The 71608-nt window shown below is 43.8% G+C and overlaps 1 protein-coding gene and 1 non-coding gene across 2 annotated transcripts; one reads left to right on the forward strand and one right to left on the reverse strand.

Moving 5' to 3' along the window:
- The first annotated feature begins 12256 nt into the window (after positions 1-12256).
- Ipo5 (importin 5) lies at positions 12257-51675 on the forward strand. Its single transcript, XM_036199456.1, has 26 exons — positions 12257-12440; positions 18057-18137; positions 19759-19951; positions 20962-21064; positions 22828-22924; positions 23305-23409; positions 28264-28386; positions 28469-28589; positions 30563-30650; positions 33208-33314; positions 35900-36024; positions 36111-36200; positions 36375-36548; positions 38201-38419; positions 40020-40103; positions 42243-42375; positions 42449-42570; positions 42936-43032; positions 44521-44693; positions 45312-45423; positions 45510-45565; positions 46453-46575; positions 47745-47964; positions 48458-48686; positions 50255-50396; positions 50951-51675. The coding sequence occupies exons 1-26, from the start codon at positions 12351-12353 to the stop codon at positions 51035-51037; spliced, it is 3294 nt and encodes a 1097-aa protein (XP_036055349.1). The 5' UTR covers positions 12257-12350; the 3' UTR covers positions 51038-51675.
- A 4979-nt stretch (positions 51676-56654) lies between these two features.
- On the reverse strand, positions 56655-56805 carry LOC118591700. The gene has a single exon (XR_004945991.1). It is a non-coding gene; the product is annotated as a U12 minor spliceosomal RNA (small nuclear RNA).
- Between the last annotated feature and the right edge of the window lie 14803 nt (positions 56806-71608).

Raw genomic sequence — 71608 nt, forward strand, 5'->3', positions numbered from 1 at the left:
ACAGTTCCAGCAACTGGGGACCAAGCATTCAAATATAGGAGCCTATGGGAGACATTCTTCTGTGTTGTTTTGTTTGTTTTGTTTTGTTTGTTTGTTTGTTTGTTTGTTTGTTTTTCAAGACAGAGTTTCTCTGTGTAGCCCTGGCTGTCCTGGAACATACTTTATAGACCAGGCTGGTCTTGAACTCAGGATCAGCTTGCCTCTGCCTCCTGAGTGCTGGGGATAAAAGTGTACAGACACCACTGCCTACCTCTTATGGGAGCCATTATTATTCAAACCACCAAAGCCATGAAATTGGTACCTTGAATCCCATATGACCTCACTGAGTAAGAATTAAGAACAGGTGTCATCCTGTTCATTAACAAGAACCCATGTGTATCACTCACCACTGCCATACAAACTGCCACCCCGAACAGGTGCATTAAAATAAATTCTGTGAAGTCAGTATGAATAGCTGGATGGATCCAAACCTAATGTTACGTCAAAAAGGACAGCCTAAAAAGTGATTAGCGGGGGTAAGACGATGGCTCAGCCAGCAAAGCGCCTACCATGGAAGCATTAAGTCCTAGTTTGAATCCCAAGTACCCACGGAAAAAGGCAGGAATGGCTATATACATTTGTAACCCTAGCACTGGGGTAGGAGCAGAGACAAGCACATCCATGGAGCTCCATGACCAAGGCAGCTTATAGAAGGAAGGGTTTACCTGGGCTCACAGTTCCAGAGGGTTAGCATCCATGATGCTGGAGCCGAGGTGGCCAGTGAGAATGCAAGCTGAGAGCACACATCTTGAAGCACAAGCAGAGAGAGTGAGCTGGGAAAGGTACATGGCTTTTGAAATCTCAAAGGCCACCCCCCTCCCCACAACATACTTCCTCTAGCAAGGCCACACCTCCCAAACCTATGCAAACACCCCCAACAACTGAAAACCGTTGGGACCAAATATTCATATGCCTGAGATTAGGGACATATCTTTTTATTTGTTTGTTTTTTGAGACAGGGTTTCTCTGTGTAGCTTTGGAGCCTGTCCTGGAACTCACTCTGTAGACCAGGCTGGCCTCAAACTCACAGAGATCTACCTGTCCCTGTCTCCCTGAGTGCTGGCATCAAAGGCGTGCGCCCACCGCCACCCAGCCAGATTAGGGGCACATCTTATTCAAACCACCACAATGTCTTAGTGTCAAAAGGTCAGATGGAGAGTGATAGGGAACATAGCTGACATCGTCTTCTGGCCTTCCTGTGCACGTGCACACACACATATCTATGTCCGCACATATGCATGGTATAATCACAGCTCTTGATTCAAGCAGGATGAGAGACAGGTACAAGGGGCCATAACACAAAGTGCCCACCACAGTCCTCTCTATCCCTGGATTTCTAGGCTACCTCTATCAGTGGCATACCCTAGTCACAGTTCTCGCCCTCTTGTGCCTGCTGAGGAGGCAGTGCTGATAAACGCTCCTCTCAAGTTGGTCTGTGGTGTAGATTGGGGAAAATCAGGGCTCAGCCAAGCAACTGGTCACAGAGGCAGGGGAATTTCTGAGAATCTTGCTCCTCAACATGTTCTTCATACATTTCGAAGAATCTAGTTTTGAGCTGGGTGAGGTGACGCATGCCTGTAATTCCAGCACTTTTGAGGTAGAGGCTGGAAGGTTGGAAGTCCAAGCTCATCTCTATTACATGGAGTTCAAGGCCAGCCTAGCTACATGAGACTGCCTATTGAAAAACAGAAAACCTGCTTTTAAGTTCCTTGTAGAATCCTTGAGGAAAATGCCCTGCCTAGGAACCGACTATGGCCAGCGCCACACAGTGAAAATGGAAGGTGGGGGACAAAGGACGGGTGCTGAGGAGCTTTCTGGAGACCCTCGGAGGGCATGTGCTTTCTTCTCTCCTTACCAAGAAAAAACAGAACTCACAGAACGGATTCGGCACAAGTCTCCTTAAACGGTTTTAAAACCGACGATGTATCGTTTACTTCTGAGATAATAAGGAGAGTAAAAGGCAATAACTGTAGCCAAATGGGCATTCAGGAGAATAGAAGACCCAACTGAAGTGCATACATATGTCATGTAAGAATTTTACTGCAAACCCGAATGTCAGAGCCTGATTTAATATGGAATTTCCTATTGCTTCCACATAAATGTATACATGCTTATTTGTGAGACTGATTTTGTTTAGTTCGGAAGAACAGAGAGCACTGAAACCCACGGGGTAAAGGGACTGACGGCTCGTACAGCTCAAAGATGAAGTTGGTGGTGTCCTTGTGTCCCATCCCAAGACCCCTCGACTCCATGAGATTGTTCTCCAGGGCCAGTAGCTTCCTTCCCCTTCTATGGGCTCAGGTCTAGTTGCCCTGTTATATCCAAATTTACAGTTTAGGCCCCGAGGGTGGGCAAACTCAAATGGCCACCAGTGGCACACTGCTGACACGCAGGAGGTCACAATTGCAATCTGATGTCTCCATGGTGACCTCTCTGAGCTGTGAGGTCAGAACTGTGGGGTTAGTGCCATCCTATGACCGAAGCAAGCATAGTGCCGAGAACAGCCTTGACTACTGTAAGTGACCCTCAGGTTCCCTCTGGACAGAGAAGACCCAAGGGCTTCAGAGAGGGGAGGTGTTTCTGGCAGGAGTCTGGGGGGGCTCCTTTGGCTCTCCTGTTCCCCAGGGTTGGAAGTGCAGCATCTTGGGGGAGGGGATGTCAGAGGAAGCAAATCTTAAAGATGAAAGAATAAAGAAAGGCTCCCTCGGCCGCTGCACTGTGTCTATCAACTTGATTGACCGATCAGGGCTGCTTAAAGCAGTGTTGGCCTCACGCCCCACAGTGTGTCAGAGACTGGCTTTTATCTCACGCAGGTGCTTCTGGGGAGAAACCTTACCAGGGCCCATGTATGAGCACAGCTACTTTTCCTGACCAGGATCTTTGCAACACCCAAGTAAGTCACTGTTGGATCCATCTGGCTTCTCTCTTCAATTCCTACGTGACAGAAAGACATATTTTACTTTATAATTCTGATGTTCATTTCTTGATTTCCTTACCTATTCACCAAGTAATTTAAATGAAATCCACCAGACTGCTCTCCCCCCATGCCGGTAGAACAGAGGTACTTGAAGGCAGATTGGCCATCAGTGAATGACTTCTCAAGCACCTCGCCATGTTCTGGTTAAAGTCTCTGGAGTCCCTCTTCGGGCCTTCCGGGTCGCTATGGCTGTGTCCTTTCAGCAGTGAGCGTATTTCATCTCAGCTTTCAGAGACTACTAGTCAAGAAAATGAGGGGGGAAATAGTTCATCTTCAGTGTGGGGAAGCCCAATCAATCATTCAGTAACCAAAACAGGGCTTCCTTAATGAACCACCTACTCAGCCGCTTCTTAGAGAAGTGAGTGTCCTCGCCAGGGTAAAGCCAGTGTTACCTTGCAAAGAAAATGATCGGATAATGGGCCAATGCGCCTACTCCATGGAGCTTCCTAAACAGCTCTGTATGAATGGTAGGTGGCACCAGCAGGAGAGACAGCTTGGGATTGGGACATTGTATCAGCTCTAGAGAGAGGAGAAAGCTGGCACACAGTTATGAAATGGAAAGTCAGCGGAACTGGCAGTGTGGCTCAGTTGGTAGTACTAGTCTAGCATGCATGAAGCTCTGAGCTCAATCCAGCATCAAATAAAGCCCATAAAGCCAGATGTGGCAGCTCATGCCTGTGACCACAGCATTAGGGAAGCAAAGGTAGGCTCTGCTCGGGGTTCGAAGCCAACCTGGTCTATGTAGTAAATCCCAACCAATCAGGGATATAGAGCAAGACCTTGTCTCAAAAAGGCCCTCCTCCCTCCAACAAACATGGTTATCCTCAGCTACATAGCAAGCCAAGGCCAGCCCAGGCTACGTGTGGTAAATAAATAAAGTATCTAAGTGGCCAAATAGTTGTTATTATGTGTGCTTCTCTTCAGGAGATGTGTTCTGCTCCTCCAAGAAGTACACGTAGCTTCTGCTACCCTTGGCTTCCTGGCTTTTAGAGCACACAGAAAACCAGAGAGCCAGTAGCTGACAGACTAAGACAGCTGCCATTTTCTGTTAGCAGTTTCCACAAATGACAGCAGATGATGGAGGAAAACTGCTCTAAAAACTAGGGAAGATGTGGGGACACAAATCTGAAGGTCCAGGGCAAACAACCCCAAGTAGCTGGCTGCTCTGGGGGCTGCTCTATTACAGCACAATGGATGGCAGGAAGACACCCCAGGGAACTGGTCCAGCCCTCTCAATACACAGATAAGGCAGCCAGGAGACCCAAGATCACAGGTGTTAGTGGACAGGGGTCCGGGGGCCAGGGACTCCTGACCCTGAGGTCCAATTCTTGTATTTTCCCCACCACAGAGAAAAGTAATTCGTTGCTGTCAGGGTGTTCAAAAGCTACAAAGGGCTGGGGGGTGGTTCCGTGAGAAAAGTAATGCCATGCTCTGCTCTGTGTCTGGATCTCACATGGAGGTGGGAGGACAGAACCCACTCACAGAGCTGTCCTCTGACCTCCGTGTGTGTGTGTGTGTGTGTGTGTGTGTGTGTGTGTGTGTGTGTGTGTGTAAAATTTAGTTTTTCAAAAGTTCTCCTGAGCACCCACCCAAATTTTCACTTTCTACCTGTTTTTCCAGTGTGTTCTCTAACACGTCACTGTTGTTATCCCATAGTTCCACTTCAATGTGACTTTACAAGGCATACAGACCTGAAAACACCTTCTTTACTTTCCTTACACCCTGTACACATTCTTCAAAAGGGTAGGGGCCATTATCTCTCTGAATGCTCAAACAAAAAATGTAAACATGAACAAAACAAAGTCTGTAAATGCTTAGGGAGGTGTCAGCGTGAACAAAAAGTGTCTAAATGCTTAGATTAAACTGGAGGTGTCCCATGTTGGTCTCACTTCTCAGGTGAGGCTTTAACTCCATATTGCTAAGGAAGAGGTGAAGTGGATTGGATGTCAGGACAGCTCACAGTTAAAGAAAACTGAGGCCAGTGAGATGGCTTGAAGGTGGGGACTTGCTGCCCAAGTTTGATGACCTTGGACCCCATAGTAAAGGCGGAAGGAGAGAACCCATTCCATAGAGATGTGCTCCGACCTCATGATTGCCATGACACATGTACCCACATACATACATCATGCAAATGTTCACACAATAATATATTTTAAAACCATCTTAAGAGAAAATTGAGTTATTTCCTTTCTATGGAGTAATCTTACCTCTCCTGATGTGTAGGAAAAAGATAAAAAGAAATTATAAAAAAAAAAACCTTTACCAAAGATAATATGAAATGACACCCTTTCCCTTTGTATCTGTTTGTCCTAACAAAGGTTTCTCACTCATTAGTGAATTCCTAAGTACTAAAGAAATGCTTGCAATTACAAAGGGAGAGAAATCCAGGCGTGGTGGAGCACACCTATAATCCCAGCACTTGAGAGGTGGATGCAGAAGGATCAGAGTTCAAGATCATCCTCAGTACATAGAGAATTTGAGGTCAGGGTACTCACAAAATAAAAGCCCCTGTTCTTAAAGTGTGAGGACCCGAGTTCAAATCACTAGCACCCATATAAAAAGGCGGACATGACTGTGTGAATGTAATTTAAATGTTGGGGGGCAGAGATGGGCAGCTCCTGAGAGCTTCCCGACCAGGTGAGCCAGCAAGTTTCTGTTCTGGTTCAAGAGAGATCTTATCTGAGGGCAAAGATAGACCACGACCGGAATGTAACATCCATCCCACTGCGATCATTCCCGATCCCACTATTCTTTCTTGCACTTATCATTGTGGCAAATAATCTTCTCAGTTCTCTTGTTCATTATCTCAAAAGACCGTCAGCATGAGGGTGTGGCAGAACTCGCCTGTGATCCTACCACTGGGAGGTGGAGGCGGGAAGACTGTGATTTTGTGGCCAACCTGATCTACATAGTAAGATCTCCCCAGAAAAACAGAAAAAAGAAACAGAGAGAGGCAACTCTGTCTTCAAGCTTACCAGTTAACCTCCACAGCCTTGCAGCTCCCACCACAGTGAAGGGGCCCACCCAATATCCATGAGACATACAAATGGCCAAGATGTTCATTAAATATTAATGTAGTGAAACGTGGTACAAAGTGCAGAGAGTGGACAGAAGTGAGGAAGATGGGCAGAAAGTCCTTCAGGGTGCTAACAGTCCACCTCTCCAGGAGCTGTGAGTTGGTGATAAGATGTCACACAGGTACTGCTCCCTGGATGTGCCATGCGGTGCTTGAGGCAAAGCATATCCGAGCATCCAGTGGTAAGGTATTCTCTGTGAATAGCAAAGAAGGGAAGGCAAACACAGGCTGAGTCCTGCTGCAGCTGCCCTGTTCTGTTTCTCCCCAAATACCAGCCTAGGAATGTTCAGAGGTTTGAGAGTTTTGAGTGAACACAAGTAAAAAAGAAACTGTTAAAATAATTGAAAAAGATTCAGTAACTGAGGTCAAGATCAACTGCCTTCAGATTTTTACAGTATTTTAAAATAATAACTCTACTGTATGATATAGTAATACCTGTATTATAAAGATGAACCTTTTTCATTTAGTTTTTGGCTTGGTTTTTTTTGGGGGGCGGGGGAGTTGTTTTGTTTTTTGCTTTTTTGAAACAGGGTCTCACTGTGTGCCTTGGTTAGCCTGGAGCTTGCTATGTAGACCTAACTGGTCACAAACTCATAGAGATCAGCCTGCCTCTACCTCCTGAGGGCTGGGACTGATGGTGTGTTCAGTATTTTTTAAAAGTTAATTTAGTTATTTATTGCATGTGTTCATGTGACTCAGTACCTGTGGAGGTCAGGGGACAATTTCCAGGAGTCAGTTTTCTCCTTCTACCACATAGGTCACAGATTGAACTCAGGTGCTTAGGCTTAGACTGGCAGGTGCCTTGACAGTCTAGAGCATCTCCCCAGCCTATGTTCAACCTTTTAAAGTATACAATTGTTAGTTTAGAATGTCCAGAACTGTATATCTGTTACCACTGCTGTATGAACTCTTCGTCAACCTGGTCCTAGATTGCTTTCTGCTACTCAGAATAAACACCATGACCAAAAGCAACTTTGAAAGAACTTATACTGTACCTCATAAATTATAGTCTATCATAGAGGGGGATCAAGGTAGGAGCAAGTCATGGCCTTGATGCAGAAACCCACGAAGAATGGTTGTAAAGGTGTGCGCTGCTGAATTTCAACCTTCCCAACATGACTGGGCCCTCCCATGCCAATCAACAACCAAGAAAATGCCCCCACAGACTTGCTTACAGGCTAATCTGACTTAGGCAGCTCCTCAGTTGAAGCTCGCTCTTCCCTGGTAACTGTGGGTTGTGCCAAGAAGACAGTTGAAGTAACTATGCCCGCCCCCCAAAGAAGCTACATAACTATCAGGAGTATTCTACTCGCTCACCTCTTCTCTCCTCTGTCCCATCCCCCAGGCACATGGCAACTATTCATTCTGGACATTTTATAGAATATTTGAGTATTTGTGTCTGATGTCACTTTGTATAATGATCCTAATAGTTCATTCAATCCCGGGATGTGAGTTCATTTGAGTGGTTCTTATTAGGGCCTCAGGTGATTGCAGAAAATGAACACACCTCATGGAGAGTAATCTGTTTTACTGAGTTGATTAATTACAAATGTGGAATCATACTCCTCACATCCCTTCACAGCAGTAGTCTTGCATTTTATCAGACAACTGGGTATCACAAAGTAGCCAACTGGAAAAACAATATATTAACCGTCTCAGGACCTTTGTCAAAACTCGGAGCTAGGCATGATGGCACAGTCCTGTTATCCCAGCACTGGGGAGACGGCAGCAAGATAATCAGGAGCCCAGCCTCCTAAGTGCTGGGATTACTGGAAGAAACCATTGCTCTTAGCATCTTGTGTCTTTTCTTACGTAGGTGTCTACAGCTCTGCTTTCCCTGTGAGCCTGCTGTCATGGCGCTCTGCAAGAGCTGCTGGCAGACAGTTGTATCATTCTTCTCTGGTATTTTCTAATTTCTCTTGTGAGTTCTTTAATACAGCTGCCATTGAAGGTTGTACTGGTTAATATCCACATATATGTCAAGTCCTTTGACTTCTGATAGTCTTGATACCTAATCTATTGTGGTCAAAGAGCAAGTGTTTTATGCTTCCAACCTTTTAAAAATCGGTCCATTCTGGACTATGCTGTGTATGGACTGGGGGAAAGTGTACACTCAGAGCTGTCATTGGGCAGAGTGTCCTGTGCAGATCTAGTAGAGGCGCTGGGTTTGCAGCCTGTCTTGTCTATTCTGTCTTCTATCTATATGCCCGTTAACCTGTCAGTTACTGCTGAAAGTTGGGACTAAAGACCCAGACTGTCCTCACTGAATTGTCTTATTTCTTAAGTGGGGCAGATTTTACTTTGTGTATTTGGGCCTTACTGTTAGTTATGTGTGTTTAAAACTTCTATGTCTGGGCTGGCAAGATAGATCAGCCAGTAAAGGCACTTGCCCCCAAATCAGATAATCTGAGTTCAATCCCTGAGGCCCACACGGTAGAAGGAGAGAGCCAACTCCCTGTCCTCTGACTTCTACACATACTCTTTTACCCACTCCAGAGAGATGTGTATGGATTATGTTTATTTATTTTAACCGGTATAGTTCTGATTGGTTGACCCTTTTGTAATAGAAATATCCCATCACAAATGACATTTTGTTTTTAAAAATGTGTGTGTGTGATGTATGTATGCAGGTGTAAGTGTGCCACCCATCAAGTTCAGAAGACAAATTTGTGGGAAGTTGGTTCTTTTCTGCCTTTATGTGGGTTCCAAGGATAGAATTCATTTGGCTTGAGGCAAAGCCCCAGTTGACCTGAAACTCAAGGTCCTTGAAGGTCCTCAGGCTTGTGCTGCCCACTCTACCCAGCTCTCAAGACACCTTTTGTCCTGGATCTCCTTTGTGTGATAGTAGTGCTGTCCTCGCAGCCTTCTTTTGGAAACTGTTTATATGATGTGTCTTTTTCCATTCTTTTACATTCAACATATTTGTGTTCTAAGTAAAAACATTAATCTTAAAAATGAGATCCTTCTGCTAAGTCTATTTTTATATCATGTTTAAAATGCAGCAAAGGACATTATTTAAATCCATTTGCCACATTTAAATGAAGTCATCTTCCAGAAAATTCTATTTTCCTTTAGCTCTTGACCAGTACTTGATTTAACTTTTTTATACCATTTATTTGTGGGTGCTTGTGTGTCTATTTGTCTGTGTGTATGTGTGTGTTTGTGTGTGTGTGTGTGTGTGTGTGTGTGTGTAGACATCAACAGACAACTTGAGGGAGTCAGTTCTCTCTTTTTCTCGTGTGGGTCCTGGGGATCAAACCTGGGTTATCCTTTAGGGCTGGGACTAAGGTGTGTGCCACCAACTACCATGTTCAGTCATGAGTTTTTATTCTACAAGATCTGATTTGACCGGAGCCAATTGTCTTCTAAAGGTCCCCAATTCTATTTCCGCCAAACCAGCAGGGAAAGGAAATTCCTAAGCAAGGAACACCGCTCAGAAAGTGCTGTGCCATGTCTCCAAATCCCTGAGAATCAAGTCAAAAAACTGGGAGCAACAGAAAACACTGTAGGTAACTGATTTATTCGAGTCCTTTAGTTAATCTAAATGACAAACTATATAAGCAACTGTTTAGTTATTTTATTCTCTAGCAAAGCACTATCCAGTATCCAAAACTCAAACCACGTGTTACTTCTGAGACAGTATGATCTCTGTGAATTCCAGCCCAGCCAGAGCTACACAATTCGACCCTGCCTCAACAAACAAAACAAAACCAAAACTGATAATACAACTACCACTCCTAGCATAGATCTCTTGACATACAAATTTACATTGGGGTATCTATTGTTAATAATCACTGAATATTTGTTTGTTTGGTTTTCAGGCTCTTTGTTTTTGTTGTTTTGGGTTTTTTTGTTGTTGTTTGGGTTTTTGTTTTTTGTTTTTGGGTTTTTTGTTTGTTTGTTTGTTTGTTTGTTTGTTTTGGTCAAAGCCTTATGTAGCCCAGGCTGTCCTTATCTCTCTATGTAGCCACATCCTGAGTATTGGGATTATAGGCATAAATCTTCAGGCTTCCTTTAAAGCAGTGCTGTCAAATCCAGGGCCTCACACATGCTAGGCAAGCACTCTACTAACTGACCTATATCCCCAATCCCTGCATATAGATTATGCACTGTACAGACTGCCATTTAAAATACATACACACACATATATATATACAAATATATATAAAATATAAAAATAAAATATAACTGGTACTGAGCAAAAACTAGAAATCAGGTATACCCTGAGCAAGCCTCTAGATAATTTGTCTTATTTCATTGTTACCCTAGTTAATTAAAAATCAGTTAGTATGTAATTCCCTCAAATTTAAGAACTTCGGACGAAGAAGCACACTCAGAATCGTTCACTATTCACACACATAAATGTATATGTCAAAATAAATCAACTCCAAATTAATGTATGAAGTGGTCTGACCTTGAAAAAAGTAATATGGCCAAAGAATGACTTCCAGGTGGGACACCAATCCTACAGACAGTTGTGGTGGCCTCCGGTAGAGAAAGAACTCTGTCAGTGTGGCAGCTAAAACTAGAAAGGGAAATTTCTCCACAAACCAACTAAATTCTACTGTGAAAACTGTGGCTGGCTCTCACACCTCCAAGTGGATTCCAGGGTATCTGGCCAGAATCTGCATGACCTGACTCCAGGTGATGTAAGACCAATGTTTAAAATCACCTAAGAGAAATATTTAAGACTTTCAAAAAGCAGAATCACCAACAAGAAATAAAAACCTTCAAGTCAAATCCTGTGAGTTGCTGAGCTGTAGATCTTACCTGCTTGCCACATGCTGTTGACACCTATTACTCAGGGGAGGTAGTGTCCTTTTGACACAAGATGAACTTTTTCACCCACTGTCATCCTGGGCCTTGGCAATACTTTGGACACAATAAGTTCTCAACAGTCTGGGCAAAAGCACTGGGGTAAACATGTGGCTGTGAGAGCCAGCCAAGGTTTTTACAAGAGAATCTGATTTGTAGAGAAAGGTCAGCAACTCTGATTGGGTTCTTTCTCCACAGGAAGCCAGCACATCTATTTTGTAGAACTAGTTTTCAACTTGGGATAATCTTTCATTCTTGGGCCACATTCCTTTAATGTCAGGCTATTACATACATTAATTTGGGAGTTGATTCTATTTTATTTTGATATGAGCATTTGTGAATGTGAATGGTGGTGATGATTCTTAGCAGGCTTCTTCCTCCAAGTTCTTTGATTTGAGCCCTGCTCTCTCCGGCTTGGACAGTCCCAGCTGGAAAGGTAGACCGGCGCTAATGTCTAAGCATTGGAGTGGAGAGAGGAGAGAGAGGGGGGGACAGAAGAGATGAGGGTGACAGAGATGAGGTGAGACCTAGAGACCGAGAGCGTCTGTCTCTGGGCCCCCCCCGTGCTGGCCCGCATCAACTAAGATCAGTTAGTTAGGGAGTGTCTCACGACTCCTCCCAACCTTAGCGAGCAAAGACGCCCCAAACACCGGGACTGGCCGCGGCGCCCGGGTGGGAGCGTGTGTGCTCCGATCGCGGGCGGAGGGGTGTGGCGGGAGAGTCCCAGGCTGAGCAACCCCTCTCGGGGCAGCCCAGGGACGTGAGTCACGGGCCGCGGCGGGAAGGGGTGGACTGAGTCACGGCCCGGGGGTAGACGGCAGGGCCAGACAGACGGAGGGGTCTGCAGAGGCTGGGGGCCGCTGCCGGGGCGATCGGGATAGCGGTCCCGGCGCTCCAAACCCCGAGGGCGCGGCCACGCGTCGGGCCGCCGGGAAGGGACTCGGGGCGGCCCGCGGCGCCGAAATCTCCCGCGCTCAGGAGCTTGGCCCCTCCTCCCAGGCCGGGCCTCACGCCCCTCGAGGCGGCCTGGCCAGGTCGGCTCCTCCCCACCCGCCTCCCCCGGCTCACCCAACCCCAAGCTCGTCGCGCAGCCGCCCGCCGGCCGCCACACACACCCGCCAGCCCCGCCTCCCGGCGCGCGCTGGAGTGACGACACCGCAGGGTGCGTGGCCAATCGGCGCGGCCCTCGAGGGGGGCGGCCTCGGACACGCCCCCCGAGGCATGAGCCAATGAGACGCCGGCGCCGGCGGCCGCGGCGGGGTGAGAGGGCGCGAGGCCCCGCCCCGTCCCCCCCTGGCCCCCTCGGCCCCGCCCTTCCCGCCCGGCCCCTTAGCCCCGCGCCGCCGCTGGTGCCGGTCGCCGCGCTGGGCCCGCCCCCAACCCTCCCGCCGGCCCGCCAGCGCGCCTCACGGCTCCCTCCTTCTCTCTCTCACGCCTAGCGCAATGGCGGCGGCCGCGGCGGAGCAGCAACAGTTCTACCTGCTCCTGGGAAACCTGCTCAGCCCCGACAATGTGGTCCGGAAACAGGCGGAGGTAAGCGAATCGGCGGCCCCGCGGCCCCGGCCGCCCGGCGCGGCCGTCCTCCCCCTCGGCCCTCGGAGCTGGTCGGCCGAGCGGCGCAGGTCGGGCCCGGCTGGCCGACAGCGGCCCCGCAGCCCACGTGCGCGGCTCCCGCCCGGCCCCGGCCCTTCCGGGCCCGTGCAGCGGTGGCGCCGGTTGCCTGCCCGCCGACCCGCGCACACGTGCCGCCCCGCCTGACGCGCTGCCCCGCCCGCGAGCCCCGCACCCCGTTCCCGCGAGCCCCGCCTGGCCCACCAGCCTTCCCGAGCGGCTCCCTTCCCCATCCCAGCCCCGGGAAACATGTGTCCTGCCTGTCGCTGCCTTGCGGCGGCTTCCCCGAGCCCCTTTCTGGTTTCGAGAACAAACTGCACAAGCCGGTCCCTTCCAGCTCGGGAGAAGTTGCCTTTAAGGGATTCTTGCTGACCACCTCACTCCGCTCCTCTTCCAGTTTCGTTTGATCGCTAGAGATTAGGGCGTATAAATGGGATGTACGGGGGACTGTGGTGGTCTGACTGGACCGGTACCGTTTCTTTTCATATAACCCGAGCCGTTCTGTCTTAGTTCCAGAGAGTTTCATTTCAGATGCAATTGTAAGCCGTTTTGCAAGCTAACAGTAAGACTGTTGGTTGGATAGAAGACGGGTGATACATTGTTAATGTTGAAACCGGGATTTTTGTGTGGTAACTTCTAGGAAAGTTGATACGTGTTCTTTGCGACCATGTGTCAGAAGTTTTTGGGAGACTCGCTGAAGAGTGTTTGGATACCTTTACAGACCGAAGATGAACTTTACACATAGCTAGTGAAGTTGGCACGTCTTTTGTATTTATCGGTCTGAAGTTGAGAACTGTCTTTTAAAACACAGTTGATTCTGCTTTGAGTAGAAAGGATTTTCCGGTCACACTTAGTTTTAGTAAGTAAATGTGTTGGAAACTTCTGTATGAAACGGAGCTTTAAACTGTGTCTTTATTTGAAAAAAATTAATTCTGGGGGGAGGGGAGATGACAAGGTCTGTAGTTTACACAGGCCCTCAAACTTGTGGCATACCCCTGCTTATGCCTCCTAAGTGTTGGGATTGTGAACATGAGTTTCCATGCCCTCCTTATTCATGAAATATACAATGTATGGGGTGAAATTAAAACAATACAGTTTTTAACTCATTCTCCACGTTAGTATTAAATGAATCTTCCTTGGAAATGTATCATAACAAGCATCACTGATGTGTACATCACTGTTCTTTTGAATGGGTTTACAGTACACATTCTGCAATTTGGATTTTCCACTCAGTTCATTTCACATTGTCACCTAGAAGATCATACATTATATAGATAAAGTGCATTATTTACATCCTCCTCTTCTTATGAATGGGTAGCTGATGCTTCTAGTATTTTCAGAGAGCACTGCTCATACAAATACATGTATTCTCGTCCGTGCTTTGAAGGGTTTACTTTTAAGGTAGTATATGTATTTAGAAGTAGTATGCATGTAGTAATTGCAGCGATTTGCACTTGGGATATGATGATGCTAAACATTTGATACTTTCTGCAAACTCGAGGAAATTTTTTTAAACCAAAGCAAGTTCTTAATCCCACCCTATAATAGAAATTTCCATGTGTTGCAGAGCAGAACTGCATTGTAATTAGTAAGCTAGTTTAATTCTCCCCCTTCCCTCTAGTTGCTTAAGTCTCTATTGTCAAGCCTGGTGGGGAATCTCTCTTCTATTGAACTAAATACCAGTGTCTGGTTCAGCTTGAATTCCAATTTGGTGCCTGTTGTAAATCTTTTATCTCTTACATCACTTTAGGGATAGTTAGTAGCATTCAGCACATTTTCTCATAAAGAACAATCGGAAATAATAAGTACTGTTAGGACTCTGTCTATTCCTAGCAAAAACATTCAGATACTACATTTTTGCTTAATACATCTTGAGAACATACTTATAGAAAGTAAGTATTGTGATACAGTATTTTTCTTAGTTTAACAAAAGAGTAAATTCGGGGAGGGGCTCCTTGATACCATACAGTCTACTAAGTTGTAAGTTTCCTAGAAAGCAAATATTTAGGGAAAATGGCCGCTCAAAAGTTCTCAACACCCTCTTTTGCCTGGGGAAATGAGCCTTTTTATAAGTAACCTAAACAAAATTAAATCCTAAGTCTGATAAAACAAATATGGGAATGTTTTACTGGAGCTGAAAAGTTGGCATGGATTCTGTGAGTATATTTGTAATTTACTCAACCAAAATAAAATGCTTAGTTGACATATAAATACCAAATTCTTGACTGAGGTCACTCATGAAGTCAAATACAGTGAAAGTCATATTGTGCTTTGTTGAAGTGGTTGAAAAACTTTAAATCTTCTAGGATGTTTCTCCACTTGTACAGCCCTTTCATAAACCTTTTTTCCTCAAATCTGCAAGGACTTTTCCAACTTTACAGAAAATGTTTCTCGTATTTAAGGAAATGATTTTTGAGCTGGGCGTGGTAGCACATGTCTTTAATTCCAGTACTGGGGAAGGCAGAGGCAGGAGGATCTCTTTGATTTCAAGGCCAGCCTGATCTATTGAGTTCCAGTCCTGCCAACCAGGGCTACATAGAGACCTGTTTCAAAGCTAAAAGAGAGAAAGAGAATTTTGAATGTACATGTGTCTCAGAATATTATAATTAATATGAATAAGCAATTAAATAAATAATTGACAAGAAATTCAAAGGCATTCATGGTATTCATAACTGGGCATTTTTATTTGATGTAGTATATTAATTGTATATGAATTTAATTCCTAATATTTCTCCTCATTAATATTTGTGTTGAGGAAGGGCAACATTGGAAAATATACTTGATTAAGGAGCTAAGAGGTGTTTTACAAAGTAGAAGTTCCTTGTTCCCTCTTTTGCATTTTCTCGTGCAAGGAGCTGTCATAAATATTTATGGAATGAGTGAGATGAGTACTTAACATTTCTCCTTTGTGGGCAGGGAAAGGGGAGCCAGAGATCTTGACATGTTGTGATTATGTATAGTGGGATCAGTTAGGGTCAAAATTGTGTTTGTCCCAAGCTAGTAATGGACACTGGACATGCCAGAGTAATGCTAGCAATAGTCCTTGTATTTCAGTGTCCCAGGTGTTTGGTGTAGAAAAATGAACAAATTCAATGTCTGCCTTTGTGTAACTTTGTCCAGGCTAAGAAGATAGGCTGGACTCCAGCTTGTTCCTTCTGCTAAGTCTACTTTGCTGCTCTTCTGAAGTGAATGCAACATACAAATGGACAGACCTCTTTATGAGTTCAATGACATCCATACTGAATTTTCCCATCGCAAACCATTCATCCTGGAACCATGTTGAATATTTGCTGTAACATTGTGTAAGAACTGGCATAGTAACACCAGTAGTCCCACTGGGTAAAGATGGCAATCCTTAGGAATTGTGCTGGGTTTTTATAGGATGATTGCCCAGGGGAGAAATTGTTTTCAGTAACTTGTCAGAGCAACGAGATTTACTTGTTAATGGCTGGTAGCCTCTCCAGTGGGTCTGAGTGCTGGGTACAAGGAATGAAGAGATATTTATTACATTATTCCTGGTCTGTAGGACTTCCCTATGTTTGGGGCTTTTTATTTGGGGTAGGGTAATTTGTTGTTTGCTTATTACTTGTATTTTTGTTTTTTAGACAAGAGTGTCTCACCCTATGACCCAGGCTGGCCTCGAACTCCAGGCAGTGTTACCCTCGATTTGATCTCCAAGTGCTGTAATTACAGGCATGAGCCACTACAACCAGCCCTGAGACTTTTTTTTTAGTGACAGCTTTGCTGGATTTTTAGTTACTTTGGTTAAAAATTAAGTGAAAAATTTCAAGATACATATCCATTTTTGTAATCAGCCTTGTGAATATCTTTTACATAAATTAATCTTATTTTTGTATAAATAAATTCAGCCCAGCTTCTCAGCTGTGCATACCTTTCGGCACGGTTGTCAGCATTGTTAGATCCTGTGTTTATTACAGTGGGCCCAGGGGTCTTTGTCCTCCGCCTAAGATGTTTAAGGAGTTTGGAAATAGTGTGGCCCTGTATAAACAAAAGTCTGAGTAGGCTAGCCCTCAGGAATGAAACCCAGAGAGATGGAAGGATGGTTGCTGTGGAAGATGAGGTTTCTGCCCTTGTTCTCATCATCTTTAAGTCATTCAAGGGATGAAACTTGACCACCGTGTCTGTCGGTATCCAGAGACACTAGGAAGGGCATAAGGAACACGTGGGACATGGGTCCCTTACTTGTCCTCCCTTGTCAGTCTTGAAAACACAGGGATGGCAGCAAGCTCTTCAGACTTGGAAGGCTGCTAAGAAATTCATATCCACTCTAGGCAGGTGGAAGGAGATGGGTTACTAAAGGCTTCTCCAGGTAAAGTACATTCCATGCACTTAAATGATTCAGTGTTCCAGTAAAATTCTGCACATGAATTCTTGTCAATAAGTTGAAGCTTGTTTGGGGTCTAGTCTAACGATTTGTTTTTATTTTGAAATTTTAATGTAATTATGTTTCTCCCTTCCCTTTGTTCCTCCCAAACCCTCCCATGTACCGTTCCCTGCTCTCCTTCAAATTTGGGGCTGAAAAAAAAGAAAAGAAAAACCTGATTACTGCTGCATGCGTATGTGCATGTGCATATGTACCCCTAACTCTGGCCTGCTCAGTCTCTGTTACTTGTGTGTAGGTTTTCCGGGCTGCCTGGCAGTGAATAGCCGATTCATGCTGTTAGCTTCTGACTGCTGTCATCTACCTTTCATGGCTAACAAGTTTGTTCTGGTACTAGTGAGAGGGAAAAGGAAAGCCCTCTCTGGCTCACAAAACCTTTTTGAACAGATCCAGATACACCACTGGTTGGTTGGTTTGTTGGTTTTGGGAGGGGCAAATTTCTCTGGACTACAATCATTTGATTTTTTTAAATTATATAATGTATTAGAATAATCCTTCCCTGAAAATACAGTATAAAGAATTTGGATACTTTGCCTTTTTTTTTTTCTGTTACTTTATCTATTTTGATGTTGTATGTAATTGTGATTTGAACCAACTCTCCATAATCAATAAAAGTGTTGACAAGATAAAGTAGTTCCCTAGAATATCAGGTGATATCAAAGTGAGCGTTTATTTTGTGGTATTATATTATAGTTGGTTTTTTTTTTTTTTTTTTTAATGTATCTATATGGATGCCTGGTGCCCATGTAGAATAGAAGAGGGTGTCAGATCTCTTGGAGCTGGATTAAGCTTTGAGACCCACAATGTCCATGCTGATCACCAAACCAGGTCCTCTGCAAGAGCAGCATGTGTTCTTAACTACTGAGCCATCTTTCTAGATCCACATTTGTCAATTTTTTTTTATGACTGTGGAGCGTGATTTTTTGTTGACCCAGAGGACATAAGTTTTAAAAATATACAAAAATGAAGAGATGAGTAGAGAGCTCTTTGTTCACCTGTCTAGAATATACTTCATATCACAAAAGAAACTGTCACCATCAGTCCTGACCGCCTGCATCCCATTCTTGATTTCCTCACTGGTCTGCTCACAGGATTGTCTAACATTGCATTCCAACCTTTCGTTATCTCTCGTGCAGGAAACCTATGAGAATATCCCAGGCCAGTCCAAGATCACATTCCTCTTACAAGCCATCAGAAATACAACAGCTGCTGAGGAGGTAATACCTTCATATTTGAAAATAATTCTCATGAAATAAACTGCAGCGTTAGGTGATGCTCAGAGTGCTGATCAGAATTTTAATGGTTAGTTACTAAGTATTACAATTTTCTTTTTACAACTTAGAAATTTTTAAGGTAGATAAAAGTTAGTGGCTTTATGTATAATTACTTTTTTAAAAATTGGTTTATTTAGTTTTGAGATGGGGATCAGTGTACCCTAGGCTGACCTGGAAATTCACAGTCCTACCACCTCTACCTAGGTCTTGGCATCACACACAGCAAATCATTTCTGTAGCTATAAAAGTTGGTTTCTTTTATTAAACTGTCTCATTCTAAAGAAAGAAAGTTCTATTCACAAAGCATTTGGGGGAAAAATTTTAGATTTACTTAGTATACATGAATGTTGTATATGTGTGTGCACCACATATGTGCCTATGGATTGTTATGAACCAGCATGTGGGTGCTGGGGATGGAACCAGGCTCTCTTCAAGAACAGCAAGTGCCTTTAACTGCTGAGCTGTCTACAACCCCTCCCACGAATTTTAATGGTAATCACATATTTTGAAAATATATTTATAAAATATATGCATATGACCATCTCTAGAAGTGTATGTGCTGAAGAGAAGCATGAGAACAGTTTTTAGGGTCTCTGTAGACTGAGCTGGCCTTGAACTCAGCTCCTTCTTCCTTGGGGATGGGGTGGGGAGCCTTCAGTGTTGGGATTAAAGGCGTATGCCGCCACACCCAGCTGTCTATCTTATTTATTTATTTAAGAAGGACCATTTTCACCAGCCTGGGCCACAGAGTGAGTTCCAGGAAAGGCCAAAGCTACTAAAAGAAACCCTGTGGGGGGGAGCGGAGGGGGGAGACCATTTTAATGTAGATTTAAGCATGAACGAAAGAGACACCCCAGATCCTTGTCTTTAAAATATGCGTGTGCTCCTATGCGCACTTGGAGGCCAGAGGTTGATGTCAGGTCTCTTCCATAAGCATTCCAGTTTGTTTTCTGAGACAGGGTCTGTCACTGAACCTGGAACTTACTGATTTGGCTAGGCTGGCTGGTCAGCAAGCCAGTTTCTCCTGGCTCTAGTCTCCCAGCGCTTCTATACTTGGTGTCATTCAGAATGGGGTGAAGAAGCTCACAGGGTGATTGTCATAGCAACAACTAGCTGTTAGCTAGACGGTTAACCAGCTGGCTATCCAACATTGTGAATTAGACAGTGGCTGTGGACTGGCCTCCACATCTTGATTGTGGCATTGCCTCAGCTTCTCTTAAACTCAAAGACTGTTACATAGAAGCCATCATAAATAAAAAGTACTCCACAGATTTGAAATGGGAATCTAAGAATATCCATTGAGACTGATCAACACTGGGTAGTATAGGTTTTGCTCAGAGTATCAAGGCAATATGTCCCATTGAATTCTCAAGTGTTGGTTTCTTGCTTGTGCTTTCTAGATAGACTGTTGTGACTATTCAAGGGTTACATGTTTCTAAAAACTAAAGGGTGCTTTAAAATGAATGTAAAAGTAAGGCAGTGAAACCTGTCAATGGCAGAGGGTTGGAAGGAAATGTTTCCTTTGGTAAGTCATGAGGTTAATAACAGTGTTATCTATTTATAGGCTAGACAAATGGCCGCCGTTCTCCTGAGACGTCTTTTGTCCTCTGCATTCGATGAAGTCTATCCAACTCTTCCATCCGATGTCCAGACTGCCATCAAGAGTGAACTGCTAATGATTATTCAGATGGAAACACAATCTAGCATGAGGAAGAAAATTTGTGACATTGCTGCAGAATTGGCCAGGAATCTAATAGGTGTGTGTACAGTGGGGGAAGGTGTGCTTGGTGCTTGTGTTTGTTAGTTTGCGTGGTTTTTGAGACAGTCTTGATTAATCTTAATTTGTCCTAGACCTCCCTGCAGTTCAGATTGACCTGGAAGGCACAATGCCCTGTCCCTTCTGCCTGCTGGGTTACAAATGTATACTAATACGCCTGGCCCTTTTTTCTCTTCTCTCTTTTTCACCTTTTGAGTCAGGCTCTGTAGAGGCCAGCAGACCTCAAACTCACATGAGTCCTGCCTCAGCTTCCTGAGTGCTGGGGGAGCAGGTGAGAATCCCCATGCCCAGCCTTACAGGTCCTTTTTATTTTCCCCCAAACTGGAATAGTTTAGAATGTTTACAGACACCAAAGAACTGTTCATTGTTCCAAAATGATTATGATTATAGAGTTACATTTAAAGCCAAAAATTACAGATGTTTATGAAATCTAATTCTAATACTTTTAACAACTGCTATTCAAAATGCCAATGTAGACTTTTTGTTTTTATGATTTTTGCTTTGAACTTGCTAACTGCCTCCATATCCCAGGTGCTGGGATTACAGGCATGTGTTACTGTGCCAATATTTTAAGGATTTTTTTTCTTTCCTGAGTTGGAACTAGACAGTGAGGCTCTGCCTGAGAAAACTAATGTGTGTCAACTCCCTCCATGGGTCCTGGGGTTCCTGGTGTTTTCTTCAGTTTAAAAATGATAATCACGTTGATTTCAAGTTTGGCTCCGCCTAACAACATGCTTGCTTGTGTGCGTGCATTTATGACCAACTGCCTATGCAAATGAACTGCCTATACAGCCTCAGCGTAAGCAGTGCTATCTGCCACATTAGCCTGTGGGTGCAGTTTTGTGTCTTAAACCCGAGTGCTGTCTCTGCATAGAAGACTGTTGATGGAGTCTTCCGGCGCAGGAGGCATTTGCACTAGTATGTGTTTGATCCACACATCATATTTTGAAGTTTGAGTTGCACACTTCATGCCTGGACTTTGTATTGTAGATGAGGACGGCAACAACCAGTGGCCTGAAGGTTTGAAGTTCCTCTTTGACTCGGTCAGCTCACAAAACATGGGACTCCGGGAAGCCGCCCTTCACATATTTTGGTATATAACCTGTTCTAATATTCTGAAGACTGTGATGTCATTAACACCTAAAACATTTTAGCTGATTGTTTTAGCCCACAGCTTTGAGAGTTAAAACCATTTAAGTTTTATATTTGTACAGGACCAACTGTAACTTCAGGAAAACCACTTTGGTGATATTTTAAAGATGGGGATGCTATGGGAAGTGTTTTCTGGGTCTTTTGTGGTCCTGTTTTAGAATATTTTGATGAGCTTCTGTGTGTTTAGGAGCAGTGATTGGAGCTCAGCATTCTGACTATTTCCTGTTACATGTTTGCTATGTTTAAAATATACTGTTTATAACCTTGCAAGTTGTAAGTAGTAAATAGCAGTTTTTAGACACCATATCACTGCTGTAGTTGTCAAATTGACCTTATCCAGATTCAGTAAAAATATTTCATTTAGTTGTTTTTCAATGCAATGTAGAACAGCTTGAATGCCCTGCATCACCAAGACTAGAAAGAGATGGTCAGAGAGTCTGGGGACTGACTTCAGGTCTGGCTTTGCTTGTCCCATCCTATACTTTAGAGCATCTTCTGGCTGAGGCAGGATGAAAGGATAAAACACGGACCTGGAGTGGCTGTTGAGTGATCTCTGTGCAGCCTCAATTGCCATGTTGTTTACCTTTACTCGGTGCCGAGAGAAAGCCACCTTGAGCGTCTGCTAGGTGTACACTTTTTTTTATAATAAAATCTTTATTGACAGATAATTCACATAGTACACAATTTTCCTGTTTGCACAATTTGATACACTTTAGTCCAGCATTCTCATAGGCCCATGGCACCATCACCACTTCCTATTTTAGAACATTGCTGTCTTCAATTTCTTTCTTCCTTTTTTTTTTTTTGAATGCCAAATGCCATTTATTGAAGGAGGGAGGAGTGTAGTTAGAGTTTTCCTGCCTGGCCCAGTCAGGACAAATCTCTCTTACCCGCCAGTCCCACAGTCGCTCAGACCCAACCAAGAAAGCACACAGAAAATTACATTGTTTACAAACTGTATGGCTGTGGCAGGCTTCTTGTTATCTACTTTTTCTGTCTTAAATTAACCCATTTCTATTAGTTTATACTTTGCCACATGGCTTGTGGCTTACCGGTGTCTTTACATGTTGCTTCTCCTGGCGGCAGCGGCTGGTGGTGTCTCTCTAGCCTTCTACTTCCCAGAATCCTCTTCTCTCTTGTCCCGCCTATACTTCCTGCCTGGCCACTGGCCAAACAGCATTTTATTTGTACAGAGCAATCTCCACAGCAGAGGAGGTCTTAAATATAGGCTTACAGCACAGTAAGAGAACCTCGGAGGGCAGAAGTGAATCTTGCATCTAAGCCATTAACGCCCAACATGCAGGATACACAGACAAGGAACTTCCGTGAATTAGGATAGGGAGGATATCAAGGTCAAGGTCAGCAAGCAAGGCAACAGTTACCCAAAATGTGTGGGCATCAGAAGACAAATGGGAAAATTCATTTTATCTTTCCATTCTGTGAGTCCCCTATATTGCCCTATAGGTCCCCCCGCTTTTACTAAAAAATGAGCTTCTGACTTAGCTTTCGTGGGACGTCAGCAGGTCACCTTATCCGTCATGGAGACACCTGCCTAGGCCACAAAGGTGCTCTGTCTTAGGTTGGTGTCTTAGGCATTAGCTGGGTATACTCTTAAGGACTGATGAATATGGTTTAATCAGGCTTAGTCCACACTTTTCAAAGATATGGTATAGTTTTTAAAGACTTTTTTGAATCATTTTTTAGGAACTTTCCTGGAATTTTTGGGAACCAGCAACAGCACTATTTGGACGTCATCAAACGGATGTTAGTTCAGTGTATGCAAGATCAAGAACATCCTTCAGTAAGGAATTTCACTTCCACTAATGTTACCACCTACTTCAGGTCTAACCTGTGAACTGAGTTAATGAAGTAAAAGGCTATTTTTACTTTTTCTTTCTTTCTCTCTCTCCCTCTCCCTCTCTCTCTCTTTTCAGTTTTATTCCTATAGGCATGTGAGTGTTGGCATACTCACACCAACAAGAAGGGGGCAACTTTCAGGAGTGATTTTCTCCTTCAACTTTTATGTGGGTGCTGGGGATCAGGCTTGTGCTTAACCATCTTGACAACACCTCCCCCCCATTTTTGCTTTTATACCTTAAAATATAAATGCTGGAGTCACTGAGGGATCAGCTTAAGTCTGCCAAAACGTTCTCACATGTGACCTCCTACCACCTCTCTTAGATCCGGACGTTGTCTGCCAGAGCTACAGCCGCCTTTATACTTGCCAACGAGCATAATGTTGCTCTCTTCAAACACTTTGCAGACTTGCTACCTGGATTCTTACAGGTAAGAAACACCTTTGAATAGACAGTCCTATGTCATGTTGGTTTCCAAGAGATGAAATTTTCATCAGTTGTACAGTTAGTTGTTTCATTTAGTCAGTGTTTATTGCCTTTAAGTGCTGGTATTAGCAACACAGTAAGTGAGCGTGCAGATATGTGCCCATTGAGCCTATATTCACTGCCCTTGAAAGGGCTTCTGATGTGTGGGCATCAGAAGACAAATGGGAAAATTCATGTTATCTTTCCATTCTGTGAGTCCCGGATATTGAACTTAGATCGTCAGTCTTGGCTACAGTCCCCTTTACCTGCTGAGTCATTTCTCCGGCCCCTTGTTTGATTGATTGATTGATTGATTGATTTTTTTTTTTTTTTTTTTTTTTTTTTTTTTTTTTTTGATACAGGGCCTAATAGCCTAGCTTTGCCTCAAACTCAAAATCTTTCTGAGTGCTGTTAAGACTAGGGAAATTTTTTACTGATTGTTCTTTAGGGTTTTTTTATGGTTGTTTTATTTTTTTCTAGACAGGGTTTCTCTGTGTAGCTTTGGAACCTTTCCTGGAACTCACTCTGTAGACCAGGCTGGCATTGAACTCACAGAGATCCTCCTGCCTCTGCCTCCTGAGTGCTGGGATTACAGGCGTGCACCACCGCCACCCAGCTGGTTTTGTTTTTTGAGGGAAGATCCAAGGTAGCCTGCATTTGCCTCTAACTTGCTATGTAGTCAAGGATGACTTTGAAGTTCTGATCATTCTCCTGACTCATATTTAAGTCCCGGATTTTACATCAGTTTTATGAGGTGTTGAGAATGGAATACAGGGCTCCCTTCATACTAGGCAAACACCAGTTGAGCTACATCTCCAAACCTAAAAGGTTTTTTTAGTCTTTAATAGTTAAGAGATTTTCCTGTTGTAGAAGTAACATAAGCACTTCGTATTAAAATACCAAATGGCCTATGAGGTTCAGGTTCCCTTGTATAAGGAGAAACTAAGGCAGAAAGAGCAACCTTTTCCAAGAGTACCGTCCTAAGAAGTGAGAGAATTAACACGACTACAGAGTGTTGTTCACTTGGCTACAAATCACAAACTGTTAAATTTATGATTAGTTTGCATTATTAGGTCCAATGACTAGTTAATATTCTAAGGCTGCCTCCTGCCTTAGTCACAAATCAGATTGGTTTGGGTACTGTAGTGATTATCAGTCTTGTGCAACACCAAACACCTGTTTAGGTGTTACCCTAAATGAAATTGCTTGTGGCACATCTCAGTTGTGCAAGTACATTTGTTAAATGCTAGTATATGTGCCTATACTAAGTCTGAAGAAGAAATGCATGCTTTCCTACAAGCAAGTGCTTAGGCACAGCTGCCCTAGAAGACTTACCAGACACAGCGGTCTGTGGCCGGCGCACATAGCTAAGACTAGACAAACTGAAAACAGCATTGGTGAATCAAGCACCACTTTGCTGTTACTGTTGGTAAGATTACCTGATACAGGGCCTGGGCAGGGGGCTCAGTTCAGATCCCAGCACCACAATGCAGAGACAAAGTGGAACCAGGGGGCTCACTGAACAGCCATTCTAGCTTAAAGGCAAGCTTCAGGTTCTGACTTCCATAGATGTATGTCATACTCCATGCAGACACCAAAGTCCTTTACATTGAAACGTTGCTGAATTTGCATAGGACCTTGTGTGTTCTGATGGACTTGAAATCTTCTGTGTGCTGTGTGTGTATAAGAAGTTGTGTTCTGCCAGGCAGTGGTGGCGCACGCCTTTAATCCCAGCACTCGGGAGGCAGAGGCAGGTGGATCTCTATGAGTTTGAGGCCAGCCTGGTCTACCAAGCGAGGAAAGGCGCAAAGCTACATAGAGAAATCCTGTCTCGAAAAACCAAAAAAAAAGAAAAAAAAAAGAAGAAGAAGAAGAAGAAGAAGAAGAAGAAGAAGAAGAAGAAGAAGAAGAAGAAGTAGTAGTAGTAGTTGTGTTCTTTGAGAAACAGTGGTGAGAAGACTGGGCTGGTGAGGTGTGAGGTAACCCACTCGTTCATCTCAGCACTGGGAGGCAGAGGCCATAGGACCTCTGAGCTCAGACCAACTAGAGTTAAAATAGTGAGACCTGCTGAGTGAGGGTGACACACGCCTTTAATCCCAGCACTCGGGAGGCAGAGGCAGGTGGATCTCTGTGAGTTTGAGGCCAGCCTGGTCTACAGAGCTAGTCCAGGACAGCCTCCAAAGCTACAGAGAAACCTTATCTCGAAAAACCAAAAAAAAAAAAAAAATTATTTGACCTTGACTCAAAAAAAGTTTGTGCATGTTCACTGCATACACAGTTTTCCCTCTGTTGCTTCTCTCCTTCCAATTGTCAGACCTGGCAGCAGACATCTTTCCCCACGGAGATATATCTCTGGCCTGGGTACTTCAAGTGTATCATAGAAACTAGCTTTCATTGTGTGTATGAAAAAGACTAAGACATGGTGTAACAGGAATCTTAACAGGAGTCTTATTAATAAGAATAATCCTGAGGGCAGTTATTGAGGTGAATGCTGGAAGATCAGAGAAGCAGAACAAGCCACAGCTATCTCACCTTGCTAGTTCCTCAGGTGATCCTGTTTCCTCTGGCTGGAAGCTTCTGAGTCCTCCACATGAATCTCAGCTGAACTGTGCTGCTCCAAAGCCTGAATGCTAAACCAACCAAATGCTTCACTAACTTAGTTCCTGGTCCTCACGCCTTATATACCTTTCTGCTTTCTGCTATCACTCCCTGGGATTAAAGGCTGGATTTCTGGGATTAAAGGCGTGGGTCACCATGTTTCTAAAGTGGCCTTGAACTCAGAGATCCGGCTAGCTCTGCCTCCCAAGTGCTGGGATTAAAGGCGTGTACCACCACCGCCCAACTTCTGCTATGGCTTGCTCTGACCTATTTTCTAGCCACCATTTCTGGCTCTGTATCTAGTGGCTGTCTGTTCTCTGACCCCAGATAAATTTATTAGGGTGCACAATATTTTGGGGAACACAATACTTTCACAACATGGGGTAAGGAAAGGACAGCCTGGAGGGTTCTGTCTGGTTTTAAAAAAGAATTAGATGGCAACCTTCAGTTTTATTGTAGTTTGTGTTGTCACTGGTTTTACTTTTCACTTAGCTTGACGTAGATACTCATGGTTGCACTGTGGACATTTCAGTACGTGAACACAAGTAATTGGCAAACCTGTTGGTCATTATTACTTCTTTGTATTAGGAACGTTGAAAATCCTTCTTGCCAGCTCTTTTGAAATAGCAGATGCCATCAGTTGGTTGTTGTCAACCAGTTTCCCTACTATACTGTAGAGCACTGGAGGTTAAGCCTTCTGGCCAATGATAGACACTGCCCATTAGCCATGTCCCCATCCATCTCCTCCACAGCAGTCAGTCCGACAACCACTCTTCCATCCTGTACTTCTCAGAGAAGTGAGAAGGCGCTGTTTTTATTTTGTTGATTCTATTTATTGTTTTTAGACGAGGGTCCCTCTGCGTGCATGTGTGTGCTGTGTAAATAAAAGGATAGCTTAAGAGAATTGCTTCTCTCCTTCCATCATGTGGTCCATTACATAGCCCTGGCTGGCCTATAACCCTCCACATCAGTAGTTCTCAACCTTCCTAATGCAGCGGCATTTTAATACAGTTCCTCATGTTGTAGTGACCTCCAGCCATAAAATTATTTCCATTGCTATTTCATCACAATTTTGCTACTGTTATGAATCTTTTCTTTTATGGGGGGAGGGAGCTGAGGATCGAACCCGGGGCCTTGCGCTGAGCTAAATCCTCAACCCCTGTTATGAATCTTAATGTAAATATTTTGGAGATGGAAATTCGCCAGAGGTCTGCTACCCCAGGTTGAAAGCCACCACTCTACAGAGACCAGGCTGTGTTGGAACTCACAGCGATCCTCCTGCTCCTGCTTCTTGACTGTTGTGACTGTAACCTGGTTCAAGATTTATTTCACTTTCTTTATATGCACAGAGAAGACAGGAGGGGATGTCAGATTCCTTTGTGGTGGAGTCACAGTGTTTATGGCTGCTGGTATAGATGCCAGGATTCAAGCTCTAGTCCTCATGATTGAACAGCGTGTGCCTTTAATCACCAAGCCACATCTCCAGCCCTCACTATTACTGTATTCAGTTCCATTCATGTTGCTGAAATGACAGTCTCTGGTTTTGGCTGTGGTTGAGTAGGCCGCAGTAAATGTACAGTGCAGCTATCCCTTCCACATGCTGACTCTGCTGGGGGAGGGGAGGGAGGGTATTGGTATATTGCAGAGAACATCCTAAGGGGTCGTTCGTTGTGTTTTGAAGATAGGGTCTCTTGTCACTGACACTGGCCTTGAACTCCTGCCTCTATCTCCTGTGTCCTGGGATTATAGGCCATGCCTTAATCACATACTGATTTTTAGTGTGTGTGTGTGTGTGTGTGTGTGTGTGTGTGTGTGTGTGTGTACACCCAGTGATAGAGTGGCTAGACTATAATGGTAGTGCTAGTTTTTGGTTTTGTGTTTTGAGAAAACTCCATACAGGTTTTCAATGTGTCTAATTTATTCTTCTTCACAGGTACTAGCCAGTGTTTTGTTGTTGTTAAGCCATCTTTCCACAGTCAAGATGTTGTTTCATTGTGGCTTTGGTTTGCTTTTCCCATGACTTGGGCTTAAGTCTGTTTTGTGTGTGTCTAACATTCCTCAAAAGGAAGATACCCTTTAGACTCCGGGTAGGACATTTGTATTTGCCTAATTGCATTAGTCAAATATTTAGTGCTTCTTAGGAATGTTTTGGCTAATGAGGCCCAAGATACAAGGTGAGTCTTGAGCATACACCGTTTGTTTTCTGTTTTATCATTTGCAGGCTGTCAATGACTCATGCTACCAGAATGATGATTCGGTCCTAAAATCTCTTGTTGAGATTGCGGATACTGTTCCAAAGTATTTGCGCCCTCACTTAGAAGCAACTCTACAGCTAAGTCTAAAGGCAAGTTAAATCCCTCAGTAAATGTTCTGTTAGGCCCGAGTGATCGTCTGAATTACTGAATGTACACAAATTGTCTTTGTAGTTGTGTGGAGACACTAACCTCAATAATATGCAGCGCCAGCTTGCCCTCGAAGTGATTGTGACCCTGTCTGAGACTGCAGCTGCGATGTTAAGAAAGCATACCAATATTGTTGCACAGACTAGTAAGTCAGAACTCTTCCAATACTTGTGATGTGGCAAGCGTGCCAGGGTCTGTGTGGTTTTTCAGATGGGTCTGAGGAGTGTGTCTGCACGTGTTTGCATGAGCCCAGTGCTGTGGATCTGCCTTTAGGACCTCGAAGATCTCTGAAACATGGTATTAGGATTAAAATTGACATTCTTACATCATCTATAGTTCATAAAGTGAACATCAGTGAGTAGCATGGCTGTGGTCATGTGATCAGGACCACAGCTCACACACAGCCTCACATGAGACCTCACATGACTGTAATTTTGATGTGGAGATACTTTGGCTTAGGGGGCCAACCTAGCCCTTTCTTCATAAAGCAAAAGGTATTTGACCTGGAGTGAATGCACCCCAGACATCGTGTAGCTTCTGCATTGCGTAATGAACTTTTAAAACTTTAAAGGCAGGAGTAAGGAATCCCCACTATCAGTATTTCTATTGACAATTCCAACAAAGCATGACACTAACACACTGAGGATTTGTGACATGATAGTAGAAGTGACCTAAGGTCACTAACTGTGAGAACAGTAAAAATGGTTAGAAATAACGTATAAGTAGATGAGAACCAGTCAAATACCATTTTAAGACTGACACTCTCAAGTCAATCTAAACACAGCACTATTTCGGTCAAAATTCTATCTGTTCCTAAAATTCCTGTGAAAGAACACTGTCCTGAGCAGCCAGAATGGTTTAGATGAACATAATGCTGAGAATGTAGGCATTGAATTGAGTAGGTGGAAGGAGCCAGAGCATATGGCTCACATGGAAACAAATCTGACCTGGGACATAGTTCATTGGAGGTATTAGGACAACTGTTTATTTTTGTAGAAGAAAAATCCCAACCCAGAAACATTAAAAAATAATTTACAGTTGATGAAAGACCCAAATATAGATAGGTTTTATAAGTAAAGGTTTAATGAGGAAAAAATTTAAGATTTAGTTTCAAGCCAGAAATATAGACAGTGCTATATTTGCAAATACTAAAACGGAATGTTTTGATCAACCATATGTCAAAAGAAAAGGTTCAAGCTGGGTGTTGGTGGCACACGCCTTTAATCCCAGCACTCGGGAGGCAGAGGTAAGCAGTGTTCGAGGCCAGCCTCATCTACAAAGTGAATTCCAGAATAGCCAGGGCTACACAGAGAAACCCTATCTTGAAAAACAAAATAAACAAACAAAACAAAAAAGACAAGGTACAAGCTAGCAGGATATATTGCAGGCCAACCTGCGCTACCTGAGTCTCAGTATCAACAGAAGCATAAGCTAAACAAAAAATACAAAGAAGCTTTGATATCTAGAAATGGAATTCATAAGACAGGATTCTGGCTTAGCATTGCTAAGTTTCAGTAAAAATCATGAGAATGATTATGAAGTATGTCTTGCTAAGAGTTGACAGTACCAAGTGATGATGCCAAGGTGGAGAGCGAGGAGGATAGGCCTGCCTCATCAGCTTCCATAGTGTGAACAGGGAAGTTTGGAGGAGGGTTTGGTGGTTATCCTCATAGCTCCTTTAAAGAAAAGGATAAACACAGGCCTGGGGATGCACGCAGTTAGTTGTCCCTGGTATTCATGGGAGTGATTTACAGAACTCAACATACCACATTCACAGGCACTCAAGTCGACGACGGAACAGCTGGTATTGTGTGTAGACTGGTTGATATCCTGTTACGTAAGACACTACCTGGACACCCTGTATTGTTGCTTCTCCTTCCACAGTGTGTAGGTTCCAGGATAAAACTCGGCTTGTCAGGTTTACAAGCCATTCCTCACTGAGCCATCTGGATAGCCCATCATGAGTTTGCTTAAAAGCAAAGGACGTGAAACCTTGGGGTATAAAGGGCTGGTTGGAAATGTGTTCTCTTGAGGAGAAAGTCAGTCACCCTTAAACAAAACAAAATGATATTGATGAAACAAGTTCAGTCTTGAGGTGTTAATCATTCTTGACTTCAGTTCCTCAGATGTTGGCGATGATGGTGGATCTAGAAGAGGACGAGGACTGGGCTAATGCTGATGAGCTAGAAGATGACGACTTTGATAGGTAACAATGCAAACCTGGGCTGGAGGAAGGAAGCCTGTTTGGAGAAGGAGGAGGGTCAGAGTGAGGTTTGGGGCTGAGGCCAGCCCAGCTCTTCCCTCACCGCAGTGTCTCTGTGAACTGAAGTTAAAATTGGCCTCTCCGTTAGATGCATTTCTGTATTACATAGATACTTCATTTTCATGTATAATTTGTGTTAGTAAAATTTACTTTTGGGTGGGGGCTTTCAAGACAGTTTCTCTGTGTAGCTTTGCATCTTAACTGGAACTCACTCTGTATCCCAGGCTGGCCTTGAAATCAGATCCACCTGCCTCTGCCTTCTCAGTGCTGGGATAAAAGGCATGCACCACCACCGCCTGGCAAGATTTACATTTTTCAATTCCTAAAACTAGTAAATAGAAGTACAAAAGAACCCTGTATTTTATTTATTTTATTATTCTTTTTAAACCTGTATTTTTTTATTCAGAAAATACTCATGGCAACATAAGTGTTTATATTAGTTTGGGCTTTTCTTCAAGAATTAAGTTGTGTGTGTGTGTGTTTAATAAAGTTAGAGCTCACTTAGAATAGTTTCAGCAGAATTCTCAAGGAAGCACTACATTTCTCATTATAAGTAAGATTTAATTTCATAGTGATGCAAGGATGCCCAGATTTGTACACCAGATGAACACAGCTGCCCTGATTTATTTTGGCTTAGGAGGCCACCACGAATACAGATTCGTATGGCCAAGTCAATCCAAAATGGGAAGTCAAGACTGAGAGGTTTGTCCAGGGTCATATGGTCATTTTCTTGTTCTTTCTAGCTCATCGCACTGTATGACCACTTGTTCTCTAGAAAGAACTAAAATTACTTCCCTAAAGACTAGTCTTTACATAAGCTGCCAGGTTAACAAAACTGAAGCTTCACACATGTTTGACACACAGAATCTGTGCTGTGTTTTCAGGCTTCAATCTGTTAGGAAACATGGCTGGTAAGCCAAGCCAGGGCTTGGCCATGTTATTCCCTTTTTCCTAATTCAGTTTCTGCGGCATGTTGCGGCTTGTCTTCTGCCTGCCCTGTGAGCAGCACTTAGATTTGGTTGAGTTAAGAAAATGCTTTTTTTTTTTTTTTTTTTTTTTGTTTTGTTTTGTTTCTCGAGACAGGGTTTCTCTGTAGCTTTGGAGGCTGTCTTGGAACTCACTTTGTAGACCAGGCTAGCTGGAACTCACAGAGATCCGCCTGCCTCTGTCTCCCGAGTGCTGGGATTAAAGGCGTGTGCCACCACCGCCTGGCAGGAAACTACTTTTTAAAAAAGTTTGTTAAATTCTTGTTTCTCGAGACAGGGATTCTCTGTGTAGCTCTGGCTGTCTTAGAACTTTGTAGACCAGGCTGACCTCAAACTTAGAGATTTGCCTGCCTCTGTTTCCTGAGATTAAAGGTGTGTGCCACCAAACTGCTTTTTTTGGAAATGATAAGAGTTCTTACCTGTGCTTTCATGTGTGTGTTTGTGTGTGTGTCCACAACTAGCTCCCAAATCACAAACAGACTAATTTTGAATGTTTGGTCTAGTTTAGGCACGTTTCTGGCTAGCTCTTTTAACTGAAATTGACCGATTTCTCTTTATCTACTTTTTGTCTTGGGGCTTGCTTTTTGTCCTTTTCTTTCCTTCTATAGATCTTATTTTCACTGCTTCTGGAATCTTGCTTCTGGCCCCAGGCATCTCCTTCATTCTCCTCCTCTCTCCTCCCTCCTCCCTCCTCCTCCTCCTCCTCTTGTTCCTCCTTTTTGAGCCTAGATTTCTTCTATTTATTCTCTCTGCCTGCCAGCCTCACCTGTCCCTTTTCTGACTAGCTATTGGCCGTTTAGCTCTTTATTAGACCAATGAGGTGCCATAGGCAGGCAAGGTGAAACAAATGCAACAAATTTTTGCATAATTAAACAGATGCAGCACAAATAAAAATGTAACACATCATTGCCTAGTTAAAATAATATTGCACAACATGTGTATGTGTGTAAGTGGGTACGTGCTCCTTAAAACATGGGATGCCCCATTCTTAGTACTTGGGAGCTTGAGGGAGGAGCATCCCTCTGGTCCTTTAAGTGTTGTGCAGCCTAGGAACATCCTGAGACCTCATCTCATACACAGATGAGCTCACAGTGATGGTGTCCTGGTAGTTCTAATCTCCTGTTTAATCATTTACTATCTGCCACAGGTGAGCTGAATGTATGTCTAGGAAGAGAGATGAACATGGCTCTTTTCTTAGTTGTTGCTTTTATTTAATTCTTGAAAAATAGATCTAGACACCAGGACAAAAACCCTGGCAGACTGTTAATATACAGCTAGACGTGTAGGCCAGCGTAGATGCTTGCTTGGTGTGCACAACGCCTCAGCATCATCCCTAATTTAGCTCGCGGTTTTTATTTACCTGACATTACCTAAAGGCTTTTTGGCTCATAACTTTACCTACAAAGACTGAATTCTTTCAGCGCTGGTCTAAGAACATGTTTAGAAATATTCTCTCTGGGCTTTTGTTCCGCTATTCTAACTGTGTTGAACACGTTCTTTTCTTGTGTGTTTAGCAATGCAGTTGCTGGTGAGAGCGCCTTGGACCGGATGGCCTGTGGACTTGGGGGGAAGCTTGTTCTGCCAATGATCAAGGAACACATTATGCAGATGCTTCAAAACCGTAAGCTGCCGGTGCCTCAGATCGTACAGTGGTGGATGTGCCCTTCTAAAGCTGGAGCTTAACTCTGACAAATGCTTGGACTGTTTAAAGCTAATCTGCTTGTTCATAGAATGCTTAACCTAATTTATTCTACTGATAAAATTCTGTTCAGTCCAAAGCTAAAGAGTATCTTTTCAGGAACCAGGAATGGTCACAAACCTCTATAACCCCAGCACTTGGGAGCCTGTTGGGAAGGCCATATAATAAGTTCATGCCAAATTAGACTGTATGGCACAAAGTTTACCTCAGTGCTGAAGTTTTGTTTTTGGTTTTTGTTTTTTCTTTAGAATTAGTATCATGACGTAAAGGGGAGAAATGATAAATCCTCAAAAACAAAAAACAACAAAACCCAAACTTAAAGCCCCATACTCTAATCCTCTGCTTAATGATGTGATCCTCTGCCTCTCCCCAACCTCACACTTTTTTTTAAGCTGTGTGTTTACATACATACCTACTTGCACGCTAACAGCTTGCGTGTGGAGGTCTGTGGACAATTTTCAAGAATTAGTTCTCTCTACCATGTGGGTCCTAGATTGGAGTTCATGTTAGCAGGCCTGGCACCTTTGATCCAATCAGCCATCTTGCTGGTTCCACCCTACACTGTTTTATTTCTTTTTTAAAAAGTGTTTTATTTTGAGATAGGGTCTAGCTATGTAGCCCTGGTTGGCCTGGAACTCAGAGATCTGTCTACCTCTGCCTCCTGAAAGCTCAGATGAAAAGAGTGTGCTACCACACTGTCACAGAATATTTAACCTATGAGGGTTACTAGAAAAGAGTGTGCCACCATACCTGACCACACTGTCTCAGTATATTTAACCTATAAGGGTTACTAGGATGAATAAATTTAGCTTTTGAATTTTTATTGTGAAAAAAGTGAAGCCCAGAGACATGTAAAAAACTTTGCTAGCTGGATTTAGGTGCACACTCATATATTCACAGAAATAACTGCTTGTGTTTGAGTTAGGGTCTTACTGTGTATTCTTGGCAAGCCTGGATCTTGCTAATAGATAAGGTTGGCTGACCCTGAACTTTGATCATCTGCCTCTGCCTCCCTTCCAGGTGCTGGAAGTAAAGGCTGCACCATCAGGCTTTGCTAGAAATACTGTTATTGTAAAGAATAACTTCTCACAGCACAAGGAGGGTTGCGAGAGTCATTGCGTTTATGTGGGTAGTGTTAAATTTGTGAGGTGTGTTCTCATGGTCTTCAGTATGTCTGTCTGGTCCAGAGGTTTCACACATCATCATCTCTGGAATGTTGTATTTTGTTCTTCAAAGGGAGAGCGAAAGGCTATTACGAAAATAGTTTTGACCTATCTAGTAAAACCCCTTGAGAAAGGACTTCGGAGTTCTTGGGCACTGAACCGTCCTTACCATTGCTTTACTGTAACTTAGGCGTTCATCTGCATCCCAGATTACTGTCGTAGGACAGACGGGAATATTCAGTAGTGGGTCAGGGATGGGTCTCAGCTAGAGAAGCACTAGCATATGTAGAACCCTACAAGTATCCATGGGGAGGCCGTGCCACACTTAGTGATCTAGAGAGATAATTATGTCGTGTATGGCTTTGTTGTACACATTTCTAAATAGTTTTTCTTTAAAAAAGTACACTTAAAACTTAGTTGTCAGGGTGATTATGTATTGGAGTGAATATGTGCCTCACACACATGTAGGCACAGAGGACAACTTGGCGGAACAACTTCTTCCACCATGTGTGCTCAAGGGACTAGACTTAGGTCATTGACCAGTGAACATGGCGGTCTGTGGCATGGAAGTCCCAGGATTTGTTGCTTGTGGTGAATCTTACAGGAAAATTGCTTTGTGTTGTTTTGCATTTTTGTTTATTTGATCTCTGAGATGGAACCCAGAGCCTTTGTATGGTAGGTAAGCACTCTACCACTGAGCAAATTATAGCCCCAACGCAGGAAAAGTCTTGCTTTTTTGGAAGAGAGAGGCATATGCAGTACTAGTGTGAAAGTCGAGGCAGTGAAGCAGGTGTGAAGACCCGCCTGTCGTCTCAGCATTAGCCGGAGTGAAGTGGGTGATGGCAAGCTGGATCCAGGCTGACATAGGCTAGACACCAGCAAGGCTGTGTCTGTCTGACATAGGAAAGAAAACAGCCCAGTTATAAGTGTATGTGACATTTGTTCTAATGAGGCCCATCCCTGCTTAGTCTCTGAGGCCAAACAAGACTGGGCTCCAGGCTGGAGAGGTGGCTCAGCAGTTAAGAACACTGACTGCTCTTCCAGAAGCCTGTGGTTCAGTTCCCAGCACCCACATGGCAGCTCACAACTGTCTGTAACTCCAAGACCCTACACTCTCACATAGACATACATGCAGGCAAAACACTAATGTACATAAAATAAGAATAAATAAATTATTTAAAAAAAAAAAAAAGACGGGGCTCCTTCAGGATAGTGTGGCCATAGGAAAGATTTTAATATTCTTTTCCACTTAAGAATCATTTTCCCACATGTGTCTACCAGAATCAGTGTAAGAATGGGCATCTAATTATTGCTCTTTTGTTTGTGTTTAATTCTTTTTCACAGCTGACTGGAAATACCGGCATGCGGGATTAATGGCTTTATCTGCCATTGGTGAAGGATGCCACCAGCAGATGGAAGGAATTCTAAATGAGATTGTAAATTTTGTCTTGCTTTTCCTCCAGGATCCTGTAAGTACCAATAGATATTTTACAATCATTGTCTTAGTTTCATATGGAGTCTGTTGCCATTACTAACACAAGGGAACATGTTCCAGCACCCAAGAGTCCGGTATGCAGCCTGCAACGCTGTGGGTCAGATGGCTACAGATTTTGCACCTGGTTTTCAAAAGAAATTTCATGAGAAGGTATGTAACAAGTCCTCCACTACCCTGTAAAGAGGGTGTACATCTCAAAACACTTGCTTTCGGGGTTGGGGATTTAGCTCAGTGGTAAAGCCCCTGGGTTTGGTCCTCAGCTCTGGAGAAAAAACAAAACAAAACAAAACAAAACAAAAAAAAAAACTTGCTTTCATTCTCTAGGTGATTGCAGCATTGCTTCAAACCATGGAAGACCAAGGCAACCAGAGGGTGCAGGCCCACGCAGCAGCTGCTCTCATTAACTTCACCGAAGACTGTCCCAAGTCACTGCTCATTCCGTACTTGGATAACCTGGTGAAGCACCTGCATTCCATTATGGTCCTCAAACTTCAGGAGGTAAGTCTCAATATTGTCAGAGCCTCTGCATAGGAGATGAGATTGCCTAGATGGGTAAGGCCTGAGATGGAGGCACTTCCAACAAGACCATGGGGCAGAAAGTTAGTTAGGAGGAAGACACTCAGGCTTGATTAGAGGCATTGACAAGTGTTAGTCAGTGTGTGGATTATGGTGGGGGTAAGGGGAGAAAATGTTGACTAACCAGAGTGCCAGAAATGGCGAACATTTGGAAAACAATGCCTTTTTTTCTTTATTTTTGATTTTTGTTTGCTTTTGAGTCAGTGAGCCCTTAAGTCCAGGATGGCCTTAAGTTCGTGTCTGTGGCAAGCAATAACTTTGAGTTTCTAATCTTCCTGCGCCCCTCCCAATTTCTGGGATTATAGGAGTTTGCCACCACAGTGGCCAGTTATGGAGATAGCTACAGTTTCTGCTGCAGGGTGCAACATGGAAACAGCTGAGAGGTGTGCACAGCATGCTGATCACACTGTTGACTGTGAGAGGCACGCAGGAAGACTGGAAATGGTTTACTGTTGTGAAGATGAGGTGTATGCTAAAGAGCCGGGCATGGGGCACAGGCTTGTAATGACAGCACTTTGGAGACTGAAACAAGAAAATCACAAGTTCAAGGCCAACCTTGACCCTGTCCCAAAGAAAGGAATGCTGAGCACAGGAAACGTGGGACTCACTGTCTCACTGCCACACAAATTCATACAGCTCACAGGTGACAAACCCATCATAGACGGCAGTGTGCCTAGCACAGGCGACAGGTTAGAGAGCAAGGATGAAAAGGAATGAAGGCCTCAGAGCCTTTGCAAAAGGAGACTATAACAACGGCCTAAGCGTGCAGTCAGAGCAGACACATAGGAAGGTGGAAATACTTCTACTTTCTGAAGAAAGATGAAGACATATTGAAGGTGAACACGCTGTTGCTAAAACCGTAATAAATAGATCCAACATAGCTTTGCAAGTGAGTTTGGACAGAGAACTTGAATGTGAAGAGGATCCACCTTGTCAGTCCCCAGAGGGCCCCATGTGTGGAGTGGAAAGACTCGGCTGGGGAGTTGGTTAAGACTACTGGGAAGAGGATAGAGTTGAGAGGTGTTGGGGTCGCCTAGGAGAAAGGCTGTTGCCATTGACAAGGGAAATGAAGGAGCCCTAGAGCACTGACCTGATCTCAGTAAAGAATGCTGTAGAAGATAGCCAACAGACAGGGTGAACTCTACTGGTTAGGTCTCTGGTGCAAGCAAAGGGTCTTTATTTTTCTTCAAGAAAGAGAAACATGGAAGAGGAAAGCCGAGTTCCCCAGAGGAATCATCCCAGGAGGGTTGGATCAGAAAAATAAAGGAATGGGTCTGGCAAGGTGGCTCACAGCTCTAGGAAGGAGGATGGGGAGTGGAAAGTCAGCCTTGGCTACACAGTGGGTGTAGCCTAAGCTGCTGTCTCCAAGTAGGAGTGGTGTATTAAGTCACAAAAGGGACTTCTCAGTGACACAATAAGACAGCATAAAATAGAATATTTATTTAAATCAATGAGCAAAAGGTAAGTTTTTGTGTCTGAGGTAGAGCAGAACTGTCTCCTTCTGACTTCTGAGGGAAGAGGGGTTGAGAGATTCATTAGTTACTGAGATGATCTCCTTCATGTCTTCCTTCTAGCTGATTCAGAAAGGCACCAAGTTAGTTTTGGAACAAGTTGTGACATCCATTGCATCAGTTGCAGATACTGCAGAAGAAAAATTTGTCCCCTACTATGACTTATTTATGCCGTCCCTGAAGCACATTGTTGAGAATGCTGTCCAGAAGGAGCTGAGGCTTCTGAGGGGGAAGACTATCGAGTGCATCAGCCTCATTGGTCTGGCGGTTGGCAAAGAAAAAGTAGGTTGTGCATGCTGTTGGATGTGCTTCCTGTAGCTGGCTGTGGGAGCCTTGAGGTCACTGGAGGGAGTTTTCTGGCTGCCACATGGTCCTCTGAGTGCTGACTCTTGTTTCTTTGTCTTCCTTTCGCACACTCTGTGTCATAGGAGTACATGATTGCCTATGTTTTCACTGTTAGTATGTTAGGGGTTCCTGTTGTTTTCAACAAGCCCTGGCTTCCTGGAACTCCATAGACCAGGCTGACTTCAAACGCAGCCTCCACCTGCCTCTGCCTCCCAAGTGGCAGGATGAAAGGTGTTTACCACCCCTTCCCAGCAGCTCAATATTAAGGATTCTTGATCGCTTTTTCCCTTCCACCCTGCAGCCTGTATCATGAAAGTTATCTGTAGTTCATACCTGTATATTTATTTCACTTAAATGCGTGCTTAGAAACAAGCTGGTTGCTTGGTAATCCAGAAGGAGCTATCATAAAGTGAGGCTTTGTGCATTAGACGTTTCCAAAAACAGGAAGACTCATTGGCTGCTGTGCTTCTCCTCAGCCAGTCCCTGTGTGAGCTGACTTCAGACTCATCATCCTGCCTTAGTGCTGGGATTATAGGCATGTCCCACCATACCAGCTTCTCTTTCTCTTTCTCATTCTGACCCTCCTCACTAGCAGCTTGAATCTTTGTCTTACCATCTCAAAGCCCATGGCATTACTTACCTTGTGGGTTATTTTCTCAGGGACTCAGCCAACCAGTGTTTATGTCTCATAGTCTGCATATCTGGCTTTAAACCAGCTTTGAAATGCTGCCTGATTGATTACAGTGGAGACTACCCAAACTGTAGCCAATAGAAGTCATACAAAATCTTAGTACAGCAACTTCCATTAAAGCAATCTAAATTTTCTCCCTAGATTTGAACTAATTTTACTTACTGAAATAACATTACCTATAAACTAAGTTTTAATGCTGTTAGAAATGTCTTTTTTACCTTCAATTAAAGTATGTTTTCTTAGAAAGAGCATTACGCTAGGCATACAATACAGATAAGAATTTTTCTGAATGATTTTATCCGTGTGACTAATCCAAAAGGAAGATTTATCTATCTATTTGTTTGTTTGTTTGTTTGTTTATTATGCATACAGAAGAGGGCATCAGATCTCGTTACAGATGGTTGTGAGCCACATGTGGTTGCTGGGAATTGAACTCAGGACCTCTGGAATCGAAGTCTGAGCCATCTCTCCAGCCCCAAAGATAACAGATTTTTTTAAAAAAATTTTTTTAGCCTTTATTGGGAGGGTGGGGGGAGTATCACAGCATACAGTGGGGGTTAGATGAGTAACTTGGGAGTCAGTGTTCTCCTTTCATTATTGGACTCTGAGGATTGAACTCAGGTTGTCAAGCTTGGCTACAAGCTCCTTTACCTACAGAAACATCTTGTTGGCCCTGGACAGAGGTTTGTTTTGGTGTCTTTGGTTTTGGGGATGTGGGAGAGCAATAGTTATTATTTGCCATTTTATTATTACAGAAGAAGCAAAATTGGATAGCAAGAATAAGTGAGTCTTTGATGGGATATACATTAATAATATGGATGGCTTTTCCCCCCATATATTCTCTAGTTCATGCAGGATGCATCAGATGTGATGCAGCTACTGTTGAAAACCCAGACAGACTTCAATGATATGGAAGATGATGACCCTCAGGTAGGCAGTTTCCTGACTGTGCCTTATATAATGTTTGTTGTTTTGCTTGTTTGTTGTTTTGCTTTTTGTGTTCTGTCTGTATGTATGTATATGCACCTTGTGTATGCCTATTGATGGTTGTGAGCCACCTTGTGGGTGCTGAGAATCGAACCCAGGTCTTGAGCAAGAACAGCAAGTGCTCTTAACTGCTGAGCCCTATATGTAGCCCATATATTCTTAATTTTAAAATGAGTGACAGCTTCAGGTTGATGCTCTTAGTTTAACCTCGTATCCTAAAGACATTGGTCCCAAGCTGTTCTTCTGGAACCAGGTTCCCCAGTCCACTGTCAGTTGCTCCTGCTTTCTCTGAGTCTTAGGTTTGTTGCTTTGGAGGGCTCTGTACTTGGCTCTCTTGCCTTCTGGAGTAGTGCTTTCAGTACTGTAGATTTCTCCTGTGGACTTTCTAAAGGTTCATTTATCAACTACCTAACTAACGTGTTTTTGTTGGGCATCTCTTGGCCATTTGCCATTGATTTGTTCCCCTTGTTGGAAGAGACACAGAAACCCAGCAGTCTTAACCCTCAGTGCACATGTGGCCATTCTCTGCACAGTCTACATGGTGGTCACTCCCCAGTCTCAGCCCTCAGTGCACATGTGGCCGCTCTCCATGCCCACTTCCATGAGCAGATGTAGATTCTGTTAATTACAGAAGGAACACCCTGTGTGTGCACATACCTGGCTTAGTCTTAGTCTTCTCTTTTGGATAGCTTTCTTGATGTTTTTCTCAGTGGGGATTGACAACACCATAGTGGCATGACCAGTGTTTATCCTGTCATGATGATGTAGACAATGCTAATAAGGCATTGGATAAGGCATGGGATAACTTTCCATGAGCTTACTGTAATCATTTCATCACTTATACGAGAGCACTGTGTGCAAAGGCAGAACACCCTGTGTTTCCTTCCTTTGCTGAGTGGGAGCATGTAAATAAATCCCATTTATCTCCCTTTAGACAGGTCAGGCTGTGAGGAAGGCGGGAAGGACATAGTGGAAATGTAGAGTGGCATATAGAAAATGGCCACAGAGCCTTGTGTAGTGGAAGGCTTTACAAATAAAAGACGAATTACAACTACTCTGATACTTCTCTTCACCCCCCGGCAGAATGGCTGTTATCAAGAAAGAAATGACAACATGCTCAATTATGTTACCTTAGAGGATATGGGGAATGAGGAGCCCTTAGTCACTGGTTTTGGGAATGTTAAATGGTGTGGCCACTATGGGAATCAGTGTGGAGGTTTCTTAAGAGACTAAAGTCTAGCCAGGCGGTGATAACACGCTAATCCCAGCAGAAGCAGGCAGATCTCTGAGTTCTGAGGACAGCCTGGTCTACAGAGCGAGTTCTAGGGCAGCCAGGGCCACACAGTGAGACCCTGTCTCAAAAAAAAATAAATAAAAATAAAAATAGTACTACCATATTGCTATCTGATGTGCTTACAGTCGTGACATAAAAGGGCTCCACATCCTACCATGGGTAGTTCACACATCCACGTTTGTCATGGCTCCTGTCAACAATAACCAGGAGAAAGAGAATCAGCCTAGCCTTCATCAACACACAAGTGGATAATAAAAATGTGGTACATGTGCAAATAGGATTTTACTCAGGAAAACAATGGCATTTCGGGAACATGGATGACATGGAGAATGGGAAGGGCACACTCGGTGGACGGGAAGGAGCAACCAGAAGAAAGCATGGCAGTGCCGTGATGAAACCTGTTGTTTTACATGCTGACACTAAACATGGGGTAGGGGGTTGGGTTTCAATAGTGTTTGTGGGTGCTGTGCCAGGTAGTGTATGTTCTTCCTCCAAAAGATCAGTACCTAAAGGTTGGCCTTTGTTTTCAACTAAGTGATACAGATGCTAACAGAGAACAAATTATAATTGCTGCATAGGGAAAAAGTAAAAGTAGGAAAGTCTCAGCTGCCAGCTCTGTCCCATTGTAGAGGTCATAGGTGCCTGAATGCTGACTTGGAACACTTTGAGTGACATTGGGAATATGTAAACATGTCGGTTGATAAATCTACGTTTCCTCAAGATGGGAAACCGGCTTTAACTGTCTTAGTTACCTGTTGTCTTATGGCCTGTTTGAAATTTTCCCCCAGATCTCTTACATGATCTCAGCATGGGCTCGAATGTGCAAAATCCTTGGGAAAGAATTCCAGCAGTACCTTCCCGTGGTTATGGGACCACTGATGAAGACTGCTTCAATTAAGCCTGAAGTAGCCCTTCTCGACAGTAAGTGCTTCTCTGGGCACAGCAGCGGCAGCATCACTGCTCCTTGTCTTCTCACAAGTTTGTCTTCTTACAGCCCAGGACATGGAGAACATGAGTGACGATGACGGCTGGGAATTTGTGAACCTCGGAGATCAGCAGAGTTTTGGTATTAAAACGGCAGGACTGGAAGAAAAGTCAACTGCTTGCCAGATGTTGGTATGATAATATCCTATTACTAGGCTTTGGGATCAGATCTTCCACCACACGGTCCAGGGTAGATCTCGGCCATCAGCCTCACAGCAAGCACCGTTACCCGGAGCCATCACCAGCCCGGGTGACGACATGTGTGCACGTCAGAATGTTTGTAGCAGAGGCTTTGGGAGTGGAGGGATTTTGTGGACTTTGTCTGTTTTGGGCAAGTCTCTAGTAGGTGGCTAAGAGCATTGTTGGAGTAAATGAGCACAAATGTGCTGGCGGCACTCAGAGAAAAGCTAAACTGGTCTGGTTTCAGTGTGTCGCAGCATCGCCAGAGTTACCTTTCTGAAACCCTGTAATGTGGACCTTGATTTCCTTTCTTTCAGGTTTGCTATGCTAAGGAATTAAAGGAAGGTTTTGTGGAATACACTGAACAGGTTGTCAAACTGATGGTCCCTCTGCTGAAATTTTATTTCCATGATGATATCCTTCAACGGTTGACTACAAAATATGTATGGTTGTAGTAAAACTGTAGTGTCTGCAGTCACCTGAATTGCTGTTCATTTGCTCTAACTTGGCTGTGTGTTCTTGGCTCTACATGTACCTTCATTTCTTGAAAAGCATGAAAGACAAAATGTTAACCATGCTATAGTCAGCCCTCTGTGGCCTTACTAAGAATTGTACAGACTGACATTTTATGAAGGAATGTCTACAGTATTTGTTGTATACCCGCTGATACATCTTTCTGAGAGAGACTCCTATAGTACTAATGTGGATAACACCTCTGCGATGTTTTCATCCTCAGGTTCTTCTTTGATAAGTATAATTAATACATGTGGGTATTTTGTTAATTTCCACACACATTGTTTCGTAAGTAGGTAATAGAAAACCAGACCAACCCTAAAGTCCTCTGTTCCTCAGACAGTATTATGTCGGCATTGGCCTTAAAGAGGTGAGCTCTGCCAGCAGATTCCTGGTGAGTCACACCAGAGGAGGAGGTAGAGTGTGTGTGCATTACCCAAAGGAGGCCAGAAAGTGGCGTCAGATCCTTAGAACTGGAGTTAACAAATGGTGTGAGCCACCATGTGGGTGCTGAGAATCAAACCTGAGTGATTTGGAAGCTAGTGATCTTAACCACTTAACCAGCCCCTAGAATATCTTTAACTTTTTTTTAGTATTTAAATCTTTACTTTATGTATATAAATGTTTTACCTGAATGAATATGTACATGTATGCTGGTGCCCATGGAGATCAGAAGAAATTATATTCCCCTGGAACTGGAGTTAGGGATGGTTAGAAACTACCACGTGGATTCGGGGTACTGAACCCCAGTCCTCTGCAAAAGCAACTCATACTTTATCAGCTGAGCCATCTCTCCAGCCCCTTGCTTCTAGAATTACCTCTTTTGGTTTGTTTTTGTTTTTGTTTTTCAAGACAGGGTTTCTCTGTGTAGCTTTGCGCCTTTCCTGTAACTCACTTTGGAGACCAGGCTGGCCTCGAACTCACAAAGATCCGCCTGGCTCTGCCTCCCAAGTGCTGGGATTAAAGGCGTGTGCCACCACCTCCCAGCTTTAAATGTGAACTCCCTTTCTTTTTTTTCTGTTTTTAATTTGAACTGAGGATCGAACCCAGGGCCTTGCACTTGCAAGGCAAGCGCTCTACCACTGAGCTAAATCCCCAACCCTAGAATTACTTTTAAGAAGAGGTTACCAAGGCTTTTTATTTTATAAATGATAATAGATAGGGAAGAGCCAAGTTGTAGATTGCATTGCATACACTACAGAGCAGAGTCATAGGAGGCCCTTCACTGTTACCAGACACACTGCTGTGCTGTGCAGGCAGGTCAGGGAGCCTTGGCTGTTTCTGTACCCACTTCCCCCTTTCCTGCTAACATAGTGTTCCATAGCATGTACGTGGAATGCTGGGATCCTCCAGAGGCCCCTTGGTGGTGCATTTCCTTAACGATGAAACGGGTCCGAGTGGCAGCAGCAGAGTCCATGCCTCTTCTGCTGGAGTGTGCACGTGTCCGGGGTCCTGAGTATCTCACACAGATGTGGCACTTCATGTGTGACGCTCTCATCAAGGCTATTGGCACGGAGCCTGATTCAGATGTCCTCTCGGAAATAATGCACTCTTTTGCGAAGGTGAATGTTTTCTCTGAATATCCCCCTCCTGTTTTATAAGGCGTGTTTATGTCATTCTCTGCTGACTAAATTAGGGAGATTTTCCCATATATTATAATAAACCAGTTTTTTTGCTGAAAATGTCAATTTTTTTGTTCTGAAATTTTGGTATAATTTTTGTTGTTTGGGAAGTTAGCTTTTGAGAAATACTGAGATTACACTAGAAGGACTGTTAGAGGTGGACGGAGAAATACAGACAGTTACGAGGAGTCCTTAATGGTTCTTGGGAAGTTGTAGCTTCGGTTGCATCAAGCAGTTGGTGTACATTCCTAGGTTCCCAGAAGAAAGTCTGATGCTTCTAACTGTAGATACTGTGCCATTTGTGTCTAGATCCTCCTGTGAACGCCTCTTTCCTTTTTCATCTGTTGGTATCAGAAGTAGATGGGTATGGTGGGAGGTGGATGATGTCTGTTCTGGCTCTGGATCCTCAGCCTGACACATACGATAGGTCCAAAAGGAGTTTTATCTCTGACGCCTCTGTTGGAAATGCTATCCCTCAAATACAGCTAAGTGTGCACTTACTCATTTGGTCTTTAGTCTTGGGGTGGTGACTGGTGGTCCTTTGTCTCACTTGCTCAGTGCATAGAAGTGATGGGGGATGGATGCCTGAACAGTGAACACTTCGAGGAGCTGGGAGGAATACTGAAGGCCAAGCTTGAAGAACACTTCAAAAATCAAGAGTTGCGGCAAGGTAAGCATTCAGGACTTCTTACTTCTGAACAAAGTCCTTGGCCTTTAGATGTGATCATTTAAAAACATTTGTTTGGTGTGTTTTAGTTAAAAGACAAGATGAAGACTATGATGAACAGGTTGAGGAATCACTACAAGATGAGGTAAATTATTCCCTTCTGAACTTCAATTAAATGACCATTTGCATCTTAACTATTTTTAAATGCTTCAGTTTCTAGTTACCCTCTAGTATCCTATTCTGATAGAATCTGTTATCATGGGCAAAGAATCTGGTATTTATAGAATAAGTCTTTTGAAATGAACTTTTTTCTTAAGTCTCTCACACATCAAATGCCATAGATTAAATACTTTTTGCTCACAACCACCGTTTGTATTATATTGGTGTTTTTCCTTGTCCAGTGGTTGGCTAGAGTGACTGCTGACAGTCGGGGGCAGTTGACACTAAGGCTCAGTGCATGGTAGGCAATCTTTCTGCCCCTGGATTGCTATCCCTATCCCTCTTACTTGGAAAGAAGGCTTTTATTTCCAGCAGTTGCCCACATTGGACTTGCACTTGGGATCCTCTTTATTCAGCTTCTGAACTGTTTGGGATCACAAGCCTGCCTGCACCACCAGCCTCAGCAGCTTTCTTTACCTTGTTTCTCAGTCATTTCATCCAGCCTGATTGTTAAGTTGGGCAGAGCCAGCATCTGCGGTGCGTGGTGCCTCTAGTGGGCTATGCTCCTGTGTACATGTGCTTCCATTGTACATGTACCTAGGCTTGCCTGCATGCACTGCTGCTGACTCCATGCCCTCACCAGCCTACTCAAACAGAAGTAAGTTCCCAGGCAGTAAGCGTAGCACTTGGCGTCTACGCCTCCTTTCCCGTGGTGGAGACTTAGTGTCAGCCCCCAAGGTCACTTCAACCTCCAGCTTCTCAATAGTCTTAACAGGGGAAACATTCATTTCCTGGATTTTATAGATGTTGCTGTTGATTCTCAAGCAGATAGCTTTATAACCCATGTGGCTACATGTTGTGTTTCTTTTTTAGGACGATAATGATGTTTATATTCTGACTAAAGTGTCAGATATTTTACATTCAATATTCAGTAGCTACAAAGAAAAGGTGTTGCCATGGTTTGAACAGCTGCTTCCATTGATTGTCAACCTGATTGTAAGTGTTAACCACCTATGAGCTCTTTTGAATAAATAGTTAACCTGGAACTCTCATTGCTGCACATAATGTCTTACACTTGTTAGAAATGGGCCTCAGAGGTGGAATTTGCATCATACTTTTTTAGTTATCCAGCTTAGTGCATTGCTCTGTATGTTTTCTATATCTTCTCAAGAAACAGAATGGTCTTTACTATGTACAGTCTGCAATAGTGGCCTGTGGTTAGTAAGTTTATCTACTTGATTTTTAAATAATCTTACAGAGATTACAATTTGGAACAGTTCACAAAGTAAGCACAAGTAGATGTCGCATACCTCTGCTCCCCCCCCACACGGCTTCTTATACATTAACAGCTACCATCAGGTAGTAGGGTGCAGGCTCCAGGACTATGCACATGCCTGGCAAACACTCTGCTGCGGGGCTCTATTGCCAGCCCCTCCTCCTCCTGCTCTCTCTCTCTCTCTTCCCCCCTCTCCCCCTGCACATGTCATTTTGTTATTCTACTTTGAGATGCAGTCTTACTAAGTAGCCCAGACTGGTGTGGAACTTGGAATCCTCTTGTTTCATCCTAAGAAGCTGGGACTATAGGCCTTTGCTGCCAGGCCCAGTTGAGAGTTACTCCTGGGTTCAAGTGATCCTCTTACCCTAGCCTCCTGGGTTGCTGGAATTACACAGGACTGTGTACTTGGATGCCTCCTCTACCACCTACCATTTTTGTTGTTTGTTGTTGTTTTGTTTTTCGAGACAGGGTTTCTCTGTAGCTTTGGAGCCTGTCCTGGACTAGCTCTGTAGACCAGGCTGGCCTCGAACTCACAGAGATCCGCCTGCCTCTGCCTCCCGAGTGCTGGGATTACAGGCGTGAGCCACCACCGCCCGGCTTTTTTTTTTTTTTTTTTTTTTTTCCTTACAAAGTAAATGTATGAACATCTCTGCCCTGTCAGTTCCTCCTGCAGTATGTGGTCATATTGTAGCACTCTAACAAAACATAAAAGTTCTGTACTGTGAAGTTACTTAAATGTATGTGTTCCTTCCAATGTTTTTATTGTAAGAAGTAGTTACTATGTTTCCATTTCTTGTATTAGATACATTCTGTAGGTAGATAGTTCACAATGAATTGTTTACAATTTTTGTACCAGTATTTAGTACTTAAATGGGAATCTCTTTTATAGTGTCCACATAGACCATGGCCAGACAGACAATGGGGATTGTGCATCTTCGATGATGTCATAGAACACTGTAGTCCAGCCTCATTTAAGTATGCAGAATATTTCTTAAGGCCAATGCTCCAGTATGTGTGTGACAACAGCCCAGAAGTCAGGCAAGCTGCGGCATATGGCCTTGGCGTCATGGCACAGTATGGTGGAGATAACTACCGCCCTTTCTGTACAGGTACTTATGTTCTGCTTTGTGCATTTCATTCCAGGCAGCCCTTTAGCCCAACCTTGTTCCCACCACACCTGGAAGCATTCTGTTCCAATTTCTGCTTTATTCTCCTCTGCCCACCCACCCCTATCTTGTTTTTAAATTTTATTCCCCTCTCCCGTCTATAGCAAAAACTGTACCATGAACAGAAGCATGTGGCACCCTTCCTTAAAGAGCTTCTGGGGGTAGAGGTTGGCAGTGCTAAAGTGTAAGCAGTGTGGCCTTGGGTGTAAGCAGTGAAAGTGCAGGGTGCAGGTGCGTGCAGGCTCTCAGTTGCAGCTCTGATGTTCCTGTCCATGCATAGTGTCCCTTCTATTACATGCAGCCCTGTAAGAGTAAAGCCAAGACCATAGGCTTCCTTACACTTGAGCAATTTGCAACTGGACCAGAGTTGGGGACATTTATGTTCATCTGCATCAACATGAAGTTTAGCTGACCTGTTTTTACTTGTTTGTTTTAGAAGCACTACCACTGCTTGTAAGAGTTATTCAGTCTGCAGATTCTAAGACCAAAGAAAATGTCAATGCTACAGAGAACTGCATCTCTGCAGTGGGGAAAATCATGAAGTTCAAGCCTGACTGTGTAAACGTTGAAGAAGTCTTACCACACTGGTTGTCTTGGCTTCCTCTGCATGAAGATAAAGAGGAAGCTGTCCAGACCTTCAGTTATCTGTGCGACCTGATTGAAAGGTATGCAAGCACAGAAATAAGGCTGGTGTTCTTTCTTTCCTTGGCACAGAAAGCTATGAGGTTGAACCTCACTTGTGGCCAGCGGTGGGTTGTGTATATTTGAAATAAATACTTGCTTGTAAGGCACATAAAGCTTGCCACACTTTAGCCCTTGTATGAAGATCTTAGAGTTCTTTGTAGGATCATGGTAGCAAATACTGTTTGAAGAAAGTTAATCAACTACTACATTTGCTATGGATCAAGAGTTGGTGGTAGCACATGATCAAAGCACTGAGGAAGTTGAGGAGCCAAGATGGCTGCAAGTTCAGGGCCATCCTTGCCTACACAGCAAAAGTCTCACAAAGGAAGTGGAGACCAACAGGTCTGCTGTAAGGGTTCACCAGGCAGGCGCTGTGGTCTGATACTGGGCTATGACTCACTTGCAGTTTTGTGCCCTGGGTGTGTAAGCTACAACAGCAGTGGCTTAGGAACGCGGCGTCCAGGCAGTTTCTTGACATCCCTCTTACCATGACTTCCATCTTGACTTCACTGTTAATTTCCAAGTAGAATTAGAGAGTTTGGTTCACTCGTCTACTACCCAGTAGAATTCCTAGAATCTTTTAGGATATTCCCTCATTCCTGCTTGATCAGCTTGATAAATACTGTTATGTCCCTACTGAGGTAGGTTTTCCTGAGGAGTTTGATAGTCACCCACAGATTGTACTGTCTTGTATCTGAAATATCGGTCCTCAGGCTGTTTGGTTTCTCCTTGGAAGTGACTACTGTCAGTGACTTCCACTCAAACTCTTGCCTGCCTGAAGTTTATCCCCTAGTTGACTCTTAAAACACCCACATGATCCTTTTGAAACTGTTTGGTGCAACAAATGTTATTCTTGGTAATGTCATGAGGTTTGTTCATTTGTTTTGGGGTTCTAGTGACCAGACCTAGGAGTCTCACTTGTGCTGGGCAAAATGCTCCATGGTTGAACCCTCTTTTTATTCTTTGAAACAGGATCTCACTAAATTGCCTAAACTGACCTTGACAGTCCTCAGCCTCTTTGCTAGGCTTACAGACTTGAGACCAAGATTGTCTTGGTTGCCGGGCGGTGGTGGCGCATGCCTTTAATCCATCCCAGCACTCGGAAGGTAGAGCCAGGCGGATCTCTGTGAGTTCTAGGACAGCCTGGTCAACAAAGCGAGATCTAGGACAGGCACCAAAAAACTACACAGAGAAACCCTGTCTCAAAAAATCAAAAACAAAATAAACAAAAAAAAGACTCTCTTGGGACTTGTTTGTTGCTGTTTTATTTTTGACACACTGCTGATTGTTCTAACACAGAGCACTTAGTGCTCTTGTCTGGCCCTCCAAAGAACTCTGAAAGAGAAGCCGAGTGTTTCCCCAGTTACATAGAGAGGCTGCAGGCCTACTGAGTCAGACCAGCTGGCTCTTCTTACTGAACCATAAAGGACACTTACTTGGTCTTAATGACCATGTAACTATTGTGTAGAGAACAGCAGAGGGAAGTGTGATCATGAGGAATTCCTCTCACAAATTTTATTTATAAAGGTTTTTGATTTTCTTTTGTCAGTAATCACCCAATTGTTCTTGGCCCAAACAATACCAACCTACCCAAAATATTCAGCATAATTGCGGAAGGAGAAATGCATGAGGCTATTAAACATGAAGACCCCTGTGCCAAACGCCTGGCCAATGTAGTTCGCCAAGTACAGGTAAGCTAGTTTGGTTGAACTGGAGAGGGGATAAGTAAATCAGAGTCGGGGGCTCTGCTGGCTTTTAATCTACATTAGGAACTAACATTTAATGAGTTGTGGAAATTGTATTTTTAAATCAGGAAGCTTTGAAATGAGTTATTAATTTGTTCTCACTGTCAGAGGCATAGTCTTCATCTTCAACTTGAGCATATTATGTCCTAGTATTTAGCAGATGGTCATTCTTTTCAGAATATCTGAAGGAAAGAAAGATGCAGTGTAATAATGTTGTCAGAACAAATATATATATATATATATATATATGACTTACTTTGACTTCATGTAGTATATAAGTTGATCTAAGGTGCCAGCTAATGGGATAATTTTATTGATTTAGAAGCAAAGAAAATTTTCTGTAAATAAAATGAGCTTTGAAGAAATGAACAGATTTCTTGGTTTTACAATAATCATCAAGTTAAGCTCTAGAGTGCCTAGGCACTATTGTAGTCTGTGCATGCTGTTTACTAAAACACTTGAAGTGATGACTGTCTAAAATGTATGTGCTTTCTCCCTAGACTTCTGGAGGATTGTGGACTGAATGCATAGCACAACTCAGTCCGGAGCAGCAGGCAGCCATACAGGAACTCCTGAACTCTGCCTGACGGGCCTTAATACCACCTGCCAGAAAACTAACTCCAAATAAACGCTTACCCTTTGTTTAGGTTTCTTGGTTTTGTTTTTGAGCAAGAGAGCAGTAGTGTTGTGTGTAGGCCATTCTTCTGGAGCCGCGCACACAGGAAAAGCGGGCCTGTGTGCAAAGTGGACTACCGTGGATCTCATCTGACCCACAGAGGAGGTCCATGTAAGCCCATGGTAGCACTGCAGAGTATTTTTCTATTGCTGTGTCCCACCGTGCGAAGGGAACGAGGAAACCATTACTTTCCTCAGTAGACCTACAGAAACTTACGGAAACCCAGATCAGTTAATCCACATAGATGTGTGTTAAACAGACTGGGAGACAACCTAGTGTTCATTCTATAAGGTGGAGTGAGATCTGTGTGGGGTAGAAAGAAGCCTTTACCCAGGCAACCAGCCGAAAACAGCTGATGACAAGCAAGGCTGAGGCTGTCACTTGATGTCACTGTTGGTTCTTCCCCCCCAGAGGGCTTATGCAGTGACTCGGTGTGGAGGCTGTCCCACCTCGGCCCTTGAATGTGAAGTGTCGTTGGCATGTCTGCAGTGGTCTCGTTCACTCCTCAATAAACAGCATTGAAATACAAAGAGGCTTGTGTAAAACTTAGTACTGTCTGCCTGTGGTTCCTTTCATGTTTTCATATAGAGTGATCTGATATTTTTTAAGGTGATAGTTGTGGCTCTGAATGTTTTACCTCCACATTTCCTCTCTGCAGTACAGCCTTGAAAGCCTGTCTTGTCTTTCAGTCTTCACGGTAACTTAAGCTCACGTATGTGACTCTTCTGTTCACAACTGGTATTCTTAAGGTTTGCAAATTCAACCAGCTTTTTAAAAACCAGGATTGTTCTTAGATCAACAAGATTTTGGCTTAGTATTTTCATTGCAGATTGTAATTGCTTTAGAGCCACACACAGCATTTGAATTTTTTAATTTTACAGGTATTATGGCTAAAATTATTTACTGAAAATTTCAGTAAAATGCGTGAATTTTTTTTTCTTTATGTATTAATCTCAGAATAGTAACTGACTAGCTGTTGTTTCTTTAAATAATTTTCTAAGGGATCTTAATAGATTTCTGTTGAAACCTCAGTGTTAACATTTTCATGGTTTGTACTAAATTTAACTGTGATAAAAAAATGAGTTTTATGCATAAATCAGAATTTAAAATTAAACAGTTCTTTCCTTAAATGATTTGCATTACTTCATTAAAACAAAATTTGGAATTAAATGGAAGGTAAAATGGAGTCTATTTAGACAGCTAACTGGTTAGTTAGCACGTGTCCTTAGACTATATGTTCAGCTTCTAACTACAGCATGGTTAGTCTGGATACTTGGGGATCTGGCAGAAAATTAGTCAGTGCTTCCAGCGGGTGCTCTGGGCCTCTTGGAGCTTGGTACTGTGTTCCCTGGGGAGGAAAGCAGGCACCAATATACAGCACCTCTGCTGCAGCCTGAAGCAGGACCGGGTGCTGGTGCCCAGTGCAGTGTGAATTGGGCTTTTGTTTAGAGTGCTCCTGCACTCTCAGAGAAGCTCATGAGAAACATGGCCCACCTGCCAAGCGGAGGTGGTAGTGTGGTCAGGAGATGTTTGGAGAGAGCTAGTGTTTGCACTGGGCTAAGTACTTGTGAGAACAGGTTCCTTCGCATCAAGTACTAGTGGTGGGGTCACTAAGCACTAGCAAGGCCCTGAGAAGCGCATTGGTGATACACATGCCGACTGGCACGCGCAAGACTGGCATTGAATTGAGGTGGGGACAGGTGCCAGGGACCTCTGTCTACACACGAAGCACAGCCAACTTAAGATGCCCAGTAACTAGGTTCTTTATGTTATCTGGATACACACTTGGATGGGGGAATTCAGGATTTTTCTGTCTGCACCATTCTAAGTGGCCTTGCATGCCAGTGAGTGATACATTTTATGAATTCAAACTTTTGGAGGGAGTAACTGTATGGCTCCACCATTTCTGAAAATTTTGTAACTGCACACTCAGCATAACTCAATTTTTGAGTATTTTTAATGCTGTAAATTAGAAGTAAAACTCTCAGTGGTAACTGGATACTCTGTAATGCGAGGCACCTTTATCACAGCTCAGGTTGTAGCTTGGTTTAGCAAATGGCAGTAAGTAAATAAATATTCTTGATGCAACTTGTCTCTTAATAAATGGGGGGGGGTGCACAATTGATAAGCATTTATTTATAATAACTAAGCATTTAAGCAATTCAAAAGGCTAAGTAGCCAACTAAATGTTTCCCTCAGTTAGCCCTACCTCATCTGCCTAGATTATTGTTGCATCCATTTCCTCTCTTTGTCTTTATGGGACTTGTTTGCTTTGTTTTGTGCATGAGTGCTAGCCTGCTGTCTAAGTCCGAGTACTCTGCCTGCAGTCCTGAGGAGGTCGGAAGAGGGCGTCAGAACCCCAGGAACTGGAGTTGTGAGTGCTGGGAACTAAATTCCCGTGCTCTTAACTACTGAGCTACTACTACTCAAGCTCTTAATAGAGTTTTGACTAGTTTTAATTACTATTTTGATACATTTATGAACATGCATGTTCTATGGTGTCATATGGTCAGGACAAGTTTTAATTATTTTAGGACATTAATATTGCATGGAGGTCAAAGGACAATTACTAGAGTTGACTCTCCTTCCACTGTTTTAAGTTCTAGGGCTCGCTCAGACTGTCAGGCTTGGCAGCAAGCACATTTACTCAGTGAGCCATCTTGCCAGCCCCTAAGACTATGGGTTCAGGGGAAGCGGCTCAGCTGATTGAGTGCTTGTCTGGTATGCATGAATCCTGGCTTCAGTCCCCAGCACTGTAAACAGGTGTGTTTCGGCATGCCCGCAATCAGGATCAGAAATTTAAGGTCGGCCTGGCGGTGGTGGTGCACGCCTTTAATCCCAGCACTCAGGAGGCAGAGCCAGGCGGATCTCTGTGAGTTCAGGGCCAGCCTGGGCTACCAAGTGAGTTCTAGAAAAGGCGCAAAGCTACACAGAGAAACCCTGTCTCGGGGGGAAAAAAAAGAAATTTAAGGTCATCTCTGGCTACATAGCAAATTGGAAGCTAGCCTGAGCAACTTGAGATCCTGTCTCAGAAATTAAAATGGAGCACCGTGAAACCCATACTCAAAGGCAGGCGCTACAGCCTGTGACGCTTGTCCAGCAAGAAAGACGCCCTGGGTTCAATCTTCAGTGAAAGGAAGGCTTTTCTGAGCAAGATGTGTCACAAGTCACAGTTTCACAGTTGATAGCTGTTGCATATCTCAGTGGTAAGGTGCTTGGCGAGCACATACAAGGCCCTGGGTGCATTCCCAGTATCAGAAAAAGGAAAAGGGTCCTTTCTTGAAAAACAGGCCTTCCGAATGGTGTCCATGAACTGTTCTCATAGGAAAAGGTTGCCACAATCCATGCAGGAAAAACCAGACGCCGCCTACATTGCAAGTGTCTGAAGAAGACAGTGAAGAGCTAGCAGGAAATGGACGTCAACACTGAGAGGAGGTGCTCTGTACGGAGCAGTGACTGGCCTGGACCGCAGGAGAAGGGTCCTAGGCATGTTTGATAGAAGGTTCTGCTAGGTGCCACAGCTTGCTTCCGCTTCACAAGGGATACAGAACTAAGCTGGAAGTCAAAGCCTGTCCATTTAACCCACGGGAAGCTGAGTGGCCTGCAGCCATCCCTGGTGGCCTGCCGAGCTCCCCTGAAGGGTAAAGCCCATGAAGTCCAGCAGAAGAGTGCAAAGCAAGAGCAGACACAAGTGGGGTCCTGGCTGCCTCAAAGTCCCCGTAACTGACTGCAGATGGAGAGCTCCACTCCCAGGGCCTCTCTGCTGCTCCCCAAATTGCCTAGACCTGTTGCTTTAGCAGCACCCCACCATAGCCACACTTCCTTCTGTGAGGTCCAGAACAGTGGCAGTACATAGTTCTCTTCCGCCAAGGCCTCCAAAGGTTTCCTGATTTGTGTGTTCCAGGCTGTTGGTGGGAATTGGGTACTAGCAGTGATTATCTTGGTGACGACAGTTAACACCCCTGTCCTGGGGCCAAGGCCCAATGAATCATTTCTAGATACCAACCAGCAAGGACCTGGGATGTAGTGTGGTGGTAGACTGCTTTCTTAGCATATGGGAAGCCCTACGTTTGATCAACACCATGGAGAACTTAGGGACCCCTACTGAAAAGTTCGCTGTCATTTCTAAAAAGATCCAGCTTAATTTCTTCAGATCCGGTAATGTAAAGGGTGGAAAGAATGATTCTTCAATCCTAATGACAGAGAACATGGGTGCTAGATTATAGTGGACAGGGTTTCTCTGCAATAGCCCTGGCTGTCGAGGGACTCACTCTGTAGATCAAACTGGCTTCAGATCTGCTAGGATGGGTGCTTAGATGGATCAGATAGTCTCCATAGCTTTAATGCCTTACTGGTGTGGCTGTTTTGCTTATTTTCACTGAATGGGCCACTGGGAACTCAGTTCACAATTCACAGGCTTAGAAAACATTCAATGAAAAGTCTGTACTGCTCCTGTTCTGAATGAAAAACCTTTCAGACTTGATCCAAACAAGCACATTTGCTTGATTTCATTCACAACCCTCTCTAGAAGGAAATAGGCATTCTTGTAAGTATCCATGTCTTTCTGATGGTGAGGATTCAGGCAGGGAAGCACTCTGAGCAGTGAACATCCTCTACTTAACTCAGCCTAGATTGGCTAGCCATTTAAGTCAAGAGTGAATATCTTCCCCATTTGACCCTCTAAAGTGTCTACTGTATTGTGGCATCCTTGCAGGAAGTTGGTAGTAGCAACCCAACACAACTGGAAATAAATTCCCATAAGGAAAGATTAACCTGTGTGCCATGGGTTAAACCCAGAGCCTTACACATGCCAGGTAAGTGTTTGCCTGAGTTTTTTTATTACATGGATTGGATGCACAGATCTGAGCATGTATGCCAAATGTGAGTATAGAGAAGAGAGGACAAGTGGGACCAAGGAATCAAACTCAGTGTCAAGCTTGACAACAAACACATGCCCTGAACCCATGTTTTATTTCCATTAAGAGACGCCATGAACAAGTTTTGTTTTGTTTTGTTTTGTTTTTGTTTTTTTTGTTCTTTTTTTTGGAGGTGGTGGTGGGGGGGATAAACATGGTTTATTTGAAAGACAGCCCCTGACCACACATGTAGCTGGAGAGTTTCTCTCCAGGTCCCGCCAAGCCCCGTGCAGTCCTGCAGCCCACTTATAAAATAATCACTCAGACGCTTATATTATAAACTGTATAGCCATGGCAGGCTGCTTGCTATCTGTTCTTATATCTTTAATTAACCTGTTTCTATAAATCTATACCTTGCATTGTGGCTCGTGGCTTACCAGTCGGTATCTTACATCATGCTTCTCATGGCAGCTGGCAGCATCCCCTGCCTCAGCCTTCCACCTCCCAGCATTCTCCTTGTCCCACCTACACTGTCCTTCCTGCCTGGCTACTGGCCAATCAGTGTTTTATCAATCAATCATAGCAACATATATTTACAGCACACAGGATGCAGTCTCAGGACAACTGCAGACAGCTTGTCAACTTCCTGATTTTCTTTAACATATAGGGGGTCGGGCAGACTATCGCACCCAGGCATCCCGCAAAGTAGGCAGGTCGCCTTAGGGGGCAACCTTTACCCACTCAAAAATTCTTCTCACATTAGCAATGAGGACTCAGGCATCACCCCGAATTGTTAGTTTCCTTACTCATAAATTTAAGGCATGACCAAGTTGAAGCATTTAACTGGACGCTTGCTTACAGTTTCAGAGTTTTGTGGTGGTGGTGTTACTGTTTTCAGTTTCCAGTCTCTTTCATCTTCATGGCAGTGTGCAGGCAAACATGGTGCTGGAACAGTAGCTGGGAGCTTTACCTCCTGATCCTCAGAAGAGAGAGACTAGGCCTGATGTGGGCTTTTGAAATATCAAAGCCCACCCCTAGTGACACTTCCAGCAAGGCCATACCACCTAATACTTTTAATCCCTCCTGAACAGTTCTGCTCCCTGGTAACCAGACATTCAAAATATATGAGTCTATAGGGGCCATTCTCATTCAAACTATCACGTTCCACTCCCTGATCCCCTGTGGCCACATCATAATGCAAAAATGCATTCAGTCCAACTTCAAAAGTCCCGGGACTCTATAGCAGTTTCAACACTATTTAAAAGTTCAAAGTCTCTCCTGAGACTCATGGCAATCTCTTAACTATAATTCCCTGTAAAATAACAATCAAAAAGCAGATCAAATACTTCCAGCATATAATGGCACAAGATATACATTACTATTCCAAAAGGAGGAAGGGAGGAAAATACTGGACCAAAAGCAAGAATTAAAACTCAGCAGGGCAAACTCCAAACTCAGCATCTCTATGTCTGATGTCAAAGTGTTCTTCAGATTTCCAAATCCTGTTGCCTGCAACACACTTCTCTTAGGCTGGTTCCCACTTGTTAGCAGCCTGGCGGGTATCCTACGACTCTGGCATCTCCAACATCTCAGGTTTCCAATGCAATCCAGGCTTCACCTTCACAGCTTTGTACAATGACCTCTCTGGACCTTCATGCAGGGACTGTTCTACCAAATGCCTGTCCTTGGTGACTTTCATTAACAACAGAGGAAGTCTGCACAACCCCTTTCCTCTCTCATTGACTCTTAGGGTAGAGAGAGAGCCATGTAGCCAAAGCTGCCAAGTTCTTCTCCTTGCTGGGGCTGTAACCTGGGCCCCTCCTTGCACTGCATTTCATAAGCCTTATGTTTTTGCTGATTTTCTTCACTACCTAAGCTTTCCTTTCATTGCTTTTCACAGTGTGGAGGCTTAGCTGGGCAGTCTTTCTCTGAGACCACTCCCTTTATTCCATTTAGCATCAGGCTTTAACAGCACTTAGCACCATTACACCACCTGCTCCTTTTCTCCTCAAATTGTATGTTTTATATTTCTTCCTGTCTCCCTTGACCCTTCTCATATACCTGCAGAAAAGTCATCTCTAGTAACCACACAACACAATCAGTGCTAGACTGTCTCAGAATCTCTGCCAACACCATTAATCTAAAATTTCCCAACCTCACCTCAGGCAGATTTTTAGGGCAATAGTAAAAAGTAGCCATTCTTTTCCAAAATATAACAGGATGGTCTCTAGGCCAGCTGCTAATATTCTCCCCCTCTTAAGTTTCTTGAGTTGGGCCACCCACAGCTCACATGGTCCTCAGCACCACTGCCTGTGCTCCAGTTACTAGGATGGACCACTAAGCCCTGCTTAAATCATTCAACTGCTTTTCTGGTCCAAAGTTCCAAAGTCTTCCATAGTCCTCCAACAAATAGCATAGTCAGGCCCAGCACAGCAATATGCCACTCTCTGGTGCCAACTTCTGTCTTAGAGTTCTGTTGCCATAAAAAGACACCATGACCAAGGCAACTCTTACCAAGGAAATTGTTTAATTGGGGGCTTGCTTACAGTTTCGGAGGCTCAGTCCATTATCATCACGGCGGGAGATATGCGGACATGCAGGCAGACATGGTGCTGGAGAGGTAGCTGAGAGCTCTATATCCTGATCAGGCAGAGAGAGAGACGGGGCCTGGTGTGGCTTTTGAAACCTCAGCAACCACCTTACTCCAATGAGGCTACACTTGCTCAAATATCTTTTCCATCCTTCTCAATAGTTCCAGTCCCTGGTGAGTAAGTATTCACATATGTGAGCTGATGGGGGTGGTTCATTATTTGCCCCTCTCCACAATACTCATAGTAAAAAAGCAGTCAGGGTGTGATGAAAATGTCACTGCAATATACACCCATACCAAAGCACTGCTCTGCACCCCAGAAAGGAACACAATTACATGGTAGCTTAGAGGTAAAAATAGCAGAATAAATGTCGGTGGATTGGTTTTTAAAAATTATAATGTAAAGTTATAGTTCTGGAGGTGAAACAAACATTGTGCATATGGAAAAAACTAGCTTTAAACCTGCCCAGCTACTAGGGAAGTAGAGGCAGGAGAATTAGAAATCCAAGTCCTGCCTGGACAACTCAGTGAGTGGACAGAAGATGGAATCATTCACTTTGCCTGAGTGGCACAAAAATCAGGAAGTCAGTTACCTCCCCTCCCAGGTTGCCTTTTTAGATTTGGATTTTTTGTTTGTTTTGTCTTGAAACAGTTGCATGGAGCCTAGGCAGGTCTCAAATTCCAAAATGACTATGTAGCTGAGGCTGGCCTTGAATTCCTGATCCTTCTGCCTCCAAGTGCTAGGATGACAGGCATGGCTGCTCTCCAGACCTGTGCTCCTTACCTCACTTGAGTTCTCACAGGGCCTTGCAGATGAAATGTCCCCCACTTTCTGGGAGCAAGCAGGAAGGAGTCTCAATCTAACTGAAAATTTTAGTATCTAGTCAGTTGAAACTCAACAAATTCAGCAGAGAGGTTGGTGGTAAATACAATAAAATAATAGAACTTGCCATTTATATTATGGTTACCCTTCTTGATTGTGTTTTTTAAAAATATGTGTGTGGATGAGTGTATACGTGGGATACGTATACATGAATGCAGAGCCCACAGAAGCCAGAAGAGGGCATCACATCTCTTGGAGCTAGGGTTGGAGGCTGTTATGAGCTGCGCAATGTGAGTACTGGGAATGAACTCAGGTCCTCTACAAAAATAGTAAATGCTCTTAATGTATAATTTGATTTCTCTTTATGAAGTATTCTCAAATCAAAATGGTGACCAGCCACATCCAACAGAAGACTTTTACAGTTCATATTTCTTTTTTATTCGTTAAAACTGCCAATATGCCATGTGGTGGTACACATACTTTTAATCCCAGCACTCGGGAGGCAGAGGCAGACAGATCTCTGTGAGTTCAAGAGAGGCCAGTCTGGTCTACAGAGCTAGTTCTAAGACAACCAGAGCTATACAGAGAGACTCTGTCTCAAAAAAACAATAAATAAATAAATAAATCTGCTGATATTATAGGGTTTTTTTAATCAATAAAATATATAACTGAGTAGATTGTTTTTTTCTACAAAATTATAGTATAAACTCACTGAACTTTTTATCTTATTGTTGATAAACCTTACAGGTGCACAATTTGTAAAATAAATACCTTAAATCTCAAACAAGAATTTGCATGTTGTTCTTATCCAGGGGCCATGCTGATCTCTCTTGGTCCAAATTTGTGTATGTACAGCTGAAATCAACAGTGTGGGATTTAAAACCTGAGAATTATGTCTTAAGTAAAGATTTTTGCTCCTCCCTATTAATTTGTATGCAAAGTATTTTTAATGTGTATTTAAGGATTCAAACGTCCTCAAATAATTTTGTTTTTGTTTTTTGTTTTGTTTTTCAGTTATGTGTATGTGTCTAGGGGTTTGTGCATGTGAGTGCAGTGCTTACAGAGGCCAAAAGAGAGCATCAGATATGGGGTTATAGGTGATTGTGAATCACCCAATGTGGGTGTGTGGGTGCTGGGAACGCAACTCAGTTTCTCTGAGGAGCAAGCACTCGACCACAGAGCCATTTCCCCAGCCCCACCCCAGATAATCTTACTGGGACACAAATAGCCACCCCCACAGCAAGCATGAAGAAGGTTGTGGGGGTTTAAAAGAAAATGGCCACACCAAAGGAAATGGCACCACTAGAAGGTGTGGCCTTGTTGGGGAGTGTGTCACTGTGGAGGTGGGCTTTGAAGACACATATATGCTCAAGCTATGCCCAGTATTTTAGACCACTTCCTGTTGCCTGTGAGTCGAGATGTAAGAGCTCTCAGCTTCTCCAGCACCAGTCTGCCTGCATGCTGCCTTGCTTCCCACCATGATGATAAATCTCTGAAACTGTAAGCCAGTCCCAATTAAATGTTTTCCTTTTATAAGAGTTGCCAGGGTTGGGGATTTAGCTCAGTGGTAGAGCGCTTGCCTAGCAAGCACAAGGCCCTGGGTTCAATCCTCAGCTCAAAAAAAAAAAAAAAAAAAAAAAGTTGCTATGGTCATGGTGTCTTTTCACAGAAACAGAAACCTAAGACAAATGTTGCTGAAGTTTTTTAAGTGGTGAATAGTCACAATTGTTTACATTATGAGCTCTTAGGTGTGGTTTTAAGATGCTATTTGGGCTTTTTACATTTTTGTTAATGGAGAAAAGCTTTGAAAACCTTGAGAGGGCAGTAGAGGAACATCACTGCTTTAAGAAGCGTGGGAACAATGACACTTAGAATGTTGCCACTTTGGAAAAAACAACAATACTAACTCATGCTAAGGCTGTTTATGAAAAATCTATTACTGATTATATTGAAATCCTTCAAAGCTGAAGCCTGCTCCTCAGTCATCAAGTATGCTAGAGCAAGTCCGAGTGAGGGGTCCCAGATGGCTCAGCAGGTAAGAGCTCACACTGCTCTTGCTGAGGACCAGAGTTCAGTTCCCAGCACCCATGTCAGGCAGTGAGCTGCACGTGACTGCAGCTCCAGGAGATCTGATGTCTTCTGGCTTCTAAGGGCACCTGCACGCATGTCCACATACCCACGTCCACATACCCCCCCCACACACACATCATTAAAAATAGATCTTTTTAAGTGTTTTGAAGTGATGTGGGAAAGCTTGGGGTGTGTTTGAAAGCAGCAGGGCCTTTCTCGGCTTGGTGAGCCCAGCTTGGTGGGTTAGGACTGTGGAAACTCCACAGCCGTCAAGGTTGCTCTGAATCAGTCTCACACTCAAAGATTAAATTCCCAGGACCTCAGAGGGTGTTAGGAGGTTTGTTACAGACGGAATGGGTAGGAATGGGAGTGCAGAGGGCAGAGCTCCTGTATAGCAGGGGTGGGTCCCAGAAAATAGGGCAACACTGAACTGTTCATCTTGGGGCTTTTAAAGGGGTATATGGCAGAAACAGGTAAGGCATGGGAGGCATATGCCAGGTTGGCCCAACCACAAGGTGTCCCCTGCCTCCTCTCAGTTTCTGTCACATCCTCACTTAGAGCTCCCAGGCAAGACTGAGAGATAACACGGAACCAGAACTCTGTCTGGCATCCCTGGCCTCCAGCAAGGGCGTTCTCAGAACTGCTGCTTTGGGCTTCCTGCCTGTCTCACCAGTTTCTAGTTCCTGTTCTCACCAAAAGAATGGAGAGACAAGAAATGCAGGTTATCATGGACTTTGATTGATCCTAGCATTGAGGGTGCCGAGGCAGGAGAAGCGCTGTGAGTTTGAGGCTAGCCTGGCTACAGAGCGAGAAACTAGAACCCCAAGGGCAAAGAGGACAGTTAGAGACTGTCACTTGGGGCTCTTCAGGTGTTCAGGCCATACCTTGCCCAGAGTGACTGTTTTACAAGCGGCATCTGGCTCTGTTCTGGGTGCAGATGCAGAGCCAGATGACACCAGCATCACCCATGGGAGCAGGTGGCTAACTTACGGCTCAGAGTAAAAAGGTGTTGCCTGTAAACTGCTCTAGCATGCTAGGAACATGTCACTGGCATAGGAAGAATACAACACCCTGGACCCCATAAAGCAAAAGACATCTAACACCGCATAGTAACCTGCCATCTAGCTACTTGGTTTGTGTTTCAAGGGACGAACAGAGAACATATAATTGTTCCTAGGATTCAGTTCACCATGGTCCCCACTTGTGATGATATATTATGTACCCTAATAAACTTTGCCTGAAGATCAGAGAACAGAACAAGCCATTAGATTAAACATAGATGCCAGGCAGTGGTGGCACACACCTTTAATCCTAGTACTCGGGAGGCAGAGATCTGTCGGATCTCTGTGAGTTCAAAGCTACCCTGGAGGAGTGCTCCCAAGGAATTCATACAGTCGTCAGAATTGTAACAATGACCTTTCCCCTAGTTCAGGGTCTGGTACATAGAACTGACTTGACTCTGTGACACAGAAGTGCTGTGATGACCTAATGTTACTTGGTTGTTTTGTGTGTGTGTATGAGTGCTTTGCCTGCATATATGTCTGTGCACCATGTGGTGCCCACAGCAGCCAGAAGAGGACGTCAGATCCCCTGGAGCTTCAGGCAGCTGTGAGTCACCTCCTATGGGTGCTGGGAACAACCCAGGTCCTCTGCAAAAGCAGCAAAGCTCTTAACCACTAAGCTGCTCCACCCCCACCCTCTATTGTCGCCTTTAAAGCAATGTGTAACTCTCATCAGAATTTTGGTCTGGAGTGGTATGGTTAAGCAAAGAAGTAAGAGGAATTAGGAAAAAATCATGAGGGTTCTAGAAGCAAAACAGTAACAAAATACTAGAAAGTTCAAAGAAACCATCAAAGAGAAATATTAGACAATGTAAACAATGTCACTCCTCTAAAATGTAAGTCAGGCTAGCTCCATCTGTTGAACACATCTCTTGTTTTGTTTTGAGACAGGGTCTCACTCTAGCCAAGGCTCGTGTAGGGAAAAGGGCTGACTAGAGAAACCCCCCGACCCTGGAGCCCAGAATTAGGGAAGGGTGGCTCAGGTAAAGCCAGTGAGAGAAACACAGTCTAGCTCAGATCAGAGCCATCTCTGCCCCTGTCCAACTGACTTGTGAAACCAACCAATCACAGAGCAGGACAGCAGAATCCTGGCCCTAGGGCCCAGGGCCAGGGAAAGAAGCACAACCTGTGTTTGGGACCTGAGCCAGAGAAATGAACACTTCATCCCCAAACCTAGAACCCAGGAAATATGCCCTGACTCTGAAACTAGTATCAAAATAACACTCTTGGCCCCTAGAATCAGAGTCAATGAAAGAAATGTGCCCTGGCCTCAGAGGTCGTGTCAAAAAGCCAAGAAAGGCCAGTGAAAGAAACACAGTTTGGCACTGAAATTAGGGCCATCTCTGCCCCTTGCTCACAAAACTGGCCAATCCCTGGGCAGAAAATAAACTAACCAATCACAGTTGACTCCGCCCCCTAGACATCCTATATAAACTGCCCTGCCCAGTCAGTTGTGAGCTGTTCTCTCCACCCTGGTAGAGGCAGCTACTCTCCTGGACTCCTCCTTCCCAAATAAACCTCTTTCTCAAATGAGTATTGGGTGAAGACCTTCATTGACTGGTGCACAGAAGAACCTTGCTGGGATGTCCCATAGTGGACTGAGCAAGGGGGAGCTGAGCAGAGAAGCCTTGCTGGGATGTCCCATAGTGGACTGAGCGAGAAAGAGCTGGTAACACTGAGCCAGAGACTGTGGCTCTCCAGGAGAGGAGCAGGATTGCTGTGTCCTGTGGGGAGACCATCCCCCATCACACCAGGTGACTTTCCCAAAGAGTCAGGATACCCTTCCTTGCTGAAGCAATTCCAGGCCTGACTTTCTTGAGAAGTCAGAAAGCCTTCCTTTCCAAGGTTGGGCTGTTTCTTTGCAGTCCCAGCCATCAGAGCTGTGCTAAACAGCTTCAGGTGTCCGGGACACCTTCAGGGCAGAGCTCTTGTTCCAAGTAGCTCGAGGTGTCCGGAATACCTCGCCCTCTAGGGCTGAACTGTCTCCTTGCAGTTTCAGCCATCAATTGACTAACATTTGGTGCCGAAACCCAGGACACCGAACCCAGAGGTTTTGCAGTTTACTTACAGCTAGTCCCCCTTCATGAGCCTCCCAAGTAGAGGTGTGAGGCACACCCAGCTTGGACACGGTTCTGAAAAGGAATCATGTGCCATCTGGTGTTAGGGTTTCACATTGTTAGAAATCTAACATATACCTGTTAAAAAAAAATCATAGCCTTTCTGACAAAAATGTGAGATGTTGACATAACGCTGGACTTAGAGTCTCTCCTGCCATGTGCACAATTGGAACACATTCACTTCTCCTGCACAAGGCACAGAATACGAACTCTCAACCTGCTGCTTCCTGGGTAACTGTGTGTGCTGAAATGTATGGTGGCCAACAAGATGATCCCATGAGTGAACATGGAAATTTCCCTCCCACAGCATGAGCATCTCTGTTCCCACCACCCAGAGGTTATATACAAAACATCAAAAAAATGAAGGGGGGTGACATCCATATATACACTCTAGGATGTGGGTGCCACCTCTTTCCTCTCCTTTTCTGGTTCTTTCTAGCCATTTTAACTGCAACTGCCAACTCTTTGGTTACGGGGAGGTTGTGTATCAGTCAGCCTACAGATAAGGAGTTAAAAGTTGTCTGATAGCACTCTGGCAGCCATCTTAGGTCCATCCAGTTTGGCCAGCCTGCTGCAGCTGGACTGCTGACCTACAGATGCCCTAGCCTCAAAGTTACAATTAGAGCAGGATGGAGAGTCAGTGAGGCAGCAGAGTTCCAAACACAGCCAACCCCAAGACCAGGAAGACATTCTGTCAAAGGATCCTTGAGTATTGCTCTGCTTAAAGCAGTATAGAAGGGGGGGAAAATGGGGTGTGAGAATGAAACCTCTCACCATGGACATAGTTTGCCTGTCCTGCTGACTGAGAGTCAAGAAATTTGAAGAGACTCTGACTCTAAAATGATGATGATGATGGTCTGGTAATGGTGATGTTGATGACGGTGATGATGATGATGGTGATGAAGATGATGATGGTGATAATGATGATGATTGTAGTGATGATGATGGTGATAATGATAATGGTAATGATGATGGTGTTGATGGTGGTGGTAATGGTAATGATGATGGTGATGATGGTGATAGTGGTCATGATGATGATGATGATGATGATGATGATGATGGAGCTAGGCATGGTAGTTCATGCCTATAATTCTAGCACTTAGGAAACTAAGGCTAGAAGATTGCTGTGAGTTTGAGTTCAACCTGGACTACATCGTGAGTTCTAGGCTAGCCCGGGCTACAGAGTATGACCCTGTCACTAAAGAAAGAAAGAAAGAAAGAAAGAAAGAAAGAAAGAAAGAAAGAAAGAAAGAAAGAAAGAACAAAAGAAAGAAAATAAAGAAAAGTAAAAATAAACAGAGGAATGAGAGGTATGGCTCAATGATATAGAGTGCTTCCCTAGTATGTGTGAGGCCATGGATTCAATCACTAGTAAATCAGTGATATGAGCCACACTGATGCTGGTAGCACATGAAGAGTTCTTTGAAATACCTCTACTCAGGTGAATCTGGGGTTTTTGGCTTTACCTCAAAAAAAAAAATTTTTTTTTTTAATTAGTCAGTGTGAAGCTGCAGTGTTTTGTATTCATTGTCAACTTGACAGAGCCTAGAATCCCCTAGAAGATGGGCTTCTGGGCATGTCTGTGAGGAATAATCTTGGTTCCTGATATGGGAAGATGGATCTTCACTGTGAGTGAGACCATTCCCTGGACAGAGGACCCTGAACTGTGCAAATGGAGACGGAGAACTGAGCAGCAGCATACATCCATTGCTTTCTTCTTCTGACTATGGATGCCATTCGGCCAGTGGCTTCAATCTTCTTCTGCCTTGACTTCCCTGTCTTGATGGACTGTGAGCAGAAATAAGCCCTTTGGTCGCTTTTGTCAGAGTATTTCATCACAGTAGCGGGAAATAGTTACTAGAATATGGAAAGAGGCACACGGGGAATAGTATCCTGTGCATGGCTTGTGCTGCTCCAGAGAAAGCTCCTTCACTGCCTTTACAGCAGCACCTATACTATTTGGGTGGTTTCTGAAGTTGCATGTTCATGAGATTCCCCAGAAAATCAAAGGTTTGCATCTGGGAAAGGAATACAGCCATTTATGCTCAGACCTTAAGCATGGTTTGTAGTTAGAGTTTTCCTGCCTGGCCCACAGTCAGGACAAATCTCTCTTACCCGCCAGTCCCACAGTCGCTCAGACCCAACCAAGAAAGCACACAGAAATTTACATTGTTTACAAACTGTATGGCAGTGGCAGGCTGCTTGTTATCTACCTTTTCTATCTTAAATTAACCCATTTCTGTTAGTCTATACTTTGCCACATGGCTTGTGGCTTACCAGTGTCTTTACATGTTGCTTTCCATGGCAGCGGCTGGCGGTGTCTTTCTCCAACCTTCTACTTCCCAGAATTCTCTTCTCTCTTGTCCCGCCTATACTTCCTGCCTGGCCACTGGCCAATCAGAACTTTATTTACACAGAGCGATATCCACAGCACTTCCCTTTTTTTTTTTTTTTTTAGGAAGGTTTTAACTTTTACATACTACAATTACATATAACAAAATAATTATCAAGCAAGAATTACAGTTACAATATTAAAGAAGATATCCTATCTATCTTATATTTGTGAGTCTAAGGTTTTATATCTAACTTATTTTTTATCATAATTGAGGAAATTATAACTATCTAGTCTTCAACCACATCAAAGACCTCAGAAGGATATAATATTACCTGAGAACTGGGAGAAGGATGCAAGCATTTTTCGGGAGTCTTGCAAGAGTAGACAGAGACAGCTGGCAGCCTGGACAGTCACCTAATGTTCCTTTGTGAAGTTGGGGCATTTGTCTTCAGCCCACAGGGCTAGAGTCTCTCGGTCACTTCTCTCAATGTCCTGTAGAATGTCTGGCAGTTTCCTCTGTGAAGCAGGAACCTGAAGGTCCATTTTGTCAAGCAAAGTTTAGTGGTCACCTTTCTATGGGTCCTGCATGTCCAGTCGATCAAGCAGTCCAGGCAAGAACAGTTTCTTGCCCAAATGGCTATTTTTGCCAAGGTGAAGATAAGATATGAAGTGTCTTCAATGCCCATCCTCCTCTCTGAAGTAAATTGGTGTTGCCAGGAGCAGACATGTCTCATTGTCCAGAAAGTCTAAATTTTAAAAGTATTTTAAATGCCGTATTCTGTAGGTCTTTGAAGTATTTGAAGATTACCTATCTATCTGAAATATCTCTACGTATATCTAGAAGACTAACTAACATGGCTACGAGTATGATTATCATAGATGACTAATCATTAATCTATTTTTAATTATCCATTTCAATTTAAAATGAGCTATACAAACATAATACCTTAAACATGATTAGAAATACACACAGTATAACAAAATTAACTTTAAGTTTGTATCAATAGACTAAAATCTAAACCAATGTAAAACATTTTAAACAAGTTGTTGCTCTTTAGAAGTAAGTTCCCTAATCTACCCTTTCATCCTATTATATCTATATCATATCCCCCTTTCTTCTTTAGAAAGAGATAGCATTTATAATCAACCTGCTTTAAAGAAAAATATTGGTTTTTTTCTCTGTCCCACACCAGAGGCCTCTTCTGATTTGGGACACAAGAATCTCTTAACCTTTTCTTTTAGCAATATGTCTGGGTTTAGAGAAGGAGTGAGCCAATTCCATCTCCAAAGCCAGCTTGATAATTTTGGGAATGTGGGCGTAGTTTCTCTTACTACTTCCTGCTGGAAGGGGGCGCTGCATCTTATGGGGACACAAAGAAAATTTTAGGATTATGGAGTAGTCCATCAGGGTGAACCTCTGAGCCAGTTGCCTTGAAACCATTTTGGATGTTGGATCATCTGAGCCATGGTGTCATCGGAGACCTTTCAGGTGGTCTTGGCTGATCAAACCTGATGTATCTTAATCTGGAACAAATCCACAGCCTCTGGCTTTCTATGGAAACAAAAGCAGAGACTCTTTTCCAAAGCAACATATCCTTATATCCAAATTTTGAAGTCAAGTTATCTTTAAAATTTACATATTTGTTTAACTCAACAGCTTTTACGATCAAATCTTTTTCTGTAGTTAAAAATTCCAAAGACAACATAAACCAGATTCTCTGTGTAATATCCATCTTTGTAAGACTGAAACGCTGCTGTGGCTGCTGGCTCCGCCCACCTCTGCTTCCCAACATGGTGGTGGTACAGTTTACCGCCAGTTCTGGGTCTGGAGCCATGTGTACCATCAACTATCAGAAGCAGTTCTATCAAAGCAGCGCATAGCCCAGAAACTTTCTTTTCTTTTCTTTTTTTTTTTTTTAAACTAGCAAAGGCTAAATCTACCACACAGCAGAGTAAAGTGTCGCTTGTAGATTCCTCATTCCTGCCACACTGCAGGTCAGACACACACGCCAGGAACCCACCATAGTAGCTGAAACCGGCGGGCTGCCGCTAACTTGAGAGAGACAATTAGGAAACTGTTTTTAGCTCCGTCTTAGAATCTTTTTTTTCTCAGGTTTTAGGTGGAAACTCTTGTCAACACATTGGGCGCCATTTGTAGTTAGAGTTTTCCTGCCTGGCCCACAGTCAGGACAAATCTCTCTTACCCGCCAGTCCCATAGTAGCTCAGACCCAACCAAGAAAGCACACAGAAATTTACATTGTTTACAAACTGTATGGCAGTGGCAGGCTGCTTGTTATCTACCTTTTCTATCTTAAATTAACCCATTTCTGTTAGTCTATACTTTGCCACATGGCTTGTGGCTTACCAGTGTCTTTACATGTTGCTTTCCATGGCAGCGGCTGGCAGTGTCTTTCTCCAACCTTCTACTTCCCAGAATTCTCTTCTCTCTTGTCCCGCCTATACTTCCTGCCTGGCCACTGGCCAATCAGAACTTTATTTACACAGAGCGATATCCACAGCAATGGTTGATTACTGTTTTACCATTCTTGCTAAATATTTCTCTATGAAAGGAATATGGTTTTGGTGGAGGCAACCTTCCTAGCAAATGTCGCTTATTGCACTAGAATTGTGTGTGTGTGTGTGTGTGTGTGTGTGTGTGTGTGTGTGTGTGTGTGTGTGTGTGTGTGTGCATGTGAGAGGGTATAAGCCTATGCATGTGCCTGTGGAAACCAGAGATTGAAGTGGAGTGGCTTCCTTGCCAACTCTCCACCTTATTTTTGAGGCAGATCTGCTACTGAACCTGGGCTCTCCCTTCCAGCTAGACTGCCTGGCCAGCTAGTTCCTGGGAGGCTCCTGTCTCTGCCTCCTCATGCTGGAATTACATATGGCTCACCCCACTTTCTACAAAGGTGCTGGAGAGGCGAACTCAGGGTCTGCCTTCTTCCCAGCAAGCACTTGCCTCCAGCCCTTGGGTAGAACTCAACTCTGCTGGAGAGACTTTGATTAGACTCTGGGAGTGTGTGTGGGAGGGGGTATGGGGGGATCTTCTTTCTTCTACGTACTTTTAATTTTCCCTGTTTTTCTATCTTGCCTGAAAACTGGGTGGGTGGGGCACATATCCTCTGATTGTGTCCCTCATTTAAAAAAGGGCCTTGACGACTCAAAATCAGTAAGTCATGTACATTTAAATTTTTTTTTCAGTTGTGATTGACAATATCCCATATTATCCCATCATGTCCTCCCCAGGCCATGAATGTGCGTGCATCCTTAGGACAATGACGTCAAAGTGTCTTTATAGCAACATTAGGAACCAAGGTTGCTTCTCCACATGAGAATGAGCCCAGGGCCTCAGCCTCATTACTACAGCTCTCCAGCCAAGGAGACAACCAGGGGCTGAAAATAATTAGCTGTGCAGCCAAGCTCTCTTCTCCCACGGGCCTTGGTAACCAAGACAGTCTCTGGAAGCAAATAAAACAGATTCTTTTTCTACATTTCAATGAAATCAGGTTTCCTTCAATTTCCTCCAACATAAGACATTAATGGTGAAGTTGCTGGGCTCACAGGGCACTTACACAGTAAGGAAATGAGGAAGCCATTTTGCTTTTTTGTTCATTCAAATTCCTTCCAGCTGGTGCTACTTCCTGAGGCTGCCCACCGGCTCACCTTCAGTTTATAGGCCAAGATGCCAGTGCCATGTCCTCCATCCCAGGGAGCCCCAGCCACTGTGGCTGCTCCTAAGACTAGAATGCCTTTGACAATGAGCTCGGAGCCTTGGCCAAGCCTCTGGAACCCAGGGCAAGGACTTCCCTGAGATCCAGTGCCAGAGCTGACTCACAGTGCCTCCCCCAGACCCAGCCACTGGCTTCTTCAGTACATGGAAAGCTCTGTTTATCAAAGGTAGGAAACAAGCTATATTTGTTCTTAGCAGGGGAAAGTCCAGATTTTGTGGGGGTTGAAATCCAAGGGGGCTGTTAACAAAAAATAAGAATAAAAAAAAAGGGGGGGAATACTGTGAAGCAGGTGGGTTGTAAAGGCCAAGCTAGTTACATAGTGAGTTCCAGGCTACATATGTGACATCTACATGAGCTTGTAGTGCCCTACAGAGGACCAGTACATACAAACAATATGATAATGGCTGAACATACATTAACATCTTTCTTTACCTTTGAAAAATTCACAATGAATTAAATTCTTGGTGGTAGTTTGTTTTCATTCTTATTTTTTAATTTTTACTTATTTTTAAAAGTAATTTTACTTATATATGTGCACATACACCTACACATGCAAGTTCATGTATGTGTGGGTGCCTTCCCGGAGCTGGAGTTACATCGAGTTGTAAGTTGCCCAGTGGGGGTGCTGGGAACTGATATCTGGTCCCCTATAAGAGCAGCAAACACTCTTAACTGCTGAGCTGTCTCTCCGGGATGTCTCAAATGTTTATTTCCTTATTATTAGTGGTGTGTATGTGTATATACAATGTATTGTAGATGTAACCGGCTTGTTAAATAAGAAACACAGAACCGATTGCAGAGTTAAAAACCAAGAGGTCAGAGCAAAAGCGGAAAACCTTACCCTTCACTGCTTCTGCCGTTCTTCCTCTCCGCAAGAGACCTACTTCTGTGCGTCCTG

This window comes from Onychomys torridus, chromosome 9 (genome assembly GCF_903995425.1).
Source record: "Onychomys torridus chromosome 9, mOncTor1.1, whole genome shotgun sequence".
Lineage (NCBI taxonomy): Eukaryota > Metazoa > Chordata > Mammalia > Rodentia > Cricetidae > Onychomys > Onychomys torridus.

Coding starts and splice junctions, on each gene's coding strand:
- Ipo5 (XM_036199456.1), top strand. CDS start 12,351: ATGGCGGCGGCCGCGGCGGAGCAGCAACAGTTCTACCTGCTCCTGGGA. Junction 19,952..20,961: donor ATTGGCCAGGAATCTAATAG/GTGTGTGTACAG, acceptor TTTGTATTGTAG/ATGAGGACGGCAACAACCAG. Junction 38,420..40,019: donor TGGCGGTTGGCAAAGAAAAA/GTAGGTTGTGCA, acceptor TATATTCTCTAG/TTCATGCAGGATGCATCAGA.